At 43.2% G+C, this 60,948-nt stretch overlaps 1 protein-coding gene across 1 annotated transcript; it reads right to left on the bottom strand.

Annotated features, from left to right (window-relative positions):
* Positions 1-363: 363 nt before the first annotated feature.
* On the bottom strand, positions 364-39,815 carry LOC149435985 (NACHT, LRR and PYD domains-containing protein 1b allele 3-like). Its single transcript, XM_089662188.1, has 9 exons — positions 39,755-39,815; positions 31,473-31,576; positions 27,975-28,015; positions 27,430-27,650; positions 22,814-23,103; positions 21,125-21,247; positions 19,187-19,322; positions 10,186-10,233; positions 364-1,464 (listed from the first exon to the last, which is right to left on the bottom strand). The coding sequence occupies exons 2-9, from the start codon at positions 31,572-31,574 to the stop codon at positions 1,193-1,195; spliced, it is 1,233 nt and encodes a 410-aa protein (XP_089518314.1). The 5' UTR covers positions 31,575-31,576; positions 39,755-39,815; the 3' UTR covers positions 364-1,192.
* Between the last annotated feature and the right edge of the window lie 21,133 nt (positions 39,816-60,948).

Here is a 60,948-nt window from a genome sequence, read left to right as displayed (position 1 = left end):
CAGTTTAGAAATTGTTCTTCAAATTTGAGGTGGCTAGAGTGGAGTTTCAATGAATGTCAATGGGCGGTGTAAGTTGCAAACAAATGGTCATATTGTGAAAGCTATCAGGACTATGGCTTAGCCGTGGACATTTTTAGTGGCAGCAGGGATAGCTGAACGTTTTGATATAAGATTTGTGTAGGTGGGCTTGAAAATGAGGAAGTGATGGCAGTTTAGAAATCATGTCCTGATTTTTCAGCTCACACTCTAGTTTTGAACATTGCGCCATTCATTCCTATGGGACCAATTTCACCACAAAAACGCTGATATTTCGTGAACCATTCGGCGAAACGTTCCACAAAGGAATAGCACACCAATCGGGAACAATCCGCACGTTTCGGTATATTACTGTCTATGTAGTGTAAAAACTGTGGGAGGAGTTGGGGGGTAAATTTGGCTATAATAATAAGAACATGCAATAACACTTAATAATTTAGGCATCTAGATGTGGTGAAGACAATTTGCTGAAGTTCAAACTGAGTATCAAGATGTAGAAGAAAGGGGGAGTTAAGTGACTTTGAATGTGGCATGGTTGTTGGTACCAGACGGGCTGGTCTGAGTATTTCAAAACTGCTGATCTACTGGGAATTTCACGCAGAACCATCTCTAGGGTTTACAGAGAATGGTCCAAAAAAGAGAAAATATCCAGTGAGCGGCAGTTGTGTGGAGGAAAATGCCTTGTTGATGTCAGAGGTCAGAGGAGAATGGGCAGGCTGGTTGGAGATGATAGAAAGGCAACAGTAACTCCAATAACCACTCGTTACACCCAAGGTACGCAGAATACCATCTCTGAACGTCCAACATGTCCAACCTTAAAGCAGATGGGCTACAGCAGCAGAAGACCACACTGGGTGCCACTCCTGTCAGCTAAGAACAAAATCTCTGAGATATGTTTCCAACACCTTGTTGACTATACGCGACGAAGAATGAAGGCAGTTCTGAAGGCAAAAGGGGATCCAACCCGGTACTAGCAAGGTGGTCCTAATAAAGTGTCCAGTGAGTGTGTAATCATAATCTGTATGAAGACAGAAAATTGAGTAACATGCAGTCTAGATAACTCAATGTTCAGATTAGAGGGTTTACAAGTAGAAATAAAGATAGTTAATTTTTTTCCCGAAAGATGGCCGACCACATATCGCTCTATTTTATGTGTTTAGCTTTTCTTCTCCAGATCGCTGATGATCTTGGGATAGCATTTTTTGAGGACTTCACGGAATGCCTCCATGTCTTTTTCTCCCCAGCATCTCACGTAATCATACAAGGCTCTCATCTTCTCCTCGGGTGTTGATTTGTTGAGCACATGATTTTTTTGTTCATGTGTTAGATTTTCTCGTTTTAACAGGTTATCTATGACCGGCCCAATAGGATCTATTTTAAGTATCAGTTCCGCTCTATACTTCATCACAAAATGTTTCTCAGACCCATCTGTGTATAAGAAGAATTGCATGAAGTAAATCACCTTTTATCTATAATATCATGCAGGTTTCTGCAATGAATACATAAAAGTGCAGCGCTTAAAAAGTTACAAATAATCATAAGAAAACAGTGAAAAATGTGTCAAACAAACATTCCAACCAAAAATAAAATAAAAGTCCTAGAGGCTGTGATGAAACAAAAGAAATCCAAGGACAGTTGTGGCGTCACCAACCACTACTACAGAAGGCTTACCAGAAAGGCTTGACTCCCCTGTTCAAGTGGTCAAGCGCGCTTTGTTAAACAGTCCAGAAAGCCGGTCACTCAAATCCGCCTCCAGATCACCAAAACAGCTGATAAGGATCTTCCAAACAATGGACCTTAATTAGGGTAGCTAAACCATTCAGGATAAGTCCTCATGCACACTGAGGGGGGACGTTTTGATAATGCTGGTAACATTAGCTGTGTAAAGTCACATTGTAACGGAACCGGACCCCGACTGCACTAGGGTATTTCTGCTTCCCTGTCCGAACACAGATCCCCGGACCCCACCGCTGACCGAGCAGGAAATAGATACCACCCGACTTCTTAAGACAGGAAGTAGAACTGCTTTATTTTAACACAAACACAAGATATATACACAGGGCGGGGAAATACAACCAGGAACAGGAAACACATCAGCAAGTCATCCCCTCGGGGGGAAGAGCTGCCGGAAACACCCCCCACCAAACCAAGACACACAGTAGAACAAAGGGATACACCATATGGCAGTAGACAATACAGGAACACATACATCCCAAAATAGTTTGCTGGCAAGCAAGACACAATAGAACAATGGGACAACCACATGGCAGTGAACAATGGACAACCCCCCACCCCACCTATACATGTCCACACAATACTAGGACAGACCGCCCTGTACCCCTAACAGGCATAGGGTGGGTTACACATAAGAGGAATCTGGGGAGCTGATACAGGGGTCCCCTCACCCCCTAAAGTCACTCCCGTCACACACGTTAAAAACCTTTTCAGCTTTTTTCAGGGTTTTTGCATTAGCGTTTAGGGGTGTTTTTTGGGTCAAAAAAGTCCAAAAACGCCAGTAGGCAATGGTTTACTGCATTTTACCGCATTTTTCAGCATTAGAGCATTTTTACAGCTAAAAAAACTCCTCTAGAAACCCACTAGTTCTGGGTTTTTTCCAATCAAAAAATGCCCCTGTCAAAAAATGTTGATTGCAGTCTGTGTGTGTATGGATAACATGCTGGGGGGTTTACTGGCTGTAGAAATAAATGTAAAAAGCCAAAAACAGCCGCTGTAAAAATGTCAAGTGTGCATGAGGGCTAACACTGAAAAACATGGCAAAATGCGGTAAAACGCAGTAAAACTCCGCAAACCAGCGTTTTTGGACTTTTTTTGACCGAAAAAAATATTTAAAAAACAAAATGCTAAAAAAACGCAAAAGCAGACAAAACGCGGGAAAACGCCACTAAACGCCAATGCAAAAACGCTAAAAAAAAAGGTGAAAAACTCTGGTTTTTAACGTGACTTTACGCAGCTAACATTACCAGTGTTATCAAAACGCCCCCCCAGTGTGCGTGGAGACTGAGTCATATAAGGAAACCAAAAGCCACATTTATTTATATGAGCGAGTTTTTTTTTTAGCTAAAATAATGTCATTTGGTAATATGAACACACACCCTGTTTATTCACCCAAACTGTGAATTAGATGATCCAATTTAGAGTGATTGTAAATGCAGATTTTTTTTTTTTTAAATAACAAAAATGTTAGAATGACCTGCTCTGTGTAATGGTTTTGCACAGAGCAGCCCCAGTCCTCCTCTTTTGGGATCCCCAGCCAGCACTTCCAGACCCTCCCTCCCGACACGTGCCCCCATAGCGGGCCACAGTACATTGCCACTTGCTATGGGGGCACCCAGGCAGGATCACTGCTGAGCCGCTGCTTTGTGTGTCCATTCACACACAGACGTGGCTCAGCCCCACCCCTAGGCTCTCTCCTCTTTGGCTCACTGGCTGTGATCGACAGTAGCTCCCGCTGCTGTCTCAGCCAATGAGGAGGGAGAGACCCAGGAGAGCAGAGGCTCTCATGCAAATTGCTGGATCATAATGGGGCTCAGGTAAGTACTAGGGGGGTTGTGGCGGGAGCTGAACACAGAAGGGTTTTTTACCTTCCTGCACAGTCTTAAAGAAAGAAGGGAAAGGGGAGACACGATTGAAACCCTTAGAATATATGATGAGTGTGAAGAAGGCTCAGGAGGGCAGTATTTTCAATATAAAGCTGTGTGCAGATTATATTCGTCTTGTAGCCATCAATATAAATAAAAAATATGGTTGGTTGGAGCTAAGAACCACACTGGACTGGTTCAGGTGCTCTGAATCAGTATTTGGTGGTTCAATGGATGAATGGTGATGTTTAGCTCCCTTTGTTGGTGTGGGCTGCTTCTTAACTGAATGTGTGAATGTGATATCATTTCAGTGGCAATGGTATATAGATGAGGAGGAAGGCACACCTAGTGATACACTTGATGGGGAGTTAGCAGTCATTTACTGAGAGTCACACAAAAACAGATCAATCCAACACATTTCGGGGGAGTACGCCTCTCCCTCCTGGCAAGAGCATAAAAACATTACCATAAATATAAGTGATGTAAAGTCAGTATTTGCTGTGGACAGTGGTGGAACTACCAGGGTCACAAAGGTCTCGCTCGCGACTAGGCCCTGGCATTCCGCCACTGCGGGGGGGCTCCGAAGGCCCAGACTGTGGCTCCACGACAGGGTTACTGACGGCAGGTATAAGCAGAGAGTATCTATTATACTCTCTATCTCACTGCCCAGACCCAACACTGACGGCTCACCACCCAACCTCACATGAATCGGAGAGGAGAGAGGGCAGGGTCTACTCCTCCTCCTCCCCCCGCTCCTCTGCTCATGTGTGTGCCTGAGGTCCCATCCACATTCCAATCCCTGGCAGTACTGTGTCTCATAAAGGGGATAAATGGAAGGGGAAGCCCAGTAGCCCCCAACTAGATCATGGAGGAAATGTTCAGACTGCCTGAGCCTCCTTCCTGGGGTGAGTGAGCTCACCAACCAAGGTGACCAAAGTGTCCCTACTCCCTCCCTTCTCTCTCCTGCCCATGAGTACACTAATGTAAGGGGGAACTCTATGGACTGTACTGTAAAGGGAGACTCAGATGAAATGGAAGCTCTGTGGGCTTTGGAGAGCAGAGACCCCCTTACATCAGAGTTCCCCTTTACACCAGAGTCCACAGAGTTCCCCCTTACATCAGAGCCCCTCTTAAAGTGATTCTAAAGGCTTTTTTTTTTTTTTTTTTAAGAAAAAATAACAAACATGTCTATACCAGGGGCGGACTGACAACTCATGGGGCCCCTGTGTCCTTGCCCAAACTCAAAAAAGCCTATGAAAAAGGTACCAGGGGCATCTCATGGGGCCCCTACTGACCCCGGGCCCTCGAGCAGTGCCCGAGTTTCCAAATGGTCAGTCCACCCCTGGTCTATACTTACCTGCTGTGTGCAATGGTTTTGGACAGAGCAGCCTGGATCCTCCTCTTCTCAAGTTCCCCGCAGGCTCTCCTGGCCCCTCCCTCCTGTCAGGTGCTCCCACAGAACGCAACTTGCTACAGTGCTCTGTGTGTCAATTCACACATGGAGCGGTGGCTCAGCCCCGCCCCCTGTCTCTTCTCATTGGCTCACTGGCTGTGATTGACAGCAGTGGGAGCCAATGGCTCCCGCTTCTGTCTCAGCCAATGAGGAGAGGGAGTCCCAGGATAGCCAAGACTCCAGTGCACATTGCTGCATCGAGAGGGGGCTTAGGTGAGTATTAGGGCCGGGCAGGGGGGGATGCTGCACAAAGAAGGGATTTTACCTTCATGCATAGAATGTATGAAGGTGAAAAACCTTGAGCCTTTACATCCACTATAAATCAGGGTTCCCAGAGTACTCCTTGCCATGAATGCCTTGCCATGAATCCTCCCCTTCTTCCAGTGTCCCCCTCTTATCTCCTGATATGACATATCTTGTGGAGATACTCTTCACATGCTCAGCTTGGTGTGTATTGCTAGAGAGGTTTCTTTTTTTTTTTGCTTGGAGAGTGTATGTGATCAGCACAGGGCCAATCAGCACTGGCCAGACAAAGGCCAGGGGTTCTGCATCCCCCTACAAGAGAATAAAAACTCCTCCTACAAGCTTTAACCAGTGCTCTGCTGGACACTGATAGAAGACACAAGACTGCTATATACTGCTGATGAGAAAAGCTCTGTGCAGCATTACCTTCATGGTAAGGAGAGCCTGGTGCATAGAACCCTGTTATTACTGCTACATTTTGGAATCTTGCGAATGTTCTACTAGGGCAGCACATAAGATCTGCTGACAACCTGGATGGATATCCCAGGAGAGCCCACTGCTGGTCTTCTATTCCAATATAACAAATGCGCTGCTTGACCACCAGGGGCGGGCTGACTATTTGAGCACCCGGGGTCAGTAGGGGGCCCCATGAGATGCCCCTGGTACCTTTTTATAGGGTTTTTTGGGTGTGCTTTGAGTGTGGGCGAGGACACAGGGACCCCAAGATCCCTTATTGCCCGGGGGCACAATAAGTTGTCAGATCGCCACTGTTGACCACCTTAATTGGGGTCAATTATCTTTGGTGAGCGTGAAATTCACTTATTTCGTCTCCACGTGGTGAAAGCGTACATCTTTTTTCACAGCAACAGACTTCTATGGGACTGTTACTATCTACATCATGATTGCTTTATTATCACTTCTATAAATGTTGGATGTATGTTATTGGCTGGATGTCACAGGAATTATGTATTATCACATTTCATTTGTTATTGGCGTGCATTATTAGATGTAGAGAGATGCTTTGCTTTTGCATTTTTAATTCTGTTGCATTTTGTTGGTTTAGTGCAGGGGTGGGCAAACTTTTTGACTTGAGGGCCGCAATGGGTTCATATATTGGACCCGGGGGCCGGACCAAGAGTAGATGAATGATGTGTATGTGTCATCCATAGTAAGTATAGTAATATTCCCCCATAGTAAGCATAGTAATTAATCCCCCATAGTAATTCATCCCCCCATAGTAATTCACCCCCCATAGTAATTAATCCCCCATAGTAATTAATCCCCCATATAGTAATTCATCCCCCATAGTAATTCATCCCCCATAGTAATTCATCCCCCATAGTAATTCATCCCCCATATAGTAATTCATCCCCCATAGTAATTCATCCCCCATATAGTAATTTATCCCCCATATAGTAATTCATCCCCCATATAGTAATTCATCCCCCATAGTAATTCATCCCCCATAGTAATTCATCCCCCATAGTAATTCATCCCTCATATAGTAATTCATCCCCCATATAGTAATTCATCCCCCATATAGTAATTCATCCCCCATAGTAATTCATCCCCCATAGTAATTCATCCCTCATATAGTAATTCATCCCCCATATAGTAATTCATCCCCCATATAGTAATTCATCCCCCATAGTAATTCATCCCCCATATAGTAATTCATCCCCCATAGTAATTCATCCCCCATAGTAATTCATCCCCCATATAGTAATTCATCCCCCATATAGTAATTCATCCCCCCTATAGTAATTCATTCCCCATATTAATTCATCCCCCATATTAAGTCCCCAAGCCCCCCCTGTGTCAATTCACTTACCTTTGCTCCGCGCGTTCCTCTCGCCGTTCCGGTGTAGCATGAAAATCTGTCTCCTATGAGGATCTGTCCCCCTCGACGTATCTGCGCATGTGCCAGTTTCAGGCATTAGCAGCCGATCGCCGATCTCCGGCACATGCGCAGATACGTCGAGGGGGACAGATCCTCATAGGAGACAGATTTTCATGCTACACCGGTCTTCAGGGCGGACTGTGAGAGCAGCCTAGCTCCGCAGGCCGGATTAAAAGGTCCGCCGGGCCGTAGTTTGCCCATTGCTGGTTTAGTGCCTACCTATTCACAGTTTTTATGTTTCAAGTGTTTTCCACTTTATAGGGGCAGCTGCCAACCCACATAGCCGGCACACTGTGGGAGTTAATTCTTTATTTTTTAATTGTTTGATTTTTGGTTCGGTTAGACAGACACATAGGAGCCACAATATTATTTTAATAATACTTTTGATCCGTATACTATATGTGTGACTCCCGATAAATGATTATTAAAGTGTTACTAAACCCACAACAATATAATCGGTCTGTAGATGCAGGAAAGCGTGGTTGTTATACTCACTGGGGAGCCTAAGGGGTTAATTTGGGCAGCACAGTGGCTACATGGTCAGCACTTCAGCCTGGCAGTACTCGGGTCGTGGGCTCGAATCCCAAGTATGGCACCACCCGCCTGGAATTTGCATGTTCTCCCTGTGGCGGCGTGGGCAGGGGCAGACTGACTCATGGGGCCCCCGGGCAATAGGGGATCATGGGGCCCCTGTGTCCTCACACAGACACTCAAACCACACCCAAAAAAGACTATGAAAGGTACCAAGGACATCTCATGGGGCCCCCTACTGACCCTGGGCCCTTGAGCAGTGCCCGAGTACCCGAATGGTCAGCCCGCCCCTGGGCGTGGGTTTCCTCCAGGTACTCAGGTTTCCTCCCACACTCCAATGCTGGTAGGTGAATTGGCTCCTGTCTAAATTGGCCCTAGTATGTGTATGTATGAATGTGAGTTAGGGACCTTAGATTGTACGCCCCTTGAGGGTTAGGGACTGATGGGAATGTACAATATATATGTAAAGTGCTGCGTACATTGACGGCGCTATATAAGTACCTGAAATAAATAAATCCTCTTCATTGTGAAAAAAGGCTGTTTGATCCTGTCTTCTCTGATTCTCCCCTTCTTCTACTGTCCCCAATCCATCTGCTTATAGTACAGAGCTCTAGGAGGAACTCTGCACATGCTCAGTTTAGTGTGTATGGCTAGAGGCTTTTTTTTTTCTTTGGGAGGGTGCATGTGATCAGCACAGAGCCAATCAGCACTGTCCAGATAGAGGGTCAGGGGTTATGCAGCCTCATAAGACAGTCAGAATGAAAACTCCTACAAGCTTTAACCAGTGCTCTGCTGGACACTAACAGCAGTCACAAGACTGCTATATACTGCTGATGAGAAAAGGTATTTAGCAGTTTATATTTACTAAAATAATTGCATTTCCATGTTCTGTGTACTGTGGGAGACCGGATATAGTGAATGCGGGGTCCGGGGAGAGCGGATATAGTGAATGCAGGGTCCGGGGAGAGCGGATATAGTGAATGCAGGGTCCGGGGAGACCAGATATAGTGAATGCAGATCCAGGGAGAGCGGATATAGTGAATGCAGGGTCCGGGGAGAGCGGGTATAGTGAATGCGGGGTCCGGGGAGAGCGGATATAGTGAATGCAGGGTCCGGGGAGAGCGGATATAGTGAATGCGGGGTCCGGGGAGAGCGGATATAGTGAATGCAGGGTCTGGGGAGACCAGATATAGTGAATGCAGGTCCAGGGAGAGCGGATATGGTGAATGCAGGGTCCGGGAAGAGCGGGTATAGTGAATGCAGAGCCTGGGGAGAGCGGATATAGTGAATGCGGGGTCCGGGGAGAGCGGATATAGTGAATGCAGGGTCCGGGGAGACCGGATATAGTGAATGCAGGTCCAGGGAGCCCAGATATAGTGAATGCAGGGTCCAGGGAGCCCAGATATAGTGAATGCAGGGTCCGGGGAGAGCGGGTATAGTGAATGCGGGGTCCAGGGAGAGCAGATATAGTGAATGCGGGGTACGGGGAGAGCGGATATAGTGAATGCAGAGCCTGGGGAGAGCGGATATAGTGAATGCGGGGTCCGGGGAGAACGGATATAGTGAATGCGGGGTCCGGGGAGAGTGGATATAGTGAATGCGGGGTCCGGGGAGATCGGATATAGTGAATGCAGGGTCCGGGGAGATCGGATATAGTGAATGCAGGGTCTGGGGAGAGTGGATATAGTGAATGCGGGGTCCGGGGAGAGCGGATATAGTGAATGCGGGGTCCAGGGAGAACGGATATAGTGAATGCGGGGTCTGGGGAGAGCGGATATAGTGAATGCGGGATCCAGGGGAGAGCGGATATAGTGAATGCTGGATCCAGGGAGAGCGGATATAGTGAATGCGGGGTCCGGGGAGAGCGGATATAGTGAATGCGGGGTCCAGGGAGAGCGGATATAGTGAATGCGGGATCCAGGGGAGAGCGGATATAGTGAATGCGGGATCCAGGGGAGAGCGGATATAGTGAATGCTGGATCCAGGGGAGAGCGGATATAGTGAATGCGGGGTCTGGGGTTTAGTAACGCTATGACTTCCCATCAAGTGTGTTATCACTTTGGATACTGGGTGCTCCTTCCTCCTCCTCTAAATATCAAGAATACAGGAAGAAGAACTCAAGCTAGAAAAGTTCAAAACTAATCTTAAAAAGTATCATTTTGCCGAAAGAGTAGTTGATGCTTGGAATAAATTTCCAGTAGAGAGAGTGAGTCAGCAGTAAGCAGATTTAAACATGCTTGGTACACATGTACTGTAGATCTTTCCACGGAAAAAAGTGAAAGAAAACAAAAAGAAAAAACCAACACCCCCACCCCACCCAGGCAGGCACAATGGACCACTTGGTCTTTTTCTGCCATCAATCTTCTATTTTTCTATAAATTATTTTCACACCAAGTTCTGTGACAATGGAAGTTGAAACATACCGGTCTCCATATAATGTCCCACCCTGGCTGTTTCGTCTTCTAGATCGCCTGAAAATATGAAACATTACAATATTATCAGGCAGTTTTTACAGCTTCCTATCAACTATTACATGTTCACATATACAAGAACAACATGGATCATTCCTAATATATAGAAGAAGATCAATCAAAAGGTAGGTTGCTACTGAGTTTTTAAATGCTGGATCTGCTATATCCACTGTATCCCAGGACTAATGGAGCTTCGAGTGCCAAGTGATTGTTACCACCAAGACCTGTCCTCACTTCTTATAGTGGGGGGGGGGGGGCTGCCACAGGAGGGTATTTATGCCACAGGAGGGTATTTAACCCCTCGCCCTCCAGAGGATTCCCCCCCTTCCTGACCAGGCCATTTTTTGTGTTACGGCGCTGCGTTACTTAACTGACAATTGCGCGGCCATGCAACGCTGCACCCAATTTAAATGTATGCCCTTTATTTCCCACAAACAGAGCTTTCTTTCAGTGGTATTTGATCACCTCTGCGTTTTTTATTTTTTTGCATTATAAACAAAAAATGACCGACAATTTTGAGAAAAAAAAAATAAACAACAATATTTTTTACTTTTTGCTATTAAACGTGTCCAGTAAAAAAAATTTAAAAATCAAATCTCATCAGAAATTTAGGCCTTTTATTTTTTTTTATTTGCGCTATAAACGAAAAAGGAGCGACAATTTTTGAGAAAAAAAACAATATTTTTGAATTTTTGCTATTAAACATGTCCAGTAAAAAATCCCTCCAGAGGATCCCCCCCCCCCCCCCCTTCCTGACCAGGCCATTTTTTGCATTATGGCGCTGCGTTACTTTAACTGACAATTGCGCGGTCATGCAACGCTGCACCCAATTTAAATGTATGCCCTTTATTTCCCACAAATAGAGCTTTCTTTCAGTGGTATTTGATCACCTGTGCGTTTTTTATTTTTTTGCATTATAAACAAAAAATGACCGACAATTTTGAAAAAAAAAAATAAACAACAATATTTTTTACTTTTTGCTATTAAACGTGTCCAGTAAAAAAATTTTAAAAATCAAATTTCATCAGAAAGTTAGGCCTTTTATTTTTTTTTATTTGCGCTATAAACGAAAAAGGAGCGACAATTTTTGAGAAAAAAAACAATATTTTTGAATTTTTGCTATTAAACATGTCCAGTAAAAAATCCCTCCAGAGGATTTCCCCCTCTTCCTGACCCGGCCATTTTTTGCATTATGGCGCTGCATTACTTTAACTGACAATTGTACGGTCATGCAATGCTGCACTCAATTAATTTTTTTTCCCACAAATAGATCTTTCTTTCGGTGGTATTTAATTGCCTGTGCCTTTTTTTGTGTACTAAAAAACAAAAAACAAAAAGGATGACAATTTTGAGAAAAAAACAACATTTTTGACTTTTTGCTATTAAACATGTCCAGTAACAAAATTTAAACAATCAAATTTGACAATAAATTTAGGCAAAAAAGTATTCTGCTCCGTGTCTTTGCTAAAAAAAAATCCCAATACGTGTAAATTAATTGGTTTGCGTGAACGTTATAGCGTCTACAAATGGCGGTATAGATACTGGGATTTTTTTTTTATTTTCACTAGTAATGGCGGTGATCAGCGACTTATAGCGGGACTGCGACGGACATTCTGACACTGGGGGGGAACTGACTTGGTGTCACTGACATCCCAAGTGATATCAATACAGTGATCAGTGCTAATAATAATCACTAATCCGAGTGCCCCCTACAAGGAAATGCAAAATCACATATATATACAAGATTTTGCGCACCCCTGCCGCCCTGTAGCAGTATATCTGCTATAGGGCAAACGGGAAGCGGTTAACACCACAGGCAACATTCTGAGTGAGCAGGGAACACTATCTAAGTGCTAATGTATAGACTTGTTTCAACTTTTTCTTCTAAAATCATATTTGTATTTTCCTGAAGTGGAAGTATGAGGAAGGTAAAAAAAATGAACCAAATGCTGCTTTATATACCTGTAAGCAGATGCTTCCAAAGGGCTAAATGGTTTTCTTTTGCTGTGTTTGAGCTCTGGGGTCAACTGTGTTCATGTATACAGACCAAATGTTACAATATAACTGTGCACAATATTTGTCCTTGGTTGACCTGCTAGGCTGGTGGATCTGAGAAGAAAGAGTTAATTTCTGCTGGCTAGGTTTTCCAGCTCTTTTTCAAAGGGTTACCGCCCCCTACAGGTCACACCATATAAATAGGGGCTCATTTGTGCACCCATTGCCAAGATGTAGACATTACTCTGTTGGTCCGTGCCCCCTTCTGAGGAGCCCAGTCGGGGTTCCCACTGGGGTCTGGAGCCTGTGGATCTATGTGGACTTATAGATGGACTTATAGATGCCAGTCATGTACTTACCGATTTTTGTGGATTACTGCCAAAATCATGGACTTTAAGGGATTACTCATTACCTCTTGTGGATTTACTGCCTACCCACATGGAAAAAAAAAATATATGAAATATATTTTAAAAGTATTCTTCCCAAATATTGTGCTGCGCTCCCTAAAAACAAAAACAGCATGTGCATATATATCAATTGATCAATTCCCCCTGATGAAGCCACGTGACCGGAGGCGTAACGCGTAGGGGAGGGGCTCTGACGTCACCGCGTTCGATCGGCTTTGCTGTGATACGGCGAGTACTGAGAGAGAGTGTGATACACACTGATGGCTATTTTTACTGATGGGCTTGTTTTTATCTATTACAATGTGAGTGTGGCAAACTTAGTTTTGCAATAAAGTGTTTTAAAAGGATAAAGCGCTATTCTTTGTTTCCCTTTATTACCATACATGTGGAGATTGCTGGAGCAATCGTTAGGAGATTCATTCCCCAGGAGGGGTGGAAGAGGCAGATTATATCCATTTATCCGTATGTCCATAGAAGAGGATTAAGTATCCAGGTGGTTAATCAGGAACACTGAAGTGTGGAGAGATCCAAAGAAGGTGGTGGTCATCCAAGGGATCCTTCATCCTCATGTGGGATAAACTGCGTTCATTAGCCTGATAGGCTATGAATTGAGGTGAGCGCAGAATAGAGCAGCAGTGTTGCTATAAGGAACTTGGAAACCCGGAATTAATCCATTTGATCGAAGCTGATTTATGGGAAAGAGGACTTTTGTTCATTACACTGGGATGTTTTTTGATGCGTGGGTGATTTTTTTGTATGAGGATTTTTTGTGTATTATATTGGGATGTTTTTGCTGCATGGTGGATTTTTAGTGGAACACAATTAAGATGGTTATTGTATGTTTCTGGATATTGATATATATGCACATGCTGTTTTTGTTTTTAGGGAGCGCAGCACAATACTTTATTTATTTACTATTATATACACTATTATATGAGTTGGGTGTGAAGTGTTTGCGAACCACATATTGATTTTTATTTTTGGTTTATTTTATGTTTTTATTCATTTTTTAAAAATAGTATATTCTATTTTGTTACACATTTTGAAGGTGAAAGTCACTATATTGGCTCACGAGTCTTTTTAAAAAAATTCTTCCCAAATATATTGACTAGAGATGAGCGAATTATTCAAAAATTCGATTCGGCTGATTCGCCGAATTTGTGGAATAAATTTGATTCCATGCGAATTTATTCGCTGCGAATTTAACTTATAAAAAGGGTTTCTAGGCTTCAGAGAGCCTTTATATTAGTGCAGAACACTGTACCTTTAATTTAAATGCCCTTGGAGATGAGGAAGGAGAAGGAGAAGGAGAAGGAGAAGGAGAAGAAATGGAAACAAATAGATACAATGTTTCAACCGCTGTAAATGTGAATGAACTGTCAGAGAACTGTCAGAAATAGCGGAGCTCTGCAGAAACACTTTTTGCTGGCTTGGAATTCTTCTTATTTTCATCCTACTTCTTCTTCTTCTTCATCCTCATCCTCATAAGAAGAAGAAGAGGATGAGGATGAGGATGAAGAAGAAGAAGAAGAAGTAGGATGAAAATAAGAAGAATTCCAAGCCGGCAAAAAGTGTATCTGCAGAGCTCCGCTATTTCTGACAGTTCTCTGACAGTTCATTTACATTTACAGCGGTTGAAACATTGTATCTATTTGTTACCATAAATGGAAACAAATAGATACAATGTTTCAACAGCTGTAAATGTGAAGGAACTGTCAGAGAACTGTCAGAAATAGCGGAGCTCTGCAGGGACACTTTTTGCCGGCTGTAGAAGGGATGAAAATCGGAAGATCGGGGAAAATTTGATTCGTGCATCCGAAGTTGGCTAATATTCGGATTCGGCACGAATCGAATTTTTCCTGAAATTCGAAACGAATTACACTTCGCCTGGTTCGATTCGCTCATCTCTAATATTGACATATATTTGAAATGCTACAATTTTGACCATATTCAATATATTTCAAAATATATTGCAATAAATATACAAATATATATATATATATATATATATATTTATTTATACACACACACTGTATGTTGAAATGCGTTTTATTACAAAATATCCAAAAAATATTTTTTTTAAATACATTTCAAATATACTGTATGTCTTTAAAAATACAAATTTACATTTTTGGAATGCATTTAAAAATATATGTAAAAATTATTTTTTCTATGTTAAAAAAAATCTGAAGAATATATTTAAAAAATGAGCACAAGGCTGCATGCCTGCAGGTCAGTGTGCCAAAAGACATCCTGTGTACACTGGGAGTTGTGCTATTCTGACCACGTGCGTTACCAAGTCTGCTATTTCATCACAGCAAGTTAGAACAAAGAGAAACCGTGAAATTCTGTGTGAAACTGAGCAAATCTGCCACAGAGGTGTTTGATGTGATTTGGTTAGTTTGCGGCGGTGCTGCAATGAGTTGTTTGAGGTGTTTTGAGTGGCGCGCACTTCAAAAGCAAAAGAACATCACTAGAAGATGACGAGAGATCAGGAAGACCTTCTACAAACTCAACCCCCGAAAATGCCCTCTTTTGATCCAGCTCAAAGGTCGCCATTTTGACAACATTGCGGAGATCCAGCGATTTGCCCAGTTTCATGCACAATTTCATGCTTGCTCTTTGTTCTAACTTGCTGTACATGATGAAAAAGCAGAAGTGGTAATGCCCATGGTCAGAATAGCACCAGTTGCAGAACTCCCGATGTACACAGGACAATGTCTTTTGGTGCACTGACTTATAAAGGTCGGTGCTCCCTGTGACTGTGCATGCAGCCTTGTGCTTGTGTGGTATAAAACTAGTCTCTCTCTCTCTTTCTATTTTTCTCTTTTTTTCTGTCTCTTTTTCTCTTTCTTCTAAATTTTTCTCTCTCTCTCTCTCTAAGTAGGGGGAGGGGCACCCAATTTTAGTGTTTCCTAGGGCAGCACACAACCAAAATACCCCACTGCAGGTACTGATTTATGAAACAAACTTGATACTGGAACTTAATGAAAATTGTACCCCAAAGCGTAAGTAAAACAAGTGATTTTTCACGTCCCAATAATCTGTCAAAAACAAACAGAAAACAGATCCAGCTCCTTGGGAAAAATCTAAGTTGTAATGTCAGTAAAGCTCCCAAGATACCATGTCACACTTATATCAGCAACCAAGGAGATTTTGGCTCCCATGCCTGGGCCTCCCCGCTACATTGGTCGCCACTCTTGGTTTTGGGGTGAGCCTACTGGACTGCTTTCAAGCACCATCTATTTGACGTATGATGTGCTACTGCTGTTTGATGTCATATAATACATTGTCATTATGGTTTGTACATATTGAGTCATGTTTTGCTCCCTTCTAGATTTTGTTCCTGAAGAAGCAGCCAAAGCCGCAAAACATGTTGAGCGCCTGCTGTGGTGTGCGTTTCCTTGCATTTGCAGTCTGAAATTCAGACCTCCACCACCAAGCTTGGAAACCCCAGCAGCGTTGGTCTGGAGAAAAAGAAATTACCGTGTATCTCCAAACACGGAAAGGTTTCTTCTCCATGTATAATACATAAGGGGGGATAATATGATCTCCATGTATAATACATAAGGGGGATATGATCTCCATGTATAATACATAAGGGGGGATATGATCTCCATGTATAATACATAAGGGGGATATGATCTCCATGTATAATACATAAGGGGGGATATGATCTCCATGTATAATACATAAGGGGGGATAATATGATCTCCATGTATAATACATAAGGGGGATATGATCTCCATGTATAATACATAAGGGGGGATATGATCTCCATGTATAATACATAAGAGGGGGGGATATGATCTCCATGTATAATACATAAGGGGGGATATGATCTCCATGTATAATACATAAGGGGGATATGATCTCCATGTATAATACATAAGGGGGGATATGATCTCCATGTATAATACATAAGAGGGGATATGATCTCCATGTATAATATATAAGGGGGGATATGATCTCCATGTATAATACATAAGGGGGGATATGATCACCATGTATAATACATAAGGGGGGATATGATCTCCATGTATAATACATAAGGGGGGATATGATCTCCATGTATAATACATAAGGGGGGATATGATCTCCATGTATAATACATAAGGGGGGATATGATCTCCATGTATAATACATAAGGGGGGATATGATCTCCATGTATAATACATAAGGGGGGATATGATCTCCATGTATAATACATAAGGGGGGGGGGATATGATCTCCATGTATAATACATAAGGGGGATATGATCTCCATGTATAATACATAAGGGGGGATATGATCTACATGTATAATACATAAGGGGGGATATGATCTCCATGTATAATACATAAGGGGGGATAATATGATCTCCATGTATAATACATAAGGGGGGATATGATCTCCATGTATAATACATAAGGGGGATATGATCTCCATGTATAATACATAAGGGGGATATGATCTCCATGTATAATTCATAAGGGGGGATATGATCTCCATGTATAATACATAAGGGGGGATATGATCTCCATGTATAATACATAAGGGGGGATATGATCTCCATATATAATACATAAGGGGGATATGATCTCCATGTATAATTCATAAGGGGGGATATGATCTCCATGTATAATACATAAGGGGGGATATGATCACCATGTATAATACATAAGGGGGGATATGATCTCCGTGTATAATACATAAGGGGGGGATATGATCTCTGTGTATAATACATAAGGGGAATATGATCTCCGTGTATAATACATAAGGGGGGATATGATCTCCATGTATAATACATAAGGGGGGATATGATCTCCATGTATAATACATAAGGGGGGATATGATCTCCATGTATAATACATAAGGAGGGATATGATCTCCATGTATAATACATAAGGGGGGATATGATCTCCATGTATAATACATAAGGGGGGATATGATCTCCATGTATAATACATAAGGGGGGATATGATCACCATGTATAATACATAAGGGGGGATATGATCTCCATGTATAATACATAAGGGGGGGATATGATCACCATGTATAATACATAAGGGGGGGGTATCTCCATGTAAAATACATAAGGGGGATATGATCTCCATGTATAATAAATAAGGGGGGATATGATCTCCATGTATAATACATAAGGGGGGATATGATCACCATGTATAATACATAAGGGGGGATATGATCTCCATGTATAATACATAAGGGGGGATATGATCTCCATGTATAATACATAAGGGGGGATGTGATCTCCATGTATAATACATAAGGGGGGATATGATCTCCATGTATAATACATAAGGGGGATATGATCTCCATGTATAATACATAAGGGGGGATATGATCTCCATGTATAATACATAAGGGGGGGTGTGATCTCCATGTATAATACATAAGGGGGGATATGATCTCCATGTATAATACATAAGGGGGGATATGATCTCCATGTATAATACATAAGGGGGGATATGATCTCCATGTATAATACATTAGGGGGGATATGATCTCCATGTATAAATACATCAGTGGTTCATATCGGTGAACTCGGTGTAGAGCCATTCACCCTGAGGTCATCACAGAGGACATGGGGGCGCTCTTTATGTTTGGAGGAAAAACATTTAATTTCCAAATACAGAAAGGTTTCTTCACAGTAAGAGCTGTGAGAATGTGAAATAGACTCCCCCAAGAGTTGGTTGTGGCCAGCTCAGTGGATTGCTGTAGGAAAGTCCTGGATTGTTTCTTGGATACACAGAATATAACTGGATATAACATTTATAGGTAAAGTTGATCCAGGGAATATCCGATTGCCTCTCGGGGGATCAGGAAGGAATTTTTTCCCTGCAGGAGCAAATTGGATCGTGCTTTGCTGGGTTTTTTTGCCTTCCTCTGGATCAACTGTGAGTATAGGATTATAATTTTTTTTTCTTTTAATGGTTGAACTGGATGGACTTTTGTCTTTTTTCAGCCAGACTAACTATGGTTAGAGGGGAGATTCACAATGTTCTGATTTTATATTTATATTATATATTGTATAAATTGTGAAAAACTGTATTATTAAGATAATCATTGCAGTAAATTTTAATATTCTGGGGTAAAATTCATGACCTTCTGTGTTGCTTCTAGTGCTTGAATGTCCATATTTGGTCAATGTGAGGGCAATCCCTGACTGATAGCTGAATGTACGGGGCTGGGGCGACTCACTGGCTATTAGGTGGGTGCTGGCTCCCTAACAAACAGAAGGAAGCTTCCACGTTTAGCACATACAGCTGGAGGTTCATTCAAGCATTTGCACAGGAATCTCCCTAGGCTGTACATAGTGCCGACGTCTCCCTCATTATACTCCATGCTGGCTCAATGTTCTTAACCGAAAGACAACAAACTATTTCACACAAAAGTTATAAAGTTTTATGGGTTGCACAAATTGAGACTTTTGCAAAGTGATTTTTTTTTTTTTTTTTTTTTTAAGAAACAGACCCCTGTAAGAGACGGTTACGATTTCCCAGTTTGAGAGGACGTGATGAAAGAATTGTAGTTTGTAAATACAATAATACCTCTTGTCAGCTCTCCCATCCACACAGACTTCTCATCTCTAACCAGATCTAGAGAAATCGATGTTGCACGTCCTCCCACATTGATTTCCATAAAGGGGAGATCGTCTATACCTTCGTACAGTTCATACTGCAAAAACTAGAAAATATATCAAAGGTTTAGCTTGTTATGGGGTCATAGGCATTGACTTTAATTATTAGTACTATTTGTAGCATTACCCCTTAGGAGTTGCTGAAGTTATTGGGTCCCCCTATAGTCCTTCACAGCCAGGCAACAGGCATTTTCTCAGACTTTCACTCTGGAGACAGTAAACAGTCCTTGAGCTTGTTTTTTAGGTTTTATTAGGGTGTTGAACTTGGATGGGGTAAGGGGTGTATGGGATGCCCAAGGGAACTGCAACTGAGGACAACTTCGTAGCAACTATGTACAAGTACATGTACAGCAAAAATGGTTTCTTCCTAGAGAGCTCTCCAGCCTCTCCCGATGTACCACCCTAGACCCCAGATGGATCCTCTCCTCATCCAGCTGTACTGGGACAATCCATGGGCAGGGTGACCCAGAATCTGTCTCTTTCAATCAACAGTCCCAGATGGGGGCTAGTCATGTTTCCCACCCAAATGCCCTCTCTCTTTTACCAGCCCAGGGGGTGCAGGACTGCTCATTCTTCATCTCCTGCGAGCTTGCTTGGTTGGTGGCTGCCTTCTGGCCTTCTGCTGAGCTAGCTCCTTCCCTGCTGCAGAGTTGGTCCTCTCTCTGGGGACTACTGAGGTTGAGACATCCTCCATTCAAATTCAGCCTGGAGGTAGGCCCCTTCCCAGGGTTCCCGGGCTTCGGAATGCTCAATCCAAAATGCCCGCGCCTATTTTTAGTCTCAGTCCTGGCCTGCCCTCATTGTATTCCTTCTGCTGGTCGAATGTTCTCAGCCCATACTGTTAGGCTATTTTCTCTGTTGGTAAATGTGCTTTTATGGTTAAATGTTCATATGGCTATATTTCTCTTAGGATCGAATGTTAGGGAATACTACATTCGAAAGATTGTGCCCATACAAAAAGTTAACAAAAACAACCCCCCCCCCAAAAAAAAAACACAGGCAGACTTTATGAACCTGCAACGGAACCGGACCCTGACTGCGCTAGGGTATTTCCATTAGACTCCCACTTCCCTGTCCGAATACAGATCCACGGACACCACCGCTGGCCATACAAGACGAAACAGCACCAGACTCGTCTTAAAACAGGAAGTGGACTCCTTTATTTTAACATAGATACAAGATATATATACACAGGGCGGGGAAATACACCCAGTAACAGGAAACACATCAGCAGGCCGTCCCAGCAGGGGGAAGGGCTGCCGGAAACACCCCCCCAACAAGCCAGTACAAACACATATATCCCATAATCCTTTGCTCCCAAGCAAGACACACAATAGAACAATGGAAAACACCACAAGGCAGTAGACAATACACAAACCCATACATCCCATAATAGTTTGTTCCCAAGCAGGACACACAATAGAACAATGGGACCACATGGCAGTAAACAATGAACAACCCCCACACCCCACCTATACATGTCTACACAATATCAGGATAGACCACCCTGTACCCCTAACAGACACAGGGTGACTTACACATAATAGGGATATGTGGAGCTGAGACAGGGGTCTCCCCACCTCTGCAAAGTGGGCTGTGTTCCATGGGCCTCCCACCCAAAGTCACTCCCGTCACAGAACCACTCAGTATTTTTCTGCCATCACTTTTCTATGTTTCTTTGAAAGGTAACAAAGAAACTGTTCCACACATTTTACAAATATGGGCATTTTGTGTTATGTTTGCACATAAATGATGAGACCTTAACACAACAATATTTTTTTTTATAAATAGCTATAGAAATATCTATTTATATTTTTATTAAGATTAGAAATATAATGCATAGTATTACCTCAGGCATAACTTTGCTTTTTGGCTCAGTTTTCACTTTGTAAATATCACCAACAATCAGTGTGGTGTTGTAAGGTTTATCAATCTTTTTAAATCCAGTTTCTTTCTTCAGATCATCAAGTTTCTATATTAAGTGGAAACAAAGAAATATATTTTAAAAGAACAAAAATATGACTTGACTAATCCACAGTATAAAGCAGCAGTTATATACAGGGCTTGAGATTCTCAGTTTGTTTAGCGAGATAAGAAATTTATTAAGCTATAACAATTGTTACTTCGGGATGCAGAGTGGGGAAAGGATCCAGTAAACATGTCAAATTTGCCACCCCCTTTTCTTTCCTGAATGAACCCAATGAGTTATCAGTAGCACTCACTCACTGTGTTCGTTCACAACTGAAACATAATAAACTTCTTTTTCTTTGGGGACCCTGTCAGGTTGGCTGTATGGGGCCCCGTGATTTCTAACATCAGCCCTGTGGTATATGGAGAGCTAAAAGGTTAGCACTTCTGCCTGGCAGTACTAAGATCATTGGTTTGAATCCCAACCACGGCACCACCTGCCTGGAGTTTGCATGTTCTAGATGCAAAGAAGACAAACAGGGTGCACCGGCCTAGTGCACTGCCTAAATAGCCTTTATAGATAAAAGTAGTAGATGGTGATATACTCAATGTATAAAAGCTCATCATAGAGAACAGCAATGTCCAGTCCGCCTGGTATGGCTTTCCACACAGGAACACTGGACCTCCAACAGGCTAACGTGTTTTGAGGACTTGCCTCTTCCTCAGAGCCAGTGTATACAGTGCCTGTACCCTGAGTTCACCCCCAAGCGCAAGAGTATTTGTGTTGAATATTTGGTAGTTTGCAAAGGGCTAAGTGGTCAGCACTTTCACCTGGCAGTACTCAGGTCGCTGGTTCAAATCTCAACCATAGCACCACCTGCCTGGAGTTTGCATGTTCTCCCTGTGCCTGCTTGGGTTTCCTCTGGGTACTGCAGTTTCCTCCCACACCCCAAAGACATGCTGGTAGGTTAATTGTCTCCTGTCTAAATTGGCCCTAGTATGTGTATGTATGAATGTGAGTCAGGAACCTTAGATTGTACGCCCCTTGAGGGTTAGGGACCTTAGATTGTACACCCCTTGAGGGTTAGGGACCTTAGATTGTACACCCCTTGAGGGTTAGGGACCTTAGATTGTACACCCCTTGAGGGTTAGGGACCTTAGATTGTACACCCCTTGAGGGTTAGGGACTGATGTGAATGTACAATATATATGTAAAGCGCTGCGTACATTGACGGCGCTATATAAGTACTTGTAATAACTTAGGCAGAGACCTGCCCTCCTGATGTTACCTATATGTTTCTGGGTTCAGATACTATATTCTTTAAATGCTGCTATTACAATTATTGAAACATTTTTTCATGATATTTGTCTGCAGCTCCTTTTTAATCACAACCATCACACCTTTTTTGAAGGTCCAAAACCAGCTGCCCCAAAAAATAAAAAAAAAATGCTGATCCCCACCTTACCCAATGCATATGCAGGGTAAAGCACTCATATTTTTCTAGTTGGAATCTCACAAGATCCAGCACTCCGGTCTCCTCTCCCACCCTCAATATTATCACTGCTGATCCTACATCATAATGATGTCAACAAGGTGGGCAGGGATGTGTAAGGGACATGGACACGTTACCTTCAGTTCAGGTTTCTTGCAGGGCACCAGATACAAATGAGTGCGGTATTCTTTGTATTCTTTGTTGTGTGGACTCACTATACGGAAGTATAAAAGAACCTTCCCATTAATTTGTATGGATCTCCTCTTCAGTGTCCAAAACGAAGTGGAACGAATCATAGCTCCGGCACAGGAGAAAGTGGGATTCTCCAACACAATGTAGGATGGATTAATGCTTGTTGGGGTTTTAAAAGTTAAGTTTTCATCTTTAAAGTGGCCGTATTTGATGCTGGATTTGTCCTTACCAAGACCTGTTTAAAAGAAGCATTACATAAGTATCTGTATCACTTACACTCCCTCTGGGGTGGGTATTGAGCAGCATCAAATACAAAAGTTCAGATTGCTGAGAGGTCCTTTTGAAATGTCTATCGACTTTAAGGGGGTGCAATAGTCAAGTGCCCTTAAATATTGGCCATATAGTGTATTAAAAATGGCTGTAAAGAGAGCAATGATGTACACATTTCAGCACTCCAAAGCTGAGTTAAGAACAGGCTTGAGCCCACAAATCACCAAATGTTCTGATTTGTTTGTGATTAAAAATGTTTCCCTAGCAACAGAATTACCTGAACTAATGTCCTGTACTCAACGCCAATGTTAGGGGTTACAGGCAGTCCCCCCACACCAGGACCGTGGCCCCCTACATATCCAGTGGTGCTCAGATGGGCCCAGTGCAACATTTCCTGACGGGAACTTTCCTGGATATTATGGGCCACTAATTGGAAGAGGGGACTGGTGGTGGGGACCTTAAAATGAACTGTGCAGTATATATATAGTTACATAGTTAGTTAGTCCATCTAATTGAACCAATAAAAGGGAAAATAAATGCACAATCCTATATACACAATCCAATACCCACAGGTGATCCAGAGGAAGGCAAAAAAAACCCCCAATAAAGCACGATCCAATTTGCTCCTGCAGGGGAAAAAATTCCTTCCTGATCCCCCGAGAGGCGATCGGATATTCCCTGGATCAACTTTACCTATAAATGTTATATCCAGTTATATTCTGTGTATCCAAGAAAGAATCCAGGACTTTCCTACAGCAATCCACTGAGCTGGCCACAACCAACTCTTGATGGAGTCTATTCCACATTCTCACAGCTCTTACTGTGAAGAAACCTTTCTGTGTTTGAAGATTATATTTCTTTTCCTCCAGACGTAAAGAGCGCCCCCTTGTCCTCTGTGATGACCTCAGGGGGAATAACTACACCGAGTTCACTATATGAACCACTGATGTATTTATACATGGAGATCATATCCCTCCTTATGTATTATACATGGAGATCATATCCCCCCTTATGTATTATACATGGAGATCATATCCCCCCCTTATGTATTATACATGGAGATCATATCCCCCCCTTATGTATTATACATGGAGATCATATCCCCCTTATGTATTATACATGGAGATCATATCCCCCTTATGTATTATACATGGAGATCATATCCCCCCTTATGTATTATACATGGAGATCATATCCCCCTTATGTATTATACATGGTGATCATATCCCCCCCTTATGTATTATACATGGAGATCATATCCCCCTTATGTACTATACATGGAGATCATATCCCCCTTATGTATTATACATGGAGATCATATCCCTCCTTATGTATTATACATGGAGATCATATCCCCCCTTATGTATTATACATGGAGATCATATCCCCCTTATGTGTTATACATGGAGATCATATCCCCCCTTATGTATCATACATGGAGATCATATCCCCCCTTATGTATTATACATGGTGATCATATCCCCCCTTATGTATTATACATGGAGATCATATCCCCCCCTTATGTATTATACATGGAGATCATATCCCCCTTATGTACTATACATGGAGATCATATCCCCCTTATGTATTATACATGGAGATCATATCCCTCCTTATGTATTATACATGGAGATCATATCCCCCCTTATGTATTATACATGGTGATCATATCCCCCCTTATGTATTATACATAGAGATCATATCCCCCCTTATGTATTATACATGGAGATCATATCCCCCCTTATGTATTATACATGGAGATCATATCCCCCCCTTATGTATTATACATGGAGATCATATCCCCCCTTATGTATTATACATGGAGATCATATCCCCCCTTATGTATGATACATGGAGATCATATCCCCCCTTATGTATTATACATGGAGAACATATCCCCCTTATGTATTATACATGGAGATCATATCCCCCCTTATGTATTATACATGGACATCATATCCCCCCCCTTCTGTATTATACATGGAGATCATATCCCCCCTTATGTATTATACATGGAGATCATACCCCCCTTATGTATTATACATGGAGATCATACCCCCCCTTATGTATTATACATGGAGATCATATCCCCCCCTTATGTATTATACATGGAGATCATATCCCCCTTATGTATTATACATGGAGATCATATCCCCTCTTATGTATTATACATGGAGATCATTTCCCCCCCAGGAGCGGACAGACAACCTATGGGCCCCCTGGGCAATAGGGGATCATGGGGCCCCTGCGTCCTCGCCACACTCAAACCACACCCAAAAAAGCCTATGAAAGGTACCAGGGGCATCTCATGGGGCCCCCTACAGACCCTGGGCCCTCGGGCAGTGCCGAGCGCCCAAATGGCTCTCAGTAGAGAATACATTCAGTTCCTCTAATCTCTCCTCATAGCTGATCTCTTCCATGCCTCTTATCAGTTTGGTTGCCCTTCTCTGTACTTTCTCCAGTTCCCCAATGTTCTTTCTGTGAATTGGAGCCCAAAACTGAACTGCATATTCCAGATGAGGTCTTACTAATGATTTGTACCGGGGGGGGGGGGGATATGATATCTCTCTCTCTGGAGTCTATACCTCTTTTAATACAAGAGAGGATTTTGCTCACTTTAGAACCCGCAGCTTGGCATTGCTGCCATTATTAAGCTTGTGATCTAATAGAACTCCCAGATCCTTCTCCACCATTGACCCCCCAGATCCTTCTCCACCATTGACCCCCCAGATCCTTCTCCACCATTGACCCCCCCAGATCCTTCTCCACCATTGACCCTCCCAGATGCTTCTCCACCATTGACCCCCCAGATCCTTCTCCACCATTGACCCCCCCAGGTCCTTCTCCACCATTGACCCCCCCAAATCCTTCTCCACCATTGATCCCCCAGATCCTTCTCCACCATTGACCCCCCCAGATCCTTCTCCACAATTGACGCCCCCAATTGTACCTCCCCAGTATGTATGATGCATGCATTTTCTTAGCCCCCAGGTTCAGAACCTTACATTTATCAACATTAAACCTCATTGGCCACATAGTTGCCCAATTACGCAGTGATGTGCGAGTCATCCCTACTTGCCAGATCACTGACAGAGTCCTTAAAAAGCTAGGGCCCCAGCTCACAACTAGGGCTCCTGTGTCTGGATTTCCTCCTCTTGATCTATGGATCCCCCAATCCTCTTTGCTCTCACCTGTAGGGATGCCCTCTGATTTGATTTGCACTCTGTACATTACATACTCCTGACCCCTGCCACCTGTATATAGGCTCAAGCTTTAGGCCCCTCTCTTTGTAATTTGTCATACCACCAGCAATTCGCCTTGGCTCCAAATGTTTACACCCTGTGGAAAGCCAATCGCCCCCAGGTAAGCTGTAGGTGGTCCCATGATTTCTAATGATGGCCCTACTTTTATAAGGGAAAGTAAATGACAACCATTAAGACTTTCTGTCTGTGCTCATATATGTGTGTTTGTTAGGTGTCCATGAAATGTTGGCTATATGATGTACACTCACCGGCCGCTTTATTAATTACACCTGTTCAATTGCTTGGTAACACAAATTGCTAATCAGCCAATCATATGGCAGTAACTCAATGCATTTAGGCATCTAGACGTGGTGAAGACGACTTACAGAAGTTCAAACCGAGCATCAGAATGGGGAAGAAAGGGGATTTAAGTGACTTTGAACGTGGCATGGTTGTTGGTGCCATACGGGCTGGTCTGAGAATTTCGAAAACTGCTAATCGAATTGGATTTTCACACACAACCATCTCTAGGGTTTACAAAGAATGGTCTGAAAAAGAGAAAACATCCAGTGAGCGGCAGTTGTGTGGATGGAATGCCTTGTTGATGTCAGAGGTCAGAGGAAGACTGGTTCCAGGTGATAGAAAGGCAATAGTAACTCAAATAACCACTCATTACACCCAAGGTATGCAGAATACCATCTCTGAACGCACAACACGTCCAACCTTGAAGCAGATGGGCTACAGCAGCAGAAGACCACACCGGGTAGCAAGGTGTACCTAATAAAGTGGCTGGTGAGTGTATATATGAAAGGAAAAGGTACACATTTATGCAGTCAAAGGAAATTGTCCTTCCTGCTGGCAAATATGATTTACAGCAGTCACACAGGGGTGGTATGTTTTTCCTTGTTCTTGGAAATAGTGAACTGTAAAATTTGAGTTTTATGGATATTTTTTCAAGCCAACAAGGAACCTGAATAACTGAAATGAGTGAAATACACATACGCTATTTACTAGAGGCACACTTACAACATTCACAGCATATGACCTACCTTCTAAATGCAAATAATGTGGCAGGTGCACGCTGGACACCACGCCCGACTTAACAGTGATTTTAAACAGAGGACCCACGAGTTCATATCCACTTTCTTTCATTTGTTTCATGTAGTTTTTGCCATATTCCAACGCATATTCAATTGAGACCATCGATTTCCCCTGGAATTTAATCCCCGTCTCCGGGCAGCAGAAAAGCTGGCCAGGTTCCAGTTTGTGCCTAAATAAAAAAAGAGATTCCTCTTAGGCAAGATACTGGGAGTGTATAGTGTATTGAAATATATATTTTTAAAATATATTCTTCAGGTTTTTTTAACATATAAAAAAGTCATTTTAACATATATTTGTAAATGAATTCAAAAAATGTAGATTAAATGTATTTTTAAAGACATACAATATATTTGAAAATGTATTTTTAAAAATATTTTTCATATATTTTGTAATAAAAATGCATTTCTATATATACATACATATATATATATATATATATATATATATATATACACACACACAATGCAAGTAAGATTTGTATTTCACACATTACCTGTAGATCCCATTGATACTTGAAGAAATCATGTTTTCCCCCTACATTAAAAAATAAAGAATTTATATGAAATGTTGTATTTTTGTTTTATCAAGTAAACACATGAGATGATATAATCTGTAGGATGTAAACTTTGGAGTCAGATGGAAGTTAAATTCAGTCTGAATTTCTCCTGTTTGGTGAACATTTGAATTAAATGGAGTGTTGGCCTGCCCACCTTTTCGAGTGCTGAACCTCCGGTGCAGCAGGAAGTAGTAGATTCCGCTCCAGCAAAAATTTAATTTTGAAAAAAAAAAAGCAATTTACATTTTCCTGCCAATTTCTTTTTCTTTGTAAAAAAAAAACTGCATGGTAAGGATCTGGTGTGTATTTTGGGGGTCCCCATGCCCTTTTTTTTTTTTACAAAGAAAACCAAGTTGCCAGGGTAATGTCCAGGGCCATGGATAAGGGAGTACCGCCAGTCTTCCTGTACTGGGCCCAGACCAGGAATGAGAGAGGGAGGTATTCTGTAGTTAAAGGAGAAGTACAGCCAAAGCTCGTTTGGCTGTACTTCTCCTGTGAATCACCGGAGTAAAGTTCGTTCTGCACTCTTGTGACCCGTTTTCAGTTGACAGCGGGCTGAAGTCTACTGTCGGCTGATGTCACTCAGCCTGTCCAGGCAGGGGAAAGATCCTGACTTTAACCCCTTCACGCCGGCGCCTTTAAGAGTTTCAGAAGCCGGGAGGCGGGACGGGCGGGGTGGGGTTTAGGGATCATGTGACCACTAAGGCATTGTGACGGCGGTGCCATGATTGGGAAAGGTCCCGATCGAAAGAGAAGACCTGGACCTTTCCGTGAGTACCGGACATGTGTGCTGGGAGCACGTGCGCTCTCAGCATATATTTTTTTTACAACTGAACGCAAATGTGCGGCCGCTTGGCGTCTAGGCCCAGACATCGGGAGGCCGCACATTTGTGTGCGGCCAGCGTGAAGAGGTTAAAGTCAGAATCCACCCCAGAGTCTGGAGCAGCACTTGGCTCAGCCTCTCAGCGATCTGCTGATAGCCTAAGGCAGCTGCTCACTCCCCCTCCACAGCCCAGTGGTCCAATGAGAACTGGAGGGGGGGATGAGCAGAGAGCGGTGACTGTCAGTCACCGCTCTCTGCTCAGAACGGCTGTGACAACTCATGTCATGTGATTGCTGAGTTCTCACCTTTAGAGTCAGTGGGGGGACAGATGCAGCATTGGACCTATGTTGCATCCACCTAGGTAAGTATAAATGGGGGAAAAAAAGCCAAACTTCATTTTTAAAGAGGAGGTTCAGTCTGTAAAAAAATAATTCAAAGTCAGCAGCTACAAATACTGTAGCTGTTGATCAGGGGCAGACTGACAACTCATGGGGCCCCCGGGCAATAGGAGATCATGGGGCCCCTGTGTCCTTGCCCAAATTCAAAAAAACCTATGAAAAAGGTACCAGGGGCATCTCATGGGGCCTCCTACTGACCCCGGGCCTTTGGGCAGTGCTCGAGTTTCCAAATGGTCAGTCCGCCCCTGCTGTTGACTATTAATAAATGGCCACTTACGCATCCAAAGATCCAGCACCATCCTCACCCGGGCTAGTCCTACACTAGCCTCTGGGATCTTGGCACTGGCATCCTAACTGTGGGCAGCCAGCTCTGCGGCTTTCGGCTTCACAACCGGCTGCCCACTGCGCACGCGAGAGCCACACTGCGCTTTGTGAATGGTCCCGCATGGACCTGTGACGTGTCCCAGAAGACTGAAGGGAGGGAGGGGGGAAGGAGAACTTCCACTTGGAACACCTAGGTGATCCAAGTGGAAGTGGGAGCGGGTACCTGTCAAAACTAGGTACCTGCCCCCCTCCTTCTCCAAAATTACACACCAAGTTAGGCAGAGGAGGGGGGGGGGGGATGTCTTAAAGTGGAACTTCCCCTTTTGGGTGGAGCTCTGTTTTAAAAAAAACAAATGGGCTGGGCCAACATCTTTCAGTCTACAAAATATTGCATGTCTTCAACCTACAATAAGGAACCAAGAGCTCAGTGCGTTTCTGCTACACACAAGTAACTGCTGTTAATCCTGTGTATGAACAAAAATGATTTCTTATTACAGGTTCTTGCACAGTGTTTTATATACTGTATAATATACAGGAGGACAGGTCTCTGCCTAATTTATTTCAGGTACTTATATAGCGCCATCAATTTACACAGCACTTTACATATATATTGTACATTCACATCAGTCCCCACCCCCGAGGAGCATACAATCTAAGGTCCCTAACTCACATTCATACATACACATACTAGGGACAATTTAGACAGGATCCAATTCACCTACCAGCATGTCTTCAGAGGATGGGAGAAAACCCACGCAGGCACAGGGAGAACATGCAAACTCCATGCAGGTGGTGCCGTGGTTGGGATTCAAACCAACGACCCCTAGTACTGCCAGGCAACCACTGTGCTGTTTTTATTTCTGAAGGGGCCCCGAGGCCAAAATGGCTGCATGGCCCAAAAGTCCACATGCAGAAGAGTCTAAAATCCTTAGATTTTTGTCAATTTGCATGACACCGTTTCCCTTAACCCCCCTAGCGGTCTGATTATGTCAGTATTTCTGTGCTTAAAGCGGTACATTTTTTGCATGGAAATATGTTGGTTTTTTTTATTGTCGGCCTGTAATTTTTAGGAATAACTCACTGAAATCTGTCCGAACAAGAGTCTAGTAAACATCCTGGATATGATAAAACTTGAAACACGAAATCATAAATTATAATATAATAAATAATCATAAAATAATAATAATATAATAATAATAATAATACATTTAATTCAATAATATAAATCAAACCAAAAACACTGAAATGTGAAATATAGCGCCAAGTTCGCACATCGCTGAGCAAAGTCGCAGAATCATTTTCAGTGTCTGATGAGGAATTTCCCCCACCAATCATTATCACTCAATTCTGCAAGTGGTTCTGATTTACTATCGCTGTTCTCTAGCCGGTCTAAAACCGATTTTGACCTAAAGGGACGCTTTTTGGACGCCATGGACGTTTCTCAGTTTCCAGGCAGAAAGAACAGTAAAAATGCAGGAAGGGCGCCGGACAAAGCACTCGGGACAAAATGTATGTGAAATGGTTTGATACAGGAATGTTATACTATGTGATTTTAGTGTATTTAGTGAATGTCACTTTTTGTCATTTTCAAATTTCCCGCCGTTCCGTCTCCCGTATGTCCCGACGACGCAGGGAACGGAACCCAGATGACAGATGCCGGCATCGGCCGGAGGACACTACAGGGGACACTGCAGGGGGGACATCGCGGGAGCGCAGGACAAGGTAAGAGAAGAACAGATCCCGGAGCAACGCTGCAGGGTATTCCCGAGTGTAGCTCGGGGGGGGTTACCGCTTGTGGTGCTGAAACTTTACCCCGAGCTACACTCAGGAATACCACCAGGGAGGCTACACTCAATGGCTTCTGGTCAGTGTTAATAGGATGAGTGTTACCTCGGTGAGGATGCTGATCTCTGGTGTAGTCTCATCCAAATCAACACGTGCCATCTTGTCTGAAAGGATATTGCTGCTTGGTTGAAGAAACAAATGTTTCATATCTAGGTTAAAGAGAAGTACATGAGGAAGAAACCAGACAATAGATAACATGTTTTAAATAATATTTACTTTTGGAGTTGTACTGGATGCCAAGGGTGGGTTCTGGACAGCAGGTACATTTCTCCACTATTTGGGTTGTGGTCCCTTTAAGGGGTGGGGGTGGGGCAAATTGAAGACATTGTTGAGTACTCAGGGGTTCCAGGGTAGGGGCAGGGAGAGAGGTTACAGGGTAGTCCAGTTGGAAAGGAGAGGACTGATTTTCAGTACTCTCAGGACTGGTAGGTCCACAGTAGGGACTCAGAATTTCAAAGGTTTAACCAGTTCCCCACCGCTCTGTAGTAGAAGAACTGCTACAAGGCGGCAGGGCTGCGCAAAATCATGTATATATACGTGATTTTACATTTCTGGGTAGGGATGTTAATCACCAGATTCCCCACCGCCATCTGGCAATTGTCAGGGAAAGCCGACAGAGGAACAAAGCAAACAACACAGGTTTCTCTCCTGTCGGCAAGGGCATGCTGCTGTGTATCTGTGTATTTCTCTGCACAGCAGCAGAATACAATGCAGTATGTCTCCTTAGAAAAAACACAACACAGCAGTTACTAAAACAGCACACAGTTAACCCTTTGATCGCCCCACATGTTAACCCCTTCCTGCCCAGTGCCATTAGTACAGTGTGAGTGCTATTTATTAGCACTGATCACTGTATTGGTGTCATTGGGGATGTCAGTGACACCAAGTCAGTTCTGAGTGTACACCACAACATCAGATAAGGGAGTCCTGTAATTTCTTACATTTCCCCTTACAACAGGGCTTGCCTACATGAGTCCTCTATGCATACTTAGAATCTGTAGAAACATGCAAAGTCTGGAGGTTGATGGGGTAACAACTAGCACATTTCAGATGACTGCCCCCCCCCCCCCCCCCTCAAAAAAAAGTTTAAGCTGAAGACCCATACAATAAAGGAAAGCTTAAAGTTATTCTAAAGGCAATTAAAAAAAAGTAAAATAGGAAAAAAGATTAAACTTACCTGCTCTGTGCCATGTTATAGCACAGAGCTTTCTCTTGCCTCCTCTTCTAAAGTTCCCTGCCAGCACTGTCCACTCCTCCTCTCCATCGAGTTCTCCCTCAGCAAGCCCTGGGCTATGAAGGCAGGCTTGCACGCATGCTCCCAAGCTGGGATGTGTGCGTCCATAGACACACACAGCATGTTTCGGCTATGCTCCAGCTCTGTGTGTGTCCATAGACACACACAGCATGGTTTGGCTATGCTCCAGCTGTGTGTGCCCATAGAAACCCACAACATGGCTCGGCTATGCTCTAGCTCTGTGTGTGTCCATAGAAACACACAGCATGGCTTGGCTATGCTCCAGCTCTGTGTGTGCCCATAGAAACACACAGCACAGCTCGGCTATGCTCCAGCTATGTGTGTGCCCATAGAAACACACAGCACGGCTCGGCTATGCTCCAGCTACGTGTGTGCCCATAGAAACACACAGAACGGCTCGGCTTTGCTCCAACTCCCTCCTCACAGCTATGCTCCAGCTATGTGTATGCCCATAGAAACACACAGTATGGCTCAGCTATGCTCCAGCTATTTGTGTGTCCATAGACATACACAGTATGGATCGGCTGTGTTCCAGCTCTGTGTGTGTCCATAGACACACACAGCATGGCTCAGCTATGCTCCAGCTCTGTGTGTGTCCATAGACGCATAGCATGGTTCGGCTATGCTCCAGATATGTGTGTGTGTGTCCATAGACATACACAGCATGGCTCAGCTATGCTCCAGCTATGTGTGTACCCATAGACACACACAGCATGGCTCAGCTATACTCCAGCTCTGTGTGTGTCCATAGACGCATAGCATGGTTCGGCTATGCTCCAGCTATGTGTGTGTGTCCATAGACATACACAGTATGGCTCGGCTATGCTCCAGCTATGTGTGTGCCCACAGCTATGCTCCAGCTCCCTCCTCACAGAACGTGACTGACGGCAGCAGGAGCCTATGGATTCTGCTGCTCTCAGAGTCTCCCGTGAGACCAAGAAGAGGGTGCAGCACTGCTGAAGACAGGACAGTGCTGGATCGGCGAGGGCAGCCAGGTACGTCTTTAGGGAGGTGGGGCATTTTAGATCCACTTTAATAATTATTATTAGTACATTTTCTCACTGTTTCTTCAAGTATGACTGATGTACATTTGTTTGCTGAATGTTCGGTATGGCACCGTGATGACACCACCGGACTTCTATTCCATTGTTTACTTCTCTAGCCCCATAACAGAAGGCCCATATAGGTCTGAAGCCAGGACATAAAAATGTAATAGCCTGAACATTGCGCCCACCACACATTGATGACAATTGGAAGGCTCTGCATGCTTGCATGCAAAAATGTATTAAATGCACATTTTTATATTTTATTAAAGTAAATGCATTCATTAAACTTTTACAAAAAAAAAAAGTGGCCTATGACTTTAATAAATTATCTGCCATCAATTTTTTTTAATTACCTACTAAATTTCTGTCTTTACTTTACAATGCATATTTTAAATTTATTAAATTGATGTCCAATTAAATGATACATTCCTCCCCAAATACACTTTTGGAAGCAGCATAAGGCTCCACCCCTGAAGGATTTTCATTTTTATTGATGTGACTGTGAGTTTCAGATCTCCCTGACTCAGCTGAAAGTAACTGTCACTTTTTTTTTAAATAGGGATCCATATCCTGGTGTTTTTTAGCTTTGTAAATTGAGCCTCATGTGTTTCATCTACCTTGGAACAGATTGTTATTGATTTTTTAAGAAATGATTACAATACATTTAATTTTGTAATTTTATTCCTGTCATTTAATTCATAGGTATAATTTGTTAAAATTCACTTTTTAAACAAATATTCAATTAGCTTTATCACCATTTAAAAAAACCCACTATAATATGATGTCATCCTCAGGGGCGGACTGACAACTCATGGGGCCCCCGGACAATAGGGGATCATGGGGCCCCTGTGTCCTTGCCCACACTCAAAAAAGCCTATGAAAAAGGTACCAGGGGCATCTCATGGGGCCCCCTACTGACCCCGGGCCCTCGAGCAGTGCCCGAGTTTCCATATGGTCAGTCCGCCCCTGTTCATCCTGTAAGCTAGGGCCTGGTAATATCAAGCATGATCTATGCCAGGGGTGGGCAAACTTTTTGACTTGAGGGCCGCAATGGGTTCATATATTGGACCCGGGGGCCGGACCAAGAGTAGATGAATGATGTGTATGTGTCATCCATAGTAAGTATAGTAATATTCCCCCATAGTAAGCATAGTAATTAATCCCCCATATAGTAATTCATCCCCCATAGTAATTCATCCCCCATATAGTAATTCATCCCCCATATAGTAATTCATCCCCCATATAGTAATTCATCCCCCATAGTAATTAATCCCCCATATAGTAATTCATCCCCCATAGTAATTCATCCCCCATAGTAATTAATCCCCCATATAGTAATTCATCCCCCATAGTAATTAATCCCCCATATAGTAATTGATCCCCCATAGTAATTCATCCCCCATATAGTAATTCATCCCCCATAGTAATTCATCCCCCATAGTAATTCATCCCCCATATAGTAATTCATCCCCCATAGTAATTCATCCCCCATATAGTAATTCATTCCCCATATTAATTCATCCCCCATATTAAGTCCCCAAGCCCCCCCTGTGTCAATTCACTTACCTTTGCTCCGCGCGTTCCTCTCGCCGTTCCGGTGTAGCATGAAAATCTGTCTCCTATGAGGATCTGTCCCCCTCGACGTATCTGCGCATGTGCCAGTTTCAGGCATTAGCAGCCGATCGGCGATCTCCGGCACATGCGCAGATACGTCGAGGGGGACAGATCATCCTGACAGTATCACGCTCCGCGGGCCGGATTAAAAGGTCCGCCGGGCCGTATACGGCCCGCGGGCCGTAGTTTGCCCATTGCTGATCTATGCAATGCTTTGTAAGCCCCTTTAAATGTGAGTTTGGGTTTTTATTTTTATTTAAATATTTATTATAAAAATGACTACACTATACACTTTTTTTTTTTGCACATGCACTTACAATGATTACTTTTAGTTAAAAAAAAAAATAATGGAATAATAAAGAATATTTGTTATTGGACTTTTTGGACGCCAACACTTGCACCTAAGAGGAACGTTTTTAACAACTTTTTTTTACTATTAATTTATAAGAAATGTTTTATGTATCGTAAGTGGTAATTATTTGTACCCATGCATGTAATTAGTATTTCTACATCACCATTGTACATGCCTGCAGGAAGCTGATATTGTCCATGTAGATTGACATTGTTATGGGAAAGTCAAAGCCTATTTACCAACAGAGAATGCGCACTACAAACGTGAGCCTGAAGAAGTTGACCATCATCTCTTGATTGCCTCTGAATGGCCATATATTGGCATATATCAAAGTCTATGCCATGGAATTTAAAGCAGAACTTCACTCTTTCAATCAACATGGACTATTTTTAATGTGTTTGCTGCTAGCATTAGTAAATAGATAAGAAAGTGTATCATATTTACTTGTTTTAACCTTTTTTTTTTTACATTTCTTCAGTTACTTCCTGGTTTCCATGCATAGGCAAATGATGTCATACATCCCAGGAGTCTTCAGGAGGGGAGGGTTTTTTTGTTTTGTTTTTTTACATTTCTTCAGTTACTTCCTGGTTTCCATGCCTAGGCAAATGATGTCATACATCCCAGGAGTCTTCAGGAGGGGAGGGTTTTTTTGTTTTGTTTTCTTACATTTCTTCAGTTACTTCCTGGTTTCCATGCCTAGGCAAATGATGTCATACATCCCAGGAGTCTTCAGGAGGGGAGGGTTTTTTTGTTTTGTTTTTTTACATTTCTTCAGTTACTTCCTGGTTTCCATGCCTAGGCAAATGATGTCATACATCCCAGGAGTCTTCAGGAGGGGAGGGTTTTTTTTGTTTTGTTTTCTTACATTTCTTCAGTTACTTCCTGGTTTCCATGCCTAGGCAAATGATGTCATACATCCCAGGAGTCTTCAGGAAGGGAGGGGTTTTTTTTTTATTTTTTACATTTCTTCAGTTACTTCCTGGTTTCCATGCCTAGGCAAATGATGTCATACATCCCAGGAGTCTTCAGGAGGGGAGGGTTTTTTTTTACATTTCTTCAGTTACTTCCTGGTTTTCATGCCTAGGCAAATGATGTCATACATCCCAGCAGGCTTCAGGAAGGGAGGGTTCTCAGCTCAGCCAAAGCCTGAGCTAAGGACAGATGGATTCCAGGAAGTAAATGCTACATGAATCATCTCCCCTTACTCAACATGGCCACTGCCAGAAACATCAGGATTCTCAGCAAAATAAAGCATGCAGACACGGATGGATGGGGGAGGTTGCACTGAATATTAACAATGAATTAAATAGAATTTTTGGTTTGTGGTGCTCAGATGCAGTGCAGTTCCACTTTAAAACATAACATATGTGGGAAATTGTACTGACATTTGTTATCATGAAAGGTAGAAGTAAAAAGTCTGTGAACACTGCAGCTTGGGAGTTTTTTGTGGTTTTTTTTTTTTTTTATAGTTTTACATTTTATACAATTTTGGTCTGATTTTTAACCATTTCAATACAGGGCAATTTTCCCCCTTCCTACCCAGGCCAGTTTTCAGGTTTCAGCGCTCTCACACTTTGAATGACAATTGCGCGGTCATACAACATTGTACCCAAACTAAAATTTTATCATTTTCTTCACACAACTAGAGCTTTCTTTTGGTGGTATTTAATCACTGCCGGGGTTTTTATTTTTTGCTAAATTAACAAAAAAAGACCAACAATTTTGAAAAAAAAGCATGTTTTTCTTTATTTCTATTATAAAAGTTTACAAATAAATAATTGTTCTTCATAAATTTAGGCCGAGATGTATTCTGCTACATGTCTTTGGTGAAAATAACCCGAATTAGGATGTATTATTTAGTTTGTAGGAAAGTTATAGAGTTCACAAACTATGGTATAGATCTGAATATTGATCAATCCTGAAGTACTGATAGCCAATCTAATTTCTTGAGGTCCAAGAATGTCAGAACAGTACAGATATCCCCCAAATGTCAGGACAGTACAGATACCCCCAAATGTCAGAACAGTACAGATATCTCCCAAATGTCAGGACAGTACAGATACCCCCCAAATGTCAGCACAGTACAGATATCCCCCAAATGTCAGGATAATACAGATATCCCCCAAATGTCAGGACAATACAGATATCCCCCAAATGTCAGGACAATACAGATATCCCCCAAATGTCAGGACAATACAGATATCCCCCAAATGTCAGGACAATACAGATATCCCCCAAATGTCAGCACAGTACAGATATCCCCCAAATGTCAGGACAATACAGATATCCCCCAAATGTCAGAACAGTACAGATATCCCCCAAATGTCAGAACAGTACAGATATCTCCCAAATGTCAGGACAATACAGATATCCCCCAAATGTCAGAACGGTACAGATATCCCCCAAATGTCAGCACAGTACAGATATCCCCCAAATGTCAGCACAGTACAGATATCCCCCAAATGTCAGCACAGTACAGATATCCCCCAAATGTCAGAACGGTACAGATATCCCCCAAACGTCAGAACGGTACAGATATCCCCCAAATGTCAGGACGGTACAGATATCCCCCAAATGTCAGAACAGTACAGATACCCCCCAAATGTCAGAACGGTACAGATATCCCCCAAATGTCAGAACGGTACAGATATCCCCCAAATGTCAGGACGGTACAGATATCCCTCATATGTCAGGACAGTACAGATATCCCCCAAATGTCAGGACAGTACAGATATCCCCCAAATGTCAGAACAGTACAGATATCCCCCAAATGACCCCTTTTTGCAGAGTAGACAGTCCGACGTACTTCATAAGAGGTATGGCGAGTTTTTTGAAGTTGTATTTTTTTTGTCATAATTTTTCGGAAAATGAAAAAATTAAAAAAATTATTTTCACCATTTTTTTTTTACATACTGTCACCAGTGCAGTACAGCGTCATCATATAACTGGCATGGCGGTGATCAGGGACACTGACTGGTGACAGTATGAAAAAAATATATATATATTTTTTTTTTTTTTATTATTATTTTAAATTTTTTATTACATTTTTTAAAAAAAATTTTAAGATTTTTTTTTCAAAGTTTACTAAGTGATCAGTATTTTTTTTTTTTACACAATTTTCTTATAGCAAAAAATGACTTTGCTATAAGCAAGCATTTACCTGAATGACATCGATTCATTCAGGTTTTTTTTGTTTTTTTTTTGTTTTTGTGCTTAGCTGTGATTTGGCCACAGCTAATCACATGATATGTGCATGTGACCTGCTGTGACCATTCACAGCTAGGCACTAGTATACAATGGATGGCATGAATGAAGCCATCCATTGTATACAACTGTCATGTGACCTGCTGTGATTGGTCACAGCAGGTCACATGGTACCGGCAACGGGGGCCGGTACTCAGATCTGTCATCGGCCGTGTCCGAGGTACACGGCCGGTGACAGATCGCGCCGCTGCAGGGCTCTGCAACCGCGTGAACTGCGCATGTGCGGGAGGACGCCAAATGGCGTATACCCCGGAAATCTAGAGCATGTTTGCGGCCGCCAGGCAGCTAATGGTTAATAACCTCTTCTTGCCCAGCCTTGGCATCCCTATAGCACAATCTTCACACCCAGGGGCGGGAAGGACCATCCAATCATGTGATCACTGTAATTGGCCATCACAGTGGTCACATGATTGGGACCCAACTCATCCAAACTTACAATCATTGGTAGAGACCTAGTGCTGTCTTTGACAGCTCAGTCAATGAGCATGCTCTCAGCACAGAAAGCTCTCCACCCACGTACGCCTCTGTGCGGCATGTGGGCATTACAGCCCACCCTCTTTTCCACCCCACATATGCATTACATGGGCGGCAGGAGGTTAATTCTATAAACGTACATGCTCTTAAAGTGAAAGCTGAGTTTTATTGTCTGCTTAATAATATGAAATAGAGCAACACAAGAGCAACACAAAACAACCTCAGTGTACATATAATAGCATAAATGGAAGGCTATGCCAGGTAAAAACTAAATACAACTAAAAAAAGAAACAGGGAGATATTCCCTTTGGGATCAGCTTACCTTTTCACAAGAACTGGGAATGTCCTTAAATGCTTACACAATCACTGAAACCTCTTTGCTGCCAAGAAGAAAGAAGAAAAAAAGGTATAAAATGATATAATAGGTAAAATATAATACTTCAGTATCAGACTTTAAACCCAAGAATAGAAGGAGGAAATGAAAGTTGAAAGTCTACACAGAAATACTCACAATACACAATTGCTATAGAATAAAGATACCCAAACAGTAAGTAGTATGTATAGAGGAAGTAAGGAGAGAAGGGGGCTCACAAGTGTGAAATAAAATATCTTAGAAAATTCTTACAGTTATAAGGAAGACCACATATGCTATCTGGTTGGGTGAAGGTGAGGTCTCAGCCAAAGCCACATCCTTCAATATGACATCACAGTCCACTGTCAATCAGGCCATAGATGTATTTTTATAGGCTGATGGAGGTAGGAGGGAGTAGCATGACTCCACCCATGTTCCAGCTAAGCAGATTTCATAATAGAATGCATGCCTTCCTCACGTGTCTGTGCAGTGTGCACTACTTGTCTGCTGCATTCTTCAGTCTCCACAAAGATAACAGAAGACCTACAAGACACCTCCCTAATCCTTGGGTCTAGGTGGCTTTTCAAATATAGAGAAAGCCTGGCCAGTTATATAATTAGTATTCTGCATGAAGCTGATATTGTCAGTTGTTATTTTATTGAAAGTGTCTTTTAAAAAACTAACACAGATTGAAAAAGGGAACAAGTCCATCCAGTTCAACCCATAAAATAAATAAATGGAGTAAATTCAGGGGAAGGACAACATTATGGAAATACCAGGAAAAAGAAGGAAATCGTTACCTAATATGGTGTTGGACTGCCTTTGGCATCCAAGACGGTCTGAATTCTCTTGGGAATTGACAAATACAAGTCTTGGAAGGTGGATAATGGAATATGTTACCATTCTTCATGCAATATTGTTCCAGTACTCACAGAGTGCCTGAGGCGGAAAACGAGCCCGAACCTTGTTCTCCAATGTTGATCAGTGGGGGTCTGTCAGTGGGGGGATGGGGCTCTATGATATTGAGGTCCGGCAACTGCAGCGCTCAGGGAAGGTGTGAGTCTTCATCTGCATGATCCTCAAACCACAATTTGACAACACCAGCTTTATAAATCGGAGCATTATTGTCTTGGTCTTCGGGAAGCAATGTCTGCACCATGGGGTGCACATGGTTGGCCAAAATTTGTTCATACTAGCTGGCAGTGACTTTACCTTTCAAGGTGATGATGGAGCCTGCAGAATACCAAGACATGGCTGCCCAAACCATGATTGCTCCTCCGCCATGCTTTACCATTAGTACAAGACAGCCCTGGTCGTAAGCTTGGGATGGTGTTCACCACACCTAAATACGTCTGGTGGTTGGGAACAGAGTGAAGCTCGGTTCATTGGACCATATCACAGTCTTCCATCGAATGATAGACCAGGATTTATGGATGTTGCACCACAATCTCCTCTTCTAAGCATTAATATCAGTCACTAATGGTTTGACAATTGCACCTCCCTCGTGAATGTTTTGCTTATGGAGTTCCCTCCGCGCCCTTTTTGTGGACAAGGGCTTTGGAAGACTTAGATTGACCTCTGCAGTCAATTTTGCAGCAGTTGTTTTCTTATTCTAGTCACAATCCTGCTCAATGTCTTTTTGTATCTTTCAGTCAAGTGACCATGTGGACCACGCTTATGCTTTTCAGATGATGTTTTCTGGGAAACTGTATACGCCGTCATAACCTTTGATACTGAACCTCGTGACAGCAAATAAATTGGCAATTTCAGTCACAGAGGCACCAGCTAAGTGGCACCAACAATTTGCCCTCTTTGAATCTCAGTAACCTCTGACATGATTCCGTATTACTAGCAGTGCAAGCAATGAATGGGGAAAGTGAGGCTTTCCATCTGTTAGCTAGGTGTCTCATCACACAGTGGAAGCAAAATAATGTTACATCACTTCCGCTTTCAACTTGAAACATGTCGTCACTTTCACATCTGCAAATCATGTAGTGTTCCCATATTTTTGTGCATAAAACCCCCCATATACAGAATATGGGGAAAAAATCCTATAAAGCAGGCCTCAACATTTCCACTCGCCTGCTCGCAGCAGGTCCACCATCAGGGGGGAGAGCACATACAGTTACTGCTACTGACCAGGGCTGCGACTAGCGGTGGCACTTTCCCTTGAGCTCACAGCACAGGTTTAACATCTACTCTGCTTTCCTCTGGATTCACCAGCCATCGAGATCCACTGTCCTAATCACAGTGAGGGAGGGGGAGTAGATGCAGTCAGCAGAGTGAGCAGCAGGAGCAGGACAGTGAGGCCGGATATCTTCGTGCTCCAGTACTGAGAGTCTCCCTCTGTCCCTTCCACACTGTCATCGGATCCAATGTGCGAGTGTACATCTCCCGATCCCACTATCTGTGTCACATCTCCATTGCGGGATGTGGTTGGGGGGAGGTAGCTGGGTAGCTGCCAACCACAGAAGAGGGGTTGGTGGGGCTGTGAGGCTGTCCCCTCTGATGACCCCCTTCAGTCCTCTTAGGTGAGGGGTCTCCTTCTCCTGGAGAGCAGTAGGCAGTGCAGTTTGTGTGGGGGTCCCCTCTGATCACCCCCTGCAATGCTCTTAGCTGGGGGTCTCTTTGTTTTGGAGAGGATTGAGCAGGGGGGTATGTGTGGGGGTCCTCTCTGATCACCCCTCTGCAATGCTCCTAGCTGGGGGTCTCTTTGTTTTGGAGAGGATTGAGCGGGGGGTATGTGTCGGGGTCCCCTCTGATCACCCCTATGCAATGCTCCTAGCTGGGGGTCTCTTTGTTTTTGAGAGGGTTGAGCAGGGGGGTATGTATGGGGGTCCCCTCTGATTACTTCCCTGCAATCCTCCTAGCTGGGGATCCCCTTCTCCTAGAGGGGGGTGGCGGGGGTATGTGTAGGGGTCTGTCAGTGGGGGTGGTAGTTGGGGGGGTGAGGGGTCCGTCAGTTGACGAAGGGGGCAATAGTTGAGGGGTGGGGGTCTGTCAGTGGGGGAATGGGGCAGTAGTTGGGGTTTTTTCAGTGGTCAAAGGAGGAAGTAATTAGGGGGTGGGGTCTGTCAGTGGGGGACTGGAGAAGGACATGGGATGAAAGAGATGATACAGGAGGAGGACGTGGGGTGGAAGAGATGGTACAGGAGGAGGACATGGGATGGAAGAGATGGTAAAAGTAGGAGGACGTGGGGTGGAAGAGATGGTACAGGAGGAGGACGAGGGATGGAAGAGATGGTACAGGAGGAGGACGTGGGATGGAAGAGATGGTACAGGAGGAGGACATGGGATGGAAGAGATAGTACAGGAGGAGGACGTGATGTGGAAGAGTTGATACAGGAGGAGGACGTGGGGTGGAAGAGAATGTACAGGAGGAGGACGTGGGATGGAAGAGATGGTACAGGAGGAGGACGTGGGGTGGAAGAGATGATACAGGAGGAGGACGTGGGGTGGAAGAGATGGTACAGGAGGAGGACGTGGGATGGAAGAGATGGTACAGGAGGAGGACGTGGGATGGAAGAGATGGTACAGGAGGAGGATGTGGGGTGGAAGAGATGGTACAGGAGGAGGACGTGGGGTGGAAGAGATGGTACAGGAGGAGGACGTGGGATGGAGGAGACAGAACTGGAGGAGGAGGACGAGGGATGAAGGAGATGAGGATAAAAGAGGAGGACATGGGATGAGGAACTAAAATGTCAGGACAGTACAAACCCTCCCCTTAATAATCCTTTTTGGAAATAAGACACCCCAAGGTATTTGTGAGAGACACTGGGGTTGAATTACTAAAACAGAAGGGTGCAACATCTGGTGCAGCTCTTCATAGCAACCAATCAGTTTCCATGTGTTATTGTCAAAGCTTAATTGAAAAAGCTGAAGATAGAAGCTGACTGTCTCCGGTTTTAGTAAATCAAGCTCTTTGAGTCCATGTAAGATTTTATTTTTTGACACAGGTTTTTTGGGAAATGACAAAAAATATGTTGGGTTTTTTTTACACAAATTTGTAAATTTGTGAGCTATTTCTCGCACAGGCCTTGGGTATTTGTGGATTTACAACCCAAAACACATTCTGCTACTTCTCTCAAGTATGAGGATACCACATGTGTGAGACATTTTGGCAGCCTAGCCTCATACAGGGGCCCAAAATCCAATGACCACCTTCAGGCTTTCAAAGGGGCGTTAATTACAAATTGGATGTCCTGACTACCTATTACATTTTCAGAGGCCCTAAAAGGCCAGGACAGTATGAGCTCTAATGAGATCCCGAATGTAAAGTTAGTATCCACCCAAATGCCAGGACTGGCAGCTGGCTAAGCCTCTTAGCACTCTGCTTATAGCTTGAGTTAGCTGCTCCTGTCCTCTCCACAGCCCAGTGCTCCAATGAGTGCTGGAGGGGCAGAACAGAGAGCCAGTGTCTGACAGTTACTGGCTCTCTGCTGAGTGAAAACCGGGAACTGAGCAATCAGTGGTCTTTGATTGCTTGTTACTCTGTCCTAGGGATGGCAGAGGGCAGATGCAGAATCAGACCCACCAAGATGAGTATAAATGTTTGTTATTTTACATTCCTGAACTTCTCTGGAAACACTGCACGCAACTGAAATTTCAATCTTTTTTTTTTTCAGAAGAAAGAACTTTCTTTTGGTGGTATTTGGTCACCAATGTGATTTTAATTTTTTTATTATATAAATTAAAAAAGACCAGACCAAACATCTTGAAAAAAAACCCAGTAATTTCTACTTTCTGTTATAAAACGTATCCATCAAAATCAAATGTCTTCATCAATTTAGACCTAAATGTTTTCTGCTTTGGTCCAGAAACTTTGAAGCCATGTTTTTTTTGTTTTTTTTTTGGAAAAAATGAAAATTTTGAGAAAAATTAAAACTAATTTGTAAGAAAAATTTACTCTCTTACCTGTCAATTAAAGTGTTACTAAACCCATAACAGTACAATCAGTCTGTTTATGCAGTAAAGCATGCTTGTTATACTCACTGTGGAACCTAAGGGGTTAATCCTCTGCAATGTGTAAAAATGCAGTTTGGTCCTGACTTCTCTGTTCGTCTCCTTCTTCCAGTGCCCCCCTCTTAGCCCTCATAAGACATAGTGTGTGGAGACACTCTGCACGTGCTCAGTTTGCTGTGTATTGCTAGAGCGGTGTTTTTTTTCTTGGGAGAGTGCATGTGATCAGCACAGGGCCAATCAGCACTGTCCAGACAGAGGTCAGGGGTTCTGCATCCTCCTAGAGCAGAGAGAAAAACTCCTACAAGCTTTAACCAGGGCTCTGCTGAACACTGATAGAAGTCACAAAACTGCTCTAACTGCTTATGAGAAAAGGGATTTAGCAGTTTATATTTACTAAACGAATTGCAGTTTCATGTAGTGTGTACTGTGCGAGACTGGATACAGTAAATGCTGGGTTAGTGGCGTCCCTAGGGGCTTGCACTAATATATGATAGATGTATTATTTATCATTGTAAACGAATACTTTCCATTCTCCTTTTTGTTCAGGAAAAAATGGCTTTGGAAAAAAAAATGAAATAAAAAGGGTTTTTTTTTTTCAAATTTTTCCATTTGTTCAAGGCCTTCCCATCTCTAGTTCTGCTACATGTCTTTGATAAAAAAAAAAAATCCCAATAGGTGTATATTTATTGGTTTGTGTGAAAGGTATAACAAACAAATTGTATAGAGTCACTGGAAATAAATATCCTATATAGACACTTTTTTTATACCACCGTCTACCTCTGTGGGAGGCTAAATATGGCTTTGCCATTTGGTTGTTGAAGTCTACACCTCCCATACAGTATTTAGATTATGGTTGTGGATGCAGGGAGGCTTTTCAAGGACACCAGACACTATGTGAATTTGGACCATCGTATCTGGGTGAATGGAAGACAGAATGAATACATCATCATTGTTGTCCTACCATGTTACTGCTAGTAGTTCTTCATTCCGCAAGCAGGCTTTCTCCCCCTTTGTAAGTTGGGTGCTAACGAGCCGTTGGGGTAACCCGTACAATTAGCTCACATGGTGTCACAGTAGCCAATTTTTCAAAGGAACAAACATCTAGAAAGAGGCACGCTTACATAAAAGTTGTCCACGTACAAATGGTACCTCATACTGATCAAGGGTGACAACAAGTCCCACACTATCTTACCATTGCTCCCTATGTAGTTTCGGCATCTGGGGGACTCCATTTGTCTATCTTTTCCCTCATAAATTCTAAAACAGTATGTATACCCTGTGGCCCTTTAGCAGACTTTATACAGTCTGACCCAACATCTGGCACGCTTGCTGGGGAAATAGTGCTTGATTGCATGTCCTCCAAAAAAATATTCAGGGGAGTTCACACAGAAGCAGAGTGGGAAATCTCCCTGCGGGAATCCCATGCTGAGCTGAGAGTGGGCAAGTGGGGATGTATACTATGGAGGCAGATGTTCCATATTCTCAACAGTAGGAGAGGAGAGAAAGCTTCAGGGATTTGAAATCCCCGCAGCTTTCTCTCCTCTCCTTGCAGCAATGACAGTTTGGGCTCGAGGGTTAAAGTTAGGCCCAAAAAAGTTTTCAAATTCAGAAACCGTGACAGGTTCCCACTCGAATGACCTCGCAAGGTATGAATTCAGGTTGGCGGCGATGTACTATCAGTCATAAACATTACATTGGTCCACAATCAAATTATACAGGTCTTTGGAGAAAAAAAGCTCAAAGAAGTCAAGGGGTGTTATGTTCAGTATTTTCACCTGAACTCTGTGAATGGGGGGATAACAGGTGCTGCTGAATCTGGGGGCAGCTAATTAGGGTCTGCAAGCACTTCTGGAAGGCTACTATGGGCTTCATGGGCCTGAGCTCAAATTCTTGGTGGCTGTGGTTGCATTGCGCTACTAGTGCTAGCCACCTCACCAGCTTGTACTGCACTGCTGGTGCTCGACAATTCACCATGAAATACAGCAGTGCTAGTGTCTAAAAGGCCTGGATGTCATATGTTGCTGGTGCCTTCTAGATCGCCAAAAAGTAGCACAGCGCTGGTACTTGCGCCCTGCTTCAGCTGAGCATAATCATGTGTTTCTAGCACTTCAGCTACATGGGGTCGGGTACACCTGATTTTAGCAGGGACCTCTTCACCATCATCTGAGCTATCTATCAGGGTGCAACTGCTGTTCATATTCTGAACCCGATTCTGACGGTGAAGCCTCCCCTTCGCTCCCATCTGTCATGCTCAGAATCCTGTACACCTCCTCACTAGTGTACCTTTTTCAATATTTTGGACACTAACTTTAGAAGTACCTAGTGGTGACTATGGGAAAAAGAACTCCTAGCTAGCAATCAGGGACTCCTTATCAAATGATGACATCATTGGCGGCTGGAAGACTGCAGTGGCGCACAATGAAACCCTGTGGCTTAGTGTAACAAACAAGCAGGCTTGGTCGATCCACTGATTTGTATACAATTTGTGGGCAATTATTAGGCATTCTGCCTAAGGAAACCCTGAAGAAACCTGAAGGCACACTAGTTGAAAAAGGCTGCTCTGAGCAGCAGTGACTAGCCAAAAAATAGTGAAGCAAAAAATGGCAATGCTGACAATACATGGGCCCCAAATACATAATTGCATCCAGGTAGTCAACACTCAGTCTACTGGTAACATATGTCGGCATGAAATTATTATTATTATTATTATTATACAGTATTTATATAGCGCCAACGTGTTTTCTCGTGCTGTACAATAGCGAGGGGGACAGAACATGAGACAAGACAGTAACAAAACAGAACACGAGGGGTTCGAGGGCCCTGCTCTTTCCAGCTTACAATCTAGGAGGGAGGGGAAGGTGGTACAATAGGCAATCATTCCAATACACTTACAGAAAACAGCAGTTGTGACAATACGCAGGTAACAAATAACTGTAACCCATTGAATTGGTGTTAGTTGGAGTACTTTAAAATGGACATTGGATGGCGGTGGCCTGCTATTCAGGGTCACCCACATTTAGCAGAACAACCCACTGTAACTTGCATGCTGAACAGCATGATTTCACTGGTGAGCAGGGCATCCAGGGACTGCATTTCCCAGGGGAGGAAGCGTGTGGACGGGGGCATATAAATATCAAAGCCCGGGAGACTGGCGAGGTGAGCGAGGGGAGAGACTAAAAGAGGAGGGAGTGTGCTGATGGCTGATGTGTTGAACCAGGCCGTGGAGCCAGAGTTGGAGAGGGAGAAGGAGCGGAAAGAGTCTACTGATCGTCCGTCCTGCTACGCTGCCCAGGGAGCCAATCTGTTAGTAGGAGACTAGACGGGACACGGAACCGGAACTGGAGAGTTTGTGGGAGCCCCCATCTGCCAGGAAAGACGGACCGCTACGACCTGCCGGACCACATTGATCGGGAGAGTGAACACTAATAGTTTTGCCACCACAGCTATCTACCTGCACATAGTTGTGAACATTACATATAGTTGCCTCCAGGGGCGGACCGACAACTTATGGGGCCCCCGGGCAATAGGGGATCATGGGGCCCCTGTGTCCTTGCCCACACTCAAACTACACCCAAAAAAGCCTATCAAAGGTACCAGGGGCATCCCATGGGGCCCCCTACTGACCCTGGGCCCTCGGGCAGTGCCCGAGTACCAGAATGGTCAGTTCGCCCCTGGTTGCCTCAGTTTGCGGCCTAGTTCACCCAGCCGCCACTGTTGGGATACATCTGCATTACAGTCTCAACATCCAAGCTGACCGCAGGACATACAGTTGCAGTCCAGAATACAGCAGTGCAACTGAAACAACAAGTTCCCTTTTCCAGCAGAGTGGGATTCCTACTACTGTTGCCTTTGGCCTTTGACAACCAGAGAAAGAGTTGTCCTGGCCCATAGACGCTGATGCCAATTGCAACCCACCGCTACTTCAAGTCTACCTTTTTTTTTTAAATATCAAAACTGTGCCGCACTCTACCTAAACTACAGTAAACTATAAATATACACTATATTGCCAAAAGTATTGGGCCACTCTCCAAATCATGTGATTCAGGTGCTCCAATCCCCTCCATGGACACAGGTGTATACAATCCAGCCCCTAGGCATGCAGACTGCTTCTACAAACATTGGTGAAAGAATGGGTCGCTCTCAGGAGCTCAGGGACTCCAAGCGTGGTCCCGTGATAGGTGGCAAGCTGTGCAATAAGTCCATCCATGACATTTCCTGGCTACTAAATATTCCACGCTCAACTGTTAGTGGGATTATAACAAAGTGGAAGCAACTGGGAACAACAGCCACTCAGCCACCAAGTGGTAGGCTATGTAAATTGACAGAGCGGGGTTAGCGTATGCTGAAGCGCACAGTGCGCAGAAGTCACCAACTGTCTGCAGAGTCAATAGCTAAAGACCTCCAAACTTCATTTGGCCTTCAGATTAGCACAACAACAGTGTGTAGAGAGCTTCATGGAATGGGTTTCCATGGCTGAGCAGCTGCATCCAAGCCTTCCATCACCAAGTGCAATGCAAAGTGTCGGATGCTGTGGTGTAAAGCACGCCGCCACTGGACTCTAGAGCAGTGAAGACGTGTTTTCTGAAGTCACAAATCATGCTTTCTATCTGGCAATCCAATGGACATGTCTGGGTTTGGCGGTTGGCAAGAAAAAAGGTACTTGCCTGACTGCACTGTGCCAAGTGTAAAGTTTGGTGGAGGGGGGATTATGGTGTGGGGTTGTTTTTCAGGGGTTGGGCTTGGCCCCCTATTTCTAGTGAAGGAAGCTCTTAAGGTGTCAGCAAACCAAGACATTTTGGACAATTTCATGATCCCAACTTTGTGGGAAGAGTGTGGGGATGGTCTCTTCCTGTTCCAACATGACTGCACACCAGTGCACAAAGCAAGGTCCATAAAGACATGGAGGAGCCAGTTTGGGGTGGAGGAACTTGACTGGCCTGCACAGAGTCCTGACCTCAACCCCATAGAACACCTTTGGAATGAATTAGAGCGGAGACTGCGAGCCAGGCCTCCTCTCCCGACATCAGTGCCTGACCTGACAAATGTGCTTCTGGAAGAATGGTCCAACCTTCCCATAGACACCCTCCTAAACCTTGTGGACGGCCTTCCCAGAAGAGTTGAAGCTGTTATAGCTGCAAAGGGCGGGGCCAACTCAATATTGAACCCTACGGACTAAGACTGGGAGGCCATTAAAGTTCATGTGTGTGGAAAGGCAGGAGGCCCAATACTTTTGGCATCATAGTGTATGTGCAAATATATGAATAATCCAACACAAATGTATCCAAATGTCTGTGTTACATCCGTGATTCTCTGCATTCACTGCGGTGCAATAAATCAAGTGCTCCTCAATTCACCTCTGGTATTTATTACCAATTCTTCATTTGTGTACCCCCACCAGTTGTGCTCTCACCTTATATATATGACCAAACCATTAAGTGAGGTCATATAAAGCCTGGGTCCCTTTAATGAGTTAAGTGTGGATGGGATTGGTATCCAACAGGTCTGGATCCCCTTCACTCCTTTAGTTGCTCTCCTCCATTGGACACCCATCTGAAGCTGTGTACTAACAATTCCTCTTCCTTTCTTTACCCAAGCCTCACTTCCAGAGACATTTGGATACATTTGTGTTGGATTATTCATATATTTGCACGTATATTTATAGTGCACTTTAGTTTAGGTAGAGCGCGGCACAGTTTTAATATTTTATTATGATTGGCATATTTGTATGTGTTTGGTGCAAGCAATCTGCTAATATAAACGTATCATACTTTAGCACGGAAGTTATTATTGTATTTTGTTTACCTTTTTTTTTAGTGCCTTAAAGAGGACCTTGCACTAAATCACTACTATCAAAAGCAAAAGTGTTAAATCCTTCCTTTTTTCCTCACTATTATCTTTGTTTTATCATTTTGAGGAACTATTATCTACACCTTAACTCAACTTCATACCACCTGGGCCCCAACAAGCGTGCATAAGTCTCTATAGTATTCTCAAAGGGATGATCAATTATACATGAGAGCTGTCTCTTAATTTCACATCTAATCCTTGTCATCTAGTTCTGAGGACCCACAGTGAGCTTACCCGTTTGATAGTTGGGGGATTCAACAGGCCCCGCAGATTGGAGGCAATGGACTAATTCTGAAAGCAGGCCTGCTAACAGTTACTGCTATTTCACTGTGAATGCATGCTACTTTTACTTCAAATAGACAAGAGTGATTATCTTTGCTACCTATCCCCATGTTATTCTGTTCTTTTTGACCAAGTTACATTTAACTCCAATATATATATATAGGAGTCTAGATTGACAGGGAACCCAAAAATTACTGAGCAACCCTTAAGGGGGTAGTGCTACATAAAGAAATATGACAATATGCAGAAAACAATTGGGCAATCGTAACAGTATCCAAGCAATTGTGATAGTATGCAGACAGCGTACTGGCAAATGTGAGAACATATGGTTAAATATTGCTCCCTTCAAACAAAAATCTGCCCCTCGGGTCTCACATCCCATGTGGAAGAAAACTATATTTTAAAAATATTCTTCCCAAATATATTGACATATATTTGAAATACTACAATTTTGGCCGTATTAAATAGATTTCAACACACACACACTTTGAAATGCGTTTTTTATATATTGCAAAATATATGAAAATATTTTTTTAAATCTATTCTTCGGATATTTGTTAACATAAAAAAGTAATTTTAACATATCTTTTTACATATATTTGTAAATGCATTCCAAAAATGTAGATTACATTTTTAAAGACAAAGAGTATATTTGAAAATGTATTTTTAACCACTTCCTGTCCGGACACTTTTACCCCCTTCCTGTCCAGGGCAAATTTCAGCTTTCAGCGCTATCACACTTTGAATGATAATTGCGCGGTCATGCAATACTGTTCCTATATGAATTTTTTACTATTTTTTTGAGACAGATAAAGCTTTATTTCGGTGGTATTCCAGTCCGGGCACTTTCACCCCCTTCCAGTCCGGACACTTTCCCCCCCTTCCAGTCCGGACACTTTCCCCCCCTTCCAGTCCGGGCACTTTCACCCCCTTCCAGTCCGGACACTTTCCCCCCCTTCCAGTCCGGACACTTTCCCCCCCTTCCAGTCCGGGCACTTTCACCCCCTTCCAGTCCGGACACTTTCCCCCCCTTCCAGTCTGGACACTTTCACCCCCTTCCAGTCCGGACACTTTCACCCCCTTCTAGTCCGGACACTTTCACCCCCTTCTAGTCTGGACACTTTCCCCCCCTCCAGTCCGGACACTTTCACCCCCTCCCAGTCCGGACACTTTCCCCCCCTTCCAGTCCGGACACTTTCACCCCCTTCCAGTCCGGACACTTTCACCCCCTTCCAGTCCGGACACTTTCACCCCCTTCCTGTCCGGACACTTTCACCCCCTTCCTGTCCAGGGCAAATTTCAGCTTTCAGCGCTATCACACTTTGAATGATAATTGCGCGGTCATGCAATACTGTTCCTATATGAATTTTTTACTATTTTTTTGAGACAGATAAAGCTTTATTTCGGTGGTATTTATTCACCGCTGGGATTTTTATTTTTTTTACTATGTAAATGAAAAGTCCAAAAATTTTGAAAAAAAGTGTTTTTTTTATAAAATTTTGCAAATAAATAATATTTCATCATAAATCTTGGCCAAAATTTATTCCGTTATTTTTTTAGTAAAAAAAAATCCAAATTAGTTTATAACCAAAAATTATAATTTTTAATCATTTTTTTTTACATTTTTATTTTATTTTTTTATATTATTTTTTATTTTTTTTATTTTTTTTTACATACTGTCACTCTAGCAGTACAGTGTCACCATGGTGACACTGTACTACTTGTGGGGGGTGATGAAGATTTTTTTTTTTTTTTTTACACTGATTGCTTTTACACCCATATAGGATGTAAAAGAAATCATTTCTCTTTCTCTCTGTCTGCATTCTTGAGTGAGCTGTGATTGGATAAAGTTTGTCACATGGTACAAGGCTGTTGTGAATAGCCTTGTACCATTCACAGATTTCACACGTAGTAAGCAATGATGTCACAAGTGACATCTTGCTTACTACTTTGCATGTGATCACTGATTGGCCTATCAGTGATCACATGATCAGGACCTCCTACAGAGGTCCCGTATGACGATCGGTGTTTCACTGTGTCCGGAGGACACAGCAGGCACCGACTCCCAGGGAGCGCGCACAGCTAGAAAAGGCGGGTGCCGTTTATGAATGGCAACCCGCCCCTGGACTGCCTCCGCCCTGTCATTTATAAACAGCAGGCGGACGGCAAGTGGTTAAAAATATTTTTCATATGTTTTGTAATAAAAACGCATTTCAACATATAGTATATATATATATATATATTTATTGAAATATATTGAATACGACCAAAATTGTAGTATTTCACATATATGTCAATATGTTTGGGAAGAATATTTTTAAAATATATTTCAAATATATTTTTCTTCCATACTAAAATACTTACCAGACCAGTGGTGCCTGGCAGAGTGAGAGAAGTCCTCATATATATATATATATATATATATATATATATATATATATATATTTATTGAAATATATTCTGAAATATATTGAATACGGCCAAAATTGTAGTATTTCACATATATGTCAATATATTTGGGAATAATATTTTTAAAATATATTTCAAATATATTTTTCTTCTTCCCGTTGGTGTTTTGTGACACACCAGAGACGAAGAGCTTTGGAGAGCTTTCCTTGACTTTGTGCTGTGTCTGTATATGAGGTCTGACAAGGCTGTGAGGGATGGTAATGTGAAGGGTAATGTGGCACATGTGCAAATAAAGGAAACACAATTATGGTACAAAATTATAGAGAGGGGCTAACGGAATGTTGCTGCTCTCATCAAGTCACAATTAGTCTATTAACCATTAGCCGCCCGGCCAATGGCCGTTTGGCGGCTTCAGATGTGCTCCTCCTTTCCGGGTGCACGCCATTTGGCGTGCTCCCGCACATGCGCCATTTGCGCTAGTGCAGAGCGGCGCAGCAGTGCGATCTGTCGGTGGCCGTGCACCTCGGACACGGCCAATGACAGATCCGAGTACCGGCTCCCGTTGCTGGTACCATGTGACCTGCTGTGACTAATCACAGCAGGTCACATGACAGTTGTATACAATGGATGGCTTCATTCATGATGCCATCCATTGTATACTAGTGCCTAGCTGTGAATGGTCACAGCTAATCACATGCACATGTCATGACCAAATCACAGCTAAGCACAAAAAAAAAAAAAAAGTTGAATGAATCGATTTCATTCAGGTAAATGCTTGCTTATAGCAAAGTAATTCTTTGCTATAAGCAAATTGTGTAAAAAAAAAAAAAAATACTGATCACTTCCCCAAAGTAGTACAATGTTACTATGGTAACATTGTACTATTTTGGTCATAGTAAAATATGAAAAAAAATCTTTAAAAAAATAAAAAAAAATGTAATAAAAAATTAAATATAATAATAAAAAAAAATATATATATATATATATATATTTTTTTTTTTCATACTGTCACCAGTCAGTGTCCCTGTTCACCGCTATGCCAGTTATATGATGACGCTGTACTGCACTGGTGACAGTATGTAAAAAAAAAAATAGTGAAAATAATTTTTTTCATTTTTTCATTTTCGGAAAAATTATGACAAAAAAATACAACTTCAAAAAACTCGCCATGCCTCTTATGAAGTACGTCGGACTGTCTACTCTGCAAAAAGGGGTCATTTGGGGATATCTGTACTATTCTGACATTCTTGAACCTCAAGAAATTAGATTGGCCGTCAGTACTTCAGGATTGATCAATATTCAGATCTATACCATAGTTTGTGAACTCTATAACTTTCCTACAAACTAAATAATACATCCTAATTTGTGTTATTTTCACCAACAACATGTAGCAGAATACATCTCAGCCTAAATTTATGAAGAACAATTATTTATTTGTAAACTTTTATAACAGAAACAAAGAAAAATGTGTTTTTTTAAAAAAAAATTTTGGTCTTTTTTTGTTAATTTAGCAAAAAATAAAAACCCCAGCGGTGATTAAATACCACCAAAAGAAAGCTCTAGTTGTGTGAAGAAAATGATAAAATTTTAGTTTGGGTACAGTGTTGTATGACCGCGCAATTGTCATTCAAAGTGTGAGAGCGCTGAAACCTGAAAAATGGCCTGGTGTAAAATTGCCCGGTATTGAAACGGTTAAAACCACTGTGGATGTAAGCTGCTCCTCTGCATGACAGGCCCTGAGCCCCCTATTATGCATGTAGGCAGATAAAATAAAGAGAGGGCGCCAGTGACTAAGTGTAATTGAGACAAGTAAAGAAGGTGTTAAAGTGCACTCACTGCAAGTAAAGGGTGGATCAGCATATCACGGGAAGCCAGGGTGGATGCAACAGTCTGGTCTGCAGAAGTCGGCAGGAAGGCTGATGGGGATGGCAGAGCTGCGCCAGGAAGCTGCCAGATTAAGGCAGATTTAGTAAGTTTACATGTCTGGAAAAAGGGGCGGGACTAAGCCTTGAAACACGCAACCATGTCCCCTGCTTCATGTGCTGTCATCACAACAGAAACCAGCTGAAAGCACCTTCTCAGCGCCATCAGCCGAAGGATCCCAGAAGCCTCCCAGCAGACCGCAGCTCAGCTTGCGTTCCATCACTTCCTGCAGCAGCTTCCTGGCGCAGCTCTGCCATCTCCAGCCAACCTCTGCAGACCAGACTGTTGCATCCATCCTGGCTCCTTGTGCTATGCTGATCCACCCTTTACATGCAGCGAGTGCATTTTAACTCCCTTTTTACACATTTCAATTAAAATCTACATTTCGATGCTGGCGCCCTCTCTTTGTTTTAATGTGCGTTGAGAGAGAGGGGTGTCCTATTCCCAGCATGGCTGTATCTGGTGTGGACCATCCTCTACGGCTACACCACTCTGTTTAGAAGACAATTGACTGTATGCATTACGAATCAAAGATTTCATCATTGCAAGAACCTCATTGGATGAGCACTGCTATTCCCCAAAACCGAGTCTGGAAAAGACATTTAAAAGCTTCTTTTGCCAAAATATGTATGTAAATGCCAGGATGATCTTGCAGTGGTGATATCTTTTGACTACAGGAACTCTTATAAAAAAAAGTTATTACCTGTAAACCAGCCATAAAGAACATTCACCAACAATCCACAAATGAGATAAATAAAAATGACAAAGAAATTTGTTGAAATATTTTGAAAAACTTTATTTAGTTTTTTCTCATCTGCAGTATATATTACAATATATTACACATGCATGCACTGTAGGTACATACTGGGGTTGGTATTTTGTATCATCATTCCTTAACCCCTGGTTCACATATGTACGGCAGTGCGGGCCGCGATCTGCATTTTTTCATTTGAATGGGCTCCCGTGTCACGGGACACACAGGGAAGAAGTCCCTGTAGTAGTTGGGAAATCGTAGCCCGCACGGGAACTGAAGTTTCCAGTACAGTTGCGTACCATTAGAATTAATGACACTCGCCTGCGGGGCCTGCATTCCTCTGTGTGGGTGGTGCGGCTGCAGGTATTTGTTTGTGTCCCGCTGCGGCACCACCCGCACAGATGTGAATCAAGCCTAAGACTTTTTCAGCTTCATGTTCTCTGTGTATGGATTATAAATATGCAAGACATCACAAGACAAAAATATTACTTTACAAATAACTACATTGTAAATTCATTGTAGAACTCTCAGCACCAGTAAAGATGTAAATTATGAATTATTATACCTTGAGTGATTATGCTGTTTTTATTTTACTTTGGTGATCTAGAAACCTATTTTGATATGAACTTAATGAACAAACTGGCATTCAATGTGAATGTACTTTGGTAGTTTAGCAAAGATTTTCTATGCATTTGCAAATGTTTGCAGACCAGACGTTTGAGACGTGTTCAATTTGAAAGAGTTGTTCCTTCCACTATTATCATATGATGTTATTAATTACAGAGATAGCTGTAATTAATCAACATAGAGGAAACTAATGATATGCCAAAAAATAAAAAAATAAATATACTGTATTTTTCGCTCCATAAGACGCACCTGACCATAAAACGCACCTAGGTTTTAGAGGCAGAAAACAGGAAAAAAAATATTCTAAACCAATGGACTGCGGACATAGTACAGGAGATGATCAGGGACTGGGGACACAGTACAGAAGATGACCAGAGACTGCGGACATAGTACAGGAGATGACCAGAGACTGCGGACATAGTACAGGAGATGACCAGAGACTGCGGACAGTACAGGAGATGACCAGAGACTGCGGACATAGTACAGGAGATGACCAGAGACTGCGGACACCGTACAGGAGATGACCAGAGACTGCGGACATAGTACAGGAGATGACCAGAGAATGCGGACACAGTACAGGAGATGACCAGAGACTGGGGACACAGTACAGGAGATGACCAGAGACTGCGGACATAATACAGGAGATGACCAGAGACTGCGGACATAGTACAGGAGATGACCAGAGACTGCGGACATAGTACAGGAGATGACCAGATACTGCAGACATAGTACAGGAGATGACCAGAGACTGCGGACACAGTACAGGAGATGACCAGAGACTGCAGACATAGTACAGGAGATGACCAGAGACTGCAGACATAGTACAGGAGATGGCCAGAGACTGCAGACACAGTACAGGAGATGGCCAGAGACTGCGGACACAGTACACAGGACACAGACACTGACATTTTCCCCCTTTTTTGGGGGGGGAAAAAGTGCGTCTTATGGAGCAAAAAATACAGTATATATATATATATATATATATATATATATATACATATATATTATACATATATACACACACACAGTAGGGTTTAATTGACCACTTGCCTACCGGGCACTTTCACCCTTCCTGACCAGGCCAATTTTCAGCTTTCAGTGCTGTCGCACTTTGAATGACTATTGCACGGTCACACAACACTGTACACATATTACAATTTTTTTTTTTTTTTAGACAGACAGCTTTCTTTTGAAGGTATTTAATCACCACTGGGGTTTTTTATTTTTTGCTAAACAAACGAAAAAAGACCAAAAACTGAAAAACATTTTTTTTCTTAGTTTCTGTTATAAGACATTGCAAACGGATAATTTTTCTCCTTCGCTGATGTGCACTGATGAGGCTGCATTGATGGGCACTGGTATGCAGCACTGATAAGCTGCACTGATGGGTACTGATGGGGCAGCACTGATGAGGCTACACTGATAGGTAGCACTGATAGGCACTGACGAGGAGGCACTAATGTGCACTGATGAGGCTGCACTGATGGGCAATGATATACAGCACTGATAGGCTGCACTGATGGGTACTGATGAAGCGACACTGATGAGGCTACACTGATAGGTAGCACTGATGGGCACTGATGTGCACTGATGAGGCTGCACTGATGGGCAATGATATACAGCACCGATAGGCTGCACTGATTGGTACTGATGAGGCGGCACTGATGAGGCTACACTGATAGGTAGCACTGATAGGTACTGACAAGGAGGCACTGATGTGCACTGGTATGCAGCACCGATATTCTGCACTGATGGGTACTGATAGGCGGCACTGATGAGGCTACACTGATAGGTAGCACTGATGGGCACTGACGAGGAGGCACTGATGAGGCTCCACTGATGGGCAATTATATACAGCACAGATAGGCTGCACTGATGGGTACTGATGAGGTGGCACTGATGAGGCTACACTGATAGGTAGCACTTACGGACACTGACGAGGAGGCACTGATGTGCACTGATGAGGATGCACTGATGGGTACTGGTATGCAGCACCAATAGGCTGTACTGATGAGGCGGCACTGATGAGGCTACACTGATAGGTAGGACTTATGGGCACTGACGAGGAGGCACTGATGAGGCTGCACTGATGGGCAATGACATACAGCACTGATAGGCTGCACTGATAGGTACTGATGAGGCGGCACTGATGAGGCTACACTGATAGGTAGCACTGATGGGCAATTACAGGGAGGCACTGATGGGCACCGGTAGGTGGCATTGAAGGTCACTGATAGGCAGCACTGGCTAGCGGCACTGATGGGCATTGTTGGGGCGGCACTGGACTGCCTCTGATGGTTTAAACACACTTGCCAATTACCAGCTCTCCTCTTTCCTCACGTTGTGACAGTGTGACATAACTGACAACTGTATTTACATTTTGATCAGCTGTGTCATAGGACCAGGGGCGGACTGACAACTCATGGGGCCCCCGGGCAATAGGGGATCATGGGGCCCCTGTGTCCTTGCCCAAACTCAAAATAGCCTATGAAAAAGGTACCAGGGGCATCTCATGGGACCCCCTACTGATCTCGGGCCCTCGGGCAGTGCCCGAGTTTCCAAATGGTCAGTCCACCCCTGCATAGGACACAGCTGATCACGTACTAAAAGGGCGCTGGGATTGGCCCTTTACCATATCATGTGATCAGCTGTATCTGACAGACACAGAGACCACAGGGCTCGTGGAGGGCGTGCGGAAAACATTGTTCTGGAGGACGTCATTCGGTTATAGCCCGGTCGTCAAATGGTTAATTCAATTTTTTTTTTCAAAACAAAAATTTAAACAAAAAACAGCAGAACAATTAATCTAATCTAATTTAAATTTCAATTGCAGGGGCGCATGCGCAGCCGGCTCCGGGGATGGACTCTCACTGAATAGAGCTCCATCCCACCTCCAGCTATAAACCGGCACACACTGGTCCCAAAGGCTCCACGGCTCATGATAGCAACAATAAGGGTCCCAACATGACCCCCCGCCGCAAAGCTACGGGGCACCCGGGGAAACTGACAAATTTCTTTGCAGCTCTCAGCCCCTGCAGCCAAGATGGCGCCAGCAACCTCCTCACGCAAACAGAGGAGAACACAGCACAGATCCTGGACCCCAGGCTCAAGGCACCACTGTACCCAGGAGACCTGGGTGACTCCTCTCCTCCCCTGTCTCCCTCTACCAGCAGTCCTGCCAAATCCAGACCTAGACTGGACATAGACATCATTCCTCACAGACAGCCTTCCTTTCCAACTACAATTACTGAAAATACTTCTCCATCTTTAATTGAAACCTTTCCTGCCTCTGACCAACCTATCACGGAAATTTCTATGAAAAATATGCTTCTTTCTCTGCAACAAACACTGCACAATGATCTGACAACAACACTATCCCAAATCTCAGACACAGTACAAAAACAAGAATTCCGTATTCGCCATATTGAAAACAAAATGGGAGAAAAGTTCACGGCACACAACGATCTAATAGATGCACACGCAGACCATGAAGCCGACATAGAACAAATAAAACTTAAACTGGCAGATCTAGAAGACCGCTCCAGGCGGAATAATATAAAATTTCCCTGTATCCCTGAATCCATCACTATGGATGCCATAGTTCCTTATATCCAACAATTTATGAAGCACTTTACTCCTTCACTTACAGACGTAGAGCTCGCCATAGATCGCGCACACAGAATACCAAAGTCATCATTCCTACCGGCCGCAATACCCAGAGACACATTAGCATGCATACATTTCTATCACATGAAAGAGAAAATAATGATAGCTGCTAGGAATTCTACTTCAATTCCAGCATCCCAAACGAATATCAAATTATTTACTGACATCTCAAAAGCTACATTCCTCAACCGCAAGAAGCTTGTCTCCATGACGAAAGCACTGCGGAATCACGGAATCGGATACCAATGGGGTTTCCCCACGAAACTCACCGTCAAACATCAAGGAAGGCTCTACACGATCAGAACCCTGGAAGCAGGCATCCAACTCCTGAAAACCTGGAACATCATACCAGGGTACTCCCACCAACCCGCCTCTAATCGTTCACAACAAATGAATGGTCATAATCCAAAACCTACCTGCATCACCAACCACCCAACAGGCTGGGCATTACTTCACAAACCACTAAAGTCTGGCAGACGGCCCCTATCCGATAATTTTCAGACCCCAAGTCTTCTCCCAGCATGACATCTCTCACGAGTCATGCTGTCAGGCTCCGCCCAACGGGATCTCTAGTGGTCCACGGCACGGGGTTTCCCAGGATGCGGAGTCTAAGTCCCAGTCTGCCTTTTCACCAGGGCCCCTGATGGTGGGGATGGACTTGGTGCAAGACTGAAACCAGGTCGCGTCCCTGGGC

The sequence above is a fragment of the Staurois parvus genome, unplaced genomic scaffold, assembly GCF_062004578.1.
Source record: "Staurois parvus isolate SC_StPar_1 unplaced genomic scaffold, SC_StPar_1.0 ptg001435l, whole genome shotgun sequence".
Classification (NCBI taxonomy): domain Eukaryota; kingdom Metazoa; phylum Chordata; class Amphibia; order Anura; family Ranidae; genus Staurois; species Staurois parvus.
Note: the sequence above shows the minus strand (reverse complement) of the source record. Positions and strands in the feature narration are given on the sequence as shown.

Bases quoted from the DNA above. Each gene is read 5' to 3' on its own strand.
- LOC149435985 (XM_089662188.1), bottom strand. From the start codon at position 31,574: ATGAAACATTTGTTTCTTCAACCAAGCAGCAATATCCTTTCAGACAAG. The intron at 27,651-27,974 runs GTAATGTGTGAA...TTTTTTATTTAG, and splicing joins AGTATCAATGGGATCTACAG to GCACAAACTGGAACCTGGCC. The intron at 21,248-22,813 runs GTAACGTGTCCA...CACTTAATATAG, and splicing joins GCAAGAAACCTGAACTGAAG to AAACTTGATGATCTGAAGAA.